At 35.0% G+C, this 72,089-nt stretch overlaps 3 pseudogenes; 2 read left to right on the top strand and 1 right to left on the bottom strand.

The window, feature by feature from the left end:
- The first annotated feature begins 23,675 nt into the window (after window positions 1–23,675).
- LOC132413791 (ATP-dependent RNA helicase DDX3X pseudogene) lies at window positions 23,676–25,773 on the top strand (annotated as a pseudogene).
- Window positions 25,774–42,899: 17,126 nt separating this feature from the next.
- On the top strand, window positions 42,900–46,189 carry LOC132413600 (elongation factor-like GTPase 1 pseudogene; annotated as a pseudogene).
- A 16,787-nt stretch (window positions 46,190–62,976) lies between these two features.
- LOC132413530 (tubulin beta chain pseudogene) lies at window positions 62,977–64,464 on the bottom strand (annotated as a pseudogene).
- Between the last annotated feature and the right edge of the window lie 7,625 nt (window positions 64,465–72,089).

Below are 72,089 nucleotides of genomic sequence, written 5' to 3'. Positions count from 1 at the left end.
GTTGGAGGAATGGAGCCCCACATCTTTCTGTCTCTCTTCCTGGAATAGAGCTCAGTGCTGAATGAAGATGGAGCCCTGTGTTCCTGTGCTCTGTTTCTACAACCGAAATTTGGGGGTGGGGAATAAGTGGGTCTTGAATCAAATGGCATAGACTTAAACACTGTTTTAACCAAGAGGTAGTAGATTTTCTGGAATAAATATATCTCCATTTACTTATCCATTTACTTTATCCATTCCCTTATACATATGACCCTTAAGATAATTTCCAGAGACTTTAAATGTTGTCTTTTAAAATATGTTTTTAAATAAATTTTGGTTGTCTTGCTGGGGACAGGATCTATGGAGCTTCCTATACTACCATTCTAGAAATATCATATAAATTTTATAAATGTGATCATTGTGTGCTTCATGACACATGAGCAAAAAATTGAAGAACTTGAAAAAATTGACCCCCCAAAATATATTGAGAAGTAACAGTCCAAGTTAAGGGAATAGTAAGCAAAAAATCCTTAAATTACTACCATTTCTAATAAGTTTACAGAAAGGAAAGGACTCTTACATAGATGAACAGGAGTGACCAATACATAGATATTTAGTTTTCTTTGATGATGGTAAAGGGAATGCAATTATTTAAATATACCTTACTGAAATTACTTCCATTACTTCAAAGTCAATATGTCTAAAAGTAATATCATCTTTTTAAAATTAACTATATGTTTTGAGGACAGGGTAAACTCAAGTAAAAGTCAGTCTTCTTTCTGTCATATGTCCTATTCTATTGTAATTTGTCTAAATTCCTCATCTCACTGTACACTTTTAAATTTTATAATGATCATCATCTATTATTTCTCTTTCAGGTTAAATGACAAGGGACAATTTCATCAGATTAATTTAATTGCTCAGAAAGTCAATGTCAGAGTTTATATGTATAAGATGGTTATAAATTAAGGTCACTCATCAGAAGTTTGGACTTTTGTAAAAAGTTTGGACTTCTTTTTTTTTTTTTTTTTTTTTTTTTGCAGTACGTGGGCCTCTCACAGTTGTGGCCTCTCCCGTTGTAGAGCACAGGCTCCGGATGCGCAGGCTCAGTGGCCATGGCTCACGGGCCCAGCCGCTCCACGGCATGTGGGATCTTCCCGGACCGGGGCAGGAACCTGTGTCCCCTGCATTGGCAGGCGGACTCTCAACCACTGCGCCACCAGGGAAGCCCTAGAGTTTTTTTGTTAAAAAAAAAAGATATTTTTATAAGTTAGCTGGTATCAGCAGTCTCCATAGTGACCCAAGGATGGGACTATTTAGTTTATGACAATTTTACCTTGTGATCTGTGGGCTTCGCTCCTCTTAAATCATATACAGGCTCTAAGAATATAGTAGACTGTGGAAAAGGTTTATTTTGCTGCTATAAATAGAGGCACTTCTTCATTCTTCAATAAGGCATAACATAATTGCTTTAATGGAGCCAAATAAATAAATTCTGAGGTAATAATAGCATTTAATATAACCTTATAGTTTTATGAATGAGATGAAACTAAATTGTAGCATTTGATATCATCAATAGTTTAAAACCCTTATTTCTCTACAGTCTCTGAAATGAAAGGTCACTGGGGCATAAAATCTGTACTACCATGATGTAGAAACCATAATTACATTAACATATATTTGAAATGTTTAAATTAAACCTATTAAAAGGACTAACTTGGGAATTTTCCCATCTCTGTCTTAGTGAATTTTAACTTTACAAATAAGCTTACTGGGTAGTTTTAACTTATTCACTTTCAAAACTACATAAATAAGATATCAAAATCTATGTGTGCCTCCCTAGGTTGTGTTCGGGTCAATATACACTTTTGGCCCAGGGCACATTTTCCCCATACTATCATAGTACTATTACTTCCTTTAAAATGAATCTCTTTCCCTCTGTAGTCCCTTTCTTTGCTGCTTAGTTAGTTCACTGCCTCTGATCAATTTTCCCTGAGCCTCATTCCAAAGTGCCCTTTGGAATGAGCAATTACTCCCAGAAATCGGACTTGCTAATGCTGCTCATCACTGTTTTATAACACTTAACAGTCACCACTATCTCCTTCAAGATAATTAGGCTTCCCATGTGGCCTCATGACAAAAATTCTCATCGATGGAACATTTACGTAAGTATATCAACTCATTTTAAATAGAAATTTACCGTTGACAGTGGACTCCCAATGGGATGAGCCTAACAACACACAACGCTGGCCCAGAATAAACTGACTCACATGCTATTACAACAAATAAGATACAGATGTGTAAATGTATTACCCTTTTATTTAGTTTTGTTTTCTTTTATTTTCTCTCCTAATATTCAAAGGTCAACTATAATAACATGTTTCATACAGTGGCTTTATAGTAGTATTTCAAAAACATTTGACTTTAGGCAGTTTAATAAGAAAATATTATATTCAAACATATTTTAACTAATTTTATTTTATTTTATTTATTTATTTTTTTTGGTATATATTTTTTTGGCCTCACAGTGTGGCACGTGAAATCTTAGTTCCCCGACAAGGGATCAAATGCCCCCTGCATTGGAAGTGTGGAGTCTTAACCACTGGACCACCAGAGAAGTCCCTAATTAATTTTAAAAAGTCATAATTTTGAACATTGATAGTACTAGTTTCTTCTAATATTCAATTTATTTTAATTTTATAATATCACAAGAAAACTGCTCCTATTCTGCTATATGTCTAAGTGAGCCCCATGTAGTTAACATGTGATAGGGCATAAAAACCTAACTAAATATTATTCCTGATCAGCTTGAAATAAATAGTTACACACAAAATTTTTCAAGAATAAAGACAATATTATATGAAACAATGTAAATTAATTGAAATTGGTCTACTATTTACGCAAAATTGAATAAAATGTAAGAATCAATTAAAGATACATTTTTCTTTCTGTACATCTATATCTATCTATCTATCTATTCTATTTTCTCATATTCCTGGCTTGAAGATTAAAATTATAGTGATAGTGATTATTACTGACTTGCTCTATACTTAGGTTTGCTTTTATGCTATGAGACACTGGAATCCTATTATCTTAATAGATACTAAATGCGTTCTTTGAGTAAAATGATTTACAAAAAGAAATGCAGACCTGAATCTAAGAATGGATATATTACTGATGCTGATTTTTTGCACCATTAACCATATCTTCTTTATACTTAACTGCTATCATCTTTTTAATAATTGATATATTCAGTAGAAAAACTGCTGTTCAACATGAGTTAGTGCAAAATTTCTGCTAGTCACAGGTCTTGAATATAGTTTCAAAGAGAGTTAATCTGATTAAGCTAAAATTGTCTTAGATATAACTTATTTTTATACCAATAATTCATGTTTAATTTTAAAATTTTCTCAACCATTTCATTTTAATGAACTTGAAATAACAATTGACTTACTAGATATTCAAATTTTATTTTCTTATAATATGTTACATGTCTAATTTTTCTTTATGACAGAGTATACAGTAAAATGTATAGTCTGAGATTGGTATCTTACATTGAGAGAATAAAATAGAAAAAGGAATATAGACTCTTTTTAGCTTTTCTACCTAGTATTTCTATTATTATGTTTTTTCTATTATCATGTATAACATCTAAGCATTTTCTCTGTCATTTTCTAAAAACAATGCAAGACTCCCAAAGGTTATGCAGCTAACAAGGGAGATTCAGGATACATAAAACAACTAGAGTAGATAGAATGGAAAGGACAAATTCACACCTATAACTGGATACATCCAAATTTTGTCTTTATGGGTAATAGAACAAGATGAGAGAAAATCAAAATGACACAGATGATCTGAACAACACTATCAACTGACTTAAACTTCATCCAACAGTGGCACCAGCAGAATATGGATTATTCTCATGGACATATATGACATTGACAAAGATAAACCATAAAAAAATACTTCACCACATATAAAATAATATAATTATATAAAAATCTACTCTGACAAGACATCAATAATCAAAGATATCTTTAAATCTCCAAAAACTTCCTAAATTTGCCATGAATCAAAGACATAATAAGCAAAGTATAAAATATTTGAAATGAATAAAAAATAAAACAAAACTCTTTGTTAATTGCAGTTACATTTGTTCTTAAATGGAAATTCATAGAATGAAATGCTTGTATGAGACAAGAAAAAAGTTCTTAAATCAATGATATAAGCTTAAACCTTAGAAAATAGAAAAAAATTTAGACATATAGAAAGGAATAGTAAATATAAATGCAAAAATCCATGAAATTGAAATAATAAAAATATTAGATAAAGCTATAAAGTGAAATATATTTTCCTTGAGATTAATAAAATTGATAGCCAGACTTGTAATAAACAAGAGGAAAACAACAAATTCTTAATATCAAGGATCAAAAGGTGACATTTATAAAAATATTATAGATATTAATATAAAGGGACTGTTATGAGAATAATAAGGGAATATTATGAACAACTTTATGACAATCAATTTGATAAAATAAATGGATTAATTTCTTGAGGGATTCAAATTAAAATGCTCACACAAAAATAAATATGTATTCTACAAGCTCTATATCCATTAAAATATTGAATACACAATCAAATACATTCCTACAAATTAAACTCTAGCCCCAGGTAATATTACTGTTGAATTCTGAAAAATATTGAAAGAAGAAATAAATATATTCTATACAATCTCTCCAATAGAAGGGGAGACAACCCTACCAATTCATTTTCTGAGGCCAGAATTATCTTACAGGCAAAGGTATACTAGAAAAGAAAACTATAGAATAGTATTCATGAACATAGATTCAAAAATCCTTAAAATATCAGCAAATTTTATTCAATAATTAACAAATGATAATTCATCATGACCAATCATGGTATATTTCTTTTAATTTCTTTGTATTTTTTAATACAGCAGGCTTATATTAGTTATTTATTTTATACACATGAGTGTATATATGTTAACCCCAATCTCCCAATTCATCCCACTACCACCCCCCCACCTGCTTTCCCCCCATCGTGTCCATACATTTGTTCTCTACATCTGTGTCACTATTTCTGCCTTGCAAACTGGTTCATCTGTACTATTTAATCATGGATTATTTCAATAAATAAAGTTAATACAACATTTGAACACCAAATTATATAATTCATTTTATCAAAAGTCCAAAAATAGAGAATTCAATCTTTTAATAGATAAAGAAAAATAATTTGTCAAAATATTGCGTGTATTCATGAAAAAGCTCTCAACATACTAGGATAAGTAAGAAACTTCTTAACCCCAGTAAAGAACATCTAAAGAAAGTCTATGGCTAACATCATATTTAATAGGAAAAAAAATAGACTGATATAGCTTTTCACCTAAAACCAGGAAGATGTGTATGTTCTCACCACTTATATTCAACATTATAATGGAAGTCATAGGTAATATAGATTATAAAGGAAGAAGTAAAACTCTTTTTATTTTCAGACAACATGATAATCTGATGATCTATGTAAAAAAAATACCTAAGGTTTTATATTTTAGGTATAAAATATCTTATACCTAATAGGTGAATATAGTAAGATGTCAGGATAAAGGTTAATATACAAAATCAATTGCATTTCTACACAATTAAAATAAACATTGGACATTAGTTTTATAAATACATTTACAATAACATCAAATAAAATTGAATTTTAGGGATATATTTAACATATAAAATTAATAAATTTAGTATAAAACTATAAAACATTTATGAGTGTAATTAAATCAGAACAAAATAAATGAAGAGCTAAAACAGGCATAGGGATTTGAACTAATATTGGAAAATTACAAATTTTCTAAAATCAATTTAAACTCTATTAATATTCCTAATTTTTTTTTTAGAATTGACAAGCTAATACTAAAAATTTACATGGGAAAAACAAAGCCTTGGAATAATAAAAAAGAGGAAAAGAATTAAAAGTTGGAGAACTCATCTAAAGTTAAGACATGCTATAAGGTAACCATAATTAAGTCAGTGCAGAATTGAATTATGGATAGATATACAGATCAACCCAGTAGCATAAAGGGAATAAGAAAAAAAGCTCAAAACAATCATACATTGTCAACTGATTTTTGACAAATTTACCAAGCTAATACAATAGAGAAAGAGTGGTCTTATCAGCAAATACTGCAGGAAAAATTGGACGTCCATATGAAAATAACTCATCTTTCACCTTTACTGCACACCATTTAAAAAACTTACTTAAAGTGGATCATGGTCCAAAACTAAGGGCAAAAAACATAGCTTTCTATAAGAAACATAGGAGAATATGTTTGTGATCCTGGGTTAGACAAATAGTTCTTTGGCACAAACACCATAAACCATAAAAATAGTGTACAGTACTTCATCATGATTAAAGTCTCTTGTTCATTGAAAGATTCTACAAAAATTGGAAAGACATCTTACAGATTGTTTTTTGTTTTCCTGTAATTGATTTATAATCTCATAGCCTTGTGGTCAGAAAAGATGCTTGATATGATTTCAATTTTCTTAAATTTACTGAGGCTTGATTTGTGACCCAAAATGTGATTTATCCTGGATCTATTTTGTCTGATATGAGCATTGCTACTCCAACTTTCTTTCGATTTCCATTTGCATGGAATATCTGTTTCCATCCCCTCACTTTCAGTTTGTATGTTTCCCTAGGTCTGAAGTGGGTCTCTTGTACACAGTATTTACATGGGTCTTGTTTTTGTATCCATTCAGCCAGTCTATGTCTTTTGGTTGGAACATTAAATCCATTTACATTTAAGGTAATTAGCAATATGTATGTTCCTATTACCATTTTCTTAATTGTTTTGGGTTTGTTTTTTTAGGTCTTTTCCTTCTCTTGTGTTTCCTGCCTACAGAAGTTCCTTTAGCATTTATTGTAAAGCGCTTTTGGTGGTGCTGAATTCTCTTAGCTTTTGCTTGCCTGCAAAGCTTTTGATTTCTCCATCAAATCTGAATGAGAACCTTTCTGGGCAGACTATTCTTGATTGTAGGTTTTTCCCTTTCATCACTTTAAATATATCCTGCTACTCACTTCTGGCTTGCAGATTTTCTGCTGAAAAATCAGCTGATAACTTTATGGGGAGTCCCTTGTACGTTATTTGTTGTTTTTAATAATTTTTCTTTGTATTTAATTTTTGTTAGCTTGATTAATATGTGTCTTGACATCTCTCTCCTTTGGTTTATCCTATATGGGATTCTCTGCACTTCTTGGACTTGGGTGATTATTTCCTTTCTCATGTTAGGGAAATTTTCAACTATAATCTCTTCAAATATTTTCTCAGACCCTTTCTCTTTTTCTTCTTCTTCCAGGACACTTATAATTTGACTGTTGGTCATTTAATGTTGTCCCAGAGGTCTCCAAGACTGTTTTCATTTCTTTTAATTCTTTTTTTTTATTCTGTTCCATGGCACAGATTTCTACCATTCTGTCTTCCAAGTCACTTATCCCTTCTCCTACTTCAGTTATTATGCTATTGATTCATTCTAGAGTATTTTTCATTTCAGTTATTGTCTTCTTCATCTCTGTTGTTTGTTCTTTAGTTCTTCTAGGTCTTTGTTAAATTTTTCTTGTATCTTCTCGATCTGTGCCTCCATTCTTTTTCTGAGATCTTGGATCATCTTTACCATCCTTATTCTGAATTCTTTTTTTAGATAGATTGCTTATCTCCAAGACATCTTACAGGATGAGTGAAAGCATTTGCAAAGCACATATCTGTTAAAGGATTCTTACAACTCAGTAGTAAGAAGACAAACAACTCATGTAAAGATAAGGATTATAAATAGGCACATGAAGTATGCTCAATGTCTTCAGCTTTTAGAGAAAGGCAAATTCAAATTATGAAATATCACTACAAATATTCCAGTATGGATAATATGAAGATGATATATGTTAGATATATAGATGATAGGTAGATACATAGATAGATGATAGATATTTAGATAGATATGGATTGATAGATGGATGGAATAATAACAATCCTGAGAGTACCAATAGCTGATTGGGGGTAAAGCAGTTGAATTGTCCATATATTGCCAATGGAAATTCAAATTAGCACAGCCTCTTTGCCTAATGGTTTGAGAGTTGCTTCTAAAATCACATCAACTTTTGATGTGATCCACTTATCCCACTCCACAACTGAAATGTATATATATATATATATATATATATATATATATATATATATATATATAGTGCTTGTATATATTCACTAATACCCAAAAACTGGGATATCGAACATATGGCTCAACATATGGTTGAACATCTATAAAAAGGAATATTATTTTGCATGACCTGCTGGTACAACACCCTACCCTGCCATCCTTCCCAAAAAAGAAAATAGATAGATCTCAGAAATTTGAGTGATTGAAGAATGGGAAATGGGAATGTCATGCTATCTGATCCTATTTATATGAAAGTCTTGAAAAGGCAAAACAGTAAGGATGGAAGTCAAGTTAGTGGGTGCCAGGTTTTTCATATATTTTCCAAAAGTCACCAAATCATATACCTAAAAAGAGTGACTATTTTAATATGTAAATCCTATATCAATAAACTTGTAAATAAAAGTTACAGAAAATAAAGATTTAAAAAACAGTCATGGAGGTTACAAGGACATATAGTTTGTTTCCATTTTCAGAATGGTACCTCTATTAATCTCTATTAATCTCTTCTATAGAACCCAATCTTTTCTGGGAGACATTACTCAGGCCTAATTGGGCTGCACTTCCAGAAAGTTCAGTCACTGGGGAAGAAATAAACCCATTTCATAATAATTTCTTATGGTACCTAGAATCCTCACAAGATCAGAGGCTGCTGAAACTTAGTAAGCTAGTTTCCTTTGATGGCATTTAAGTCAGTGAGAAGACAGAGGGAATAAGAAGGATATATTGGAAATACATTACTAACCTCTCCATCCCTGAACACAAAGAAAAAATATCAGGTGGTTTATGCTTGCAGTTTGTCAGTGTGCTGCTCCATGGAATCTGACAGTGATGATTATGTGACTCAAATAGTAAATTCACCCTTGGTCTGTTATGTATATAACTCCCCAAAACTATTTTGGTGAAATAATTTCTTTATATTTTAAGGATTTTCTTATATACACTCTTCAGCATAAGGCAGATTATAAAACTCTAAATTTCATTTTGAATGAGAGTTATTTGTTCTGTGAAATATGGATGAAAATCAAATTTTACCCTTGAGTAAAGGGAGACCTTATTGCTAAAATAGTTTGCATTTTTCTGAATAGGAATATATAATTACTTATTCCCTTAGATTTAGCTATTCATATCAATATTCATTCTTATTCTCTTTTTCCTCCTTTTCCCCTTTCCCACTATAAATTTTATTGATTCCTTTGAAATAATGAAGCCTCAAATAAGTACAACATTACTCCTAAACAATGTACCTCCATGTTGCATCTCTATGAAAATGAAAAAAAGATGCCTAATAAATAAATGATATTAAGAGATAAACACAGATCATCAAAGTAATAAATGCACATTTTAAGTAAGTTTTTTTTTCTTAGAAAATTTAATGCTAGCATTAAGCTATGGCACTTTCTTCAAGTTTCAGGTAGATCTACCCTTTAAATGTAGGCCATAAGTTTCATCATAGTTGTGTTCCAATACTTGTTTATCACTACTTATGAGAAATCTGAAACATATTTTCCCTCTAAGGGTCTGTACAAAGGAAAGCTTTAAAGCACAAGGAGACAAACATAAGGACATTAAAGAAATATGATATATTTTGTACTTATGCCTACAATGTACACTAACATCCCTACTCTTAGCCAGATTAGTATAAATCCTCATGTTGAAGGTCTGTGTATTTAAATCCTTATTTATTACTTTACATAATGTCAGCTTCAATGGAAAAAAAACCCAAAAAAAAACAAAACAAGGCATGCTAAAAGGAAAGAAAAAAACTTCTGAAAAAGTAAAGCAACTACCAGAATCAGACTCAGATATGACACATGTGGGAATTATCAGATGAGAGAATTAAAATTATTAAGGTTAGAACTCAAAAGGAAAAAGTAAACAACATGACAGATTATGTCAATAATGTAACAGATGAAAATGCTAAGAAAGTATCAATGGGAACATTAGAAATTAGAAATACAGTAACAGAACTGAAAAATGCTTTGCATAGGTTCATTAATAGACTCTACATAGGTGAGGAAAGAATCAGTGAGCTTGACAATAGATTAATAGAAATTTTCCAAACTGAAATACAAAGAGAAATATGAATTAAAAATTAAAATAAAATAAAAATAAGGAAAGAAAATGAACAGAACATCCAAGAACAGTAGGATAATCATAATAATTAAAAAGTAAAACTTACACACAATTGGAATATCAGAAAAGAAGAAAGAGAAAATGTAGAAGAAACATTTTAAGTAATATGACCAGTTAGTAAATTAGTAAATAAGTAATTACTAATTTAATGACAGGCACTAAGCCATAAATTGAAGAATCTGAGAGTACACCAAGAAAATTTAATAAAAAGAAAAAAATAACCTCACAACTAGGCATACCATATTCAAACTGCAGGGGAAAAAGAGAGGAGATAATATTGAAGGAGGATAAAAAAAAAAGGACACTCATTTAGACAGAAATAAGAGTAAGAATTTTAGCAGGCTTCTCATCAAAAAACATGCCAAAAAAAAGAGTGTGGGTTGAAACGTTTGAAGAATTAAAAGGAAAAAAAAAAAAAACCCAACACCTAGAAATCTATATCCTGTGAAATTATCCTTCAAAGGTGAAGAAGAAATAAAGACTCAGAAAAAATGATGAAAGAAGTCATTTCTAGCATCTTTGCTCTGCAAGAAACATTAAAAGAAGTTCTTCAAGCAGGAAACAAATAAAAAGAAGATACAGGTCAGAAACTTGGAACTACATAAAGAAGAGAGTTGCCAAAGGTATAAATGAAAACAAAATAAAGTATTTGTTTCTTGTTCTTTGTTGATATGAAAGACAACTGCTTGTTTAAAGTAATTTTGTAATTATGTATCAGGAATATATAACCTATGGACAATTGATATACATGACAGCAATGTCACAAGGTATGGGAAGGAGGAATTGAGGATAAATTCTTAAAGGTAATTGAAGAGGTTGGCTCCTGGTTAAAAACCAATGTGTGTTTTTTCAGGCCTGACTGTAGGCAATTATAAAGGCTTTACCTGTCATGTCTTACAGGCCAAAGCTGCACTGCAGTCTCTGAAGAGAGTTGCGTCAAGGTCTGAGGCCCTTGGACAGTAAGCTCTTCACACATATGCAGCCACAGCCTCTGTGCCTTCATTCTGAGGTCTATTCATCTGAGGCCTTGGGCAGAAGTCCTCTTCAGCCTCCTCTGGTGATGCCTCCTTAAGGGGGATAAAAGGGGATAAAATGGGGCAGGAAACCATGAAGACACTTTTCCCCATTATGCCTCAGTACCCAGTACTTTTCCACTCCTATCCACTCTCTCCAGCCTTCCCTGAACTTAGGATCCTTAAAAGTGCCAGACCCTTCTCTTCAGGATATCAGCAGCCAGCAAACCCACACATCTGCGCTGTTCCCTCTGTCCCTTGACTGGTGCGCTGTTCCACCGGGGAAAATGAAACGCAGAGTTGGGTTACTTCATTCTAGCCTCTTGCTTATTGCCACTGCGGTAAATGATTAAAGACTAAACTCTTTCATTTGTTGGCTTGTTGCTTGAGTTGGCTTCTCTGACATCCAGCAGCTCATTTCTCTCTAGCTCAACTCAGCCGAGCTACTGACAGAAACCGCACCACACAGAAAGTTATAGCGAAATTTGATGGTGCACATACATTATTTAAACACACATATTGTAAATTCTAGGACAACCATTAAAATAGTTTTAAGAAAAACAGAAGGATAAATAACACACAAAAAGAAAATATAAAAATAGAATCAAATAAAAAGTTGGAGGTTTGAAACCTATCTGTTATAAATTGATAGATTAAGCAGGTAGAAAATCAGGAAGGACAGAGTTGACCTGAACAGATCTATCAATGAACTTGATCAAATTAACTTTACAGAATTCTCCATTCAGCAACAAAAGAAAACACATCTTCTCAAGCATACATGAAAGATTTTACAGAATTAGACCACATTCAGGCCATAAAACAGAACTGATCTGGGCAGGCTTGTAAGAAAGGTGGAATGCTACCTCTGTTAGCCCTCATGGGAAGTTCAAACCACAGAAACCCAGTGGTCACATAGGAAACCTTCCCCACAATATCAGACCCATGCTGCAGGAACCCAAGCCAGTCTTCCTTTCCTGCTTTTTCAAACCATTTTTGGACCTGCTTGGGAGTCAACCCTGCTCTCCCTAGAAAGTCTTATTATGTGATTAATAAACATGTCTATACCTTCTTGGTGCATATGTGTTTTCATTTATACTCTAACCCTATGTATGTTTCTGTGTGTTTGTGTGATTTACACACAATTAGGGTAAGTGTAGAACAATGACCTGTAATAGGTAATCAAAAATACAATTATAAGGAATTTAACATTCAGTTTGGTTTAAAATAAAATACAATTAAATATTTTTGATTTTATTAAACATAAAACAATTTCTTTCCAAAATAGAAAGAACTGTGATTTCCCTTTAGATACACTTAATTTAGCCAAGCTTGTAGATGGTTTAAGAATACACAATTCTTTCCAATTCATTGAATCTTTTCTAACTATTGACTTACTCATTCCACCTTGAGGCCATGTATTTTTCTATCCCCCTCTGTGTCCAATATATATAAGAAAATCTTTCTGTGGATCTGAAAATCAAAATCTTTCTCACCCAACACAGATTCCTTTGAAAACCTAATAGGAAAGCAATTGGAAAAAGAGACAGGGGTTCTTCTTTACTTTTCTCTCATCCTTCCTGTTTGATACCTTTCTCTCATGACTTGGATTTATTTTGGTCTTGGTTTGTGGTCACATGCTAATTTGCACAGCTCAATTCACCCAGATGGAAAATATAGCTACCTATGGGGGTAACAGCACATTTTAGATATCACTTTTTTCAAGGTCTAATGGTTTATATATCCCCAGGACTAACTTTCTTAAACAGCAGGCAGTCAGTATCTTCCCTGATTGATAAGTAGTAAAAAGTGTTTTCTAAACTCTTTGTCTTAACATCTTGTACCCCTTATTGTATGTCCTAATAATTTCTAGTAATATCACTAGAGAACCAAAACTCACAAAAATCACCTTTTAGAAGAGAATATATTTGTGCAGAAATTTGTAGAATGTATGGCACTTATGTATTCTGCACATCTCAGTTTCTGTGTGTAGTCTAATATTCATCTATCTTGTTGACACAAGGTTAGCTACTTTGGGAACTAGTTTTTGATTAATAACTTCAGGAAAGATAAAAATTTCCTTTTACATGAACTGAATGTGTTTATGAGCGTATCTAACATTGCATTCATTCCCTCTCCCCCATGTTTGCAAGTAAATGCAAAAGAAAAATCAGTTTGCAACAAAAATCATTTAAACTTTAATTTAGGAGGAAGGGATATCCATTTAGGGGAAAGTATATTTTAATTTATTATTAGAGACAAATTTTGCAAGAATATACTGAATAGTTCTGTCAGCATAAGCATGTCTATATCCTTTCAATGAACTAGAATTCATTTATGGTGTGGAAAGCTGTACAATTTCACTCTGCAGTCTCACTTCAATGGAAGTACTTTAACACCTTTACTCTCATCAGCCCCCACCCCATGTTATAACATCCTCAACTAGATCAAAAGCAGAAATAGAAGCATCAGAGTTACCCAGGGTCATCTGATTTTGTATTGGGAAATTACACTTTGAAATGTCTTTTGTATTTTATCTTTATTGTTAGTTGCTACCTTAACAGAAACTAGTATAAATACAATTTAAGAAAATAGAAAATGTTATCTTCCTCATGTAGGTAGCTGAATGCATGTGCTGTCTTTTCCATTTTTACATCATGTTTCAGACAATTACACATTTTTTTCCCTCTGGGATCTTAGAAAAACGTGATTTGTTGCCAAATGCATTAACTAGCAGGGGGTAGAACACAATGATATGATTCTTTGATGTTAGGCTCTCTTTATGTACTACCTCTAAGGCTTCATTTCTTACTCAGTAAGATCTTCGTATCCATAGGAACATCTGGAGTAGGTTTTTATATAAAGTGAAGCTTCACAAGAAATATTAGCTGTTTTAAGTAATGGTCAATCATTTAATGATTAAAGAAACTTGATCAACTGTGAAACTATTTTCTCAAGATTTCATATTAAGAAAATAAAAAAAAAACCTGGACTAGATAATAGTTTTGCTGATACGCCCTATCCATGTTTTTTTCCTATAAATGCTGCTTTGATCAGTTTATCTGTCACTGAGAATCTACATTCATATGATATAGTATTTTACACACTGCAATTAAATGATAATTTTATTCTTATGTCTTCCCCTATAGGTTGTACTATTACTAAAAGAAAAAATAAAAAGAGATAACATGGCATTCATTTTAAAATGTTTAGTGCTTATCACATGGTCACAGTTCTCAAATGTCATTCAGTAAACCTTTGGTGATCTGAATGAAAGTGCTATATTAATGCTATTTATAGAATGCGGGTATTGAAATGAAATAATTTAATTAAATGCCACATGTAATCAGAGTATATTAATCTGGAGTCTCACAAAAAAATTGTAATTTAAATCATGCCAATTCTGCTTCTCCCACTACTTAACATTTTGTTATTTTTATAACAACAATGCTACTCTAAAAAACAATAACACATTCTCAAAGCCTCCATTCTAAGGGCCATCTTACAGGCAAAATCTCACCATAATTATTTTTTTATTCTTGTATCAGAAGCCAAAAAACACTCATTCTTTATTAAATTCTGTTCTATTGAGATATATGGTGTATTGACTTAGAGGTTATCGTGTTTACAGTTCAGACATATAGGGAACAGCCAGTGAATGATATCTCAGGTAAAACCCTGTTCATAACTAAAATGCTTAGGTAAAAGTTTTCCCATAACTCAATTCTCAGCATCATATCCAGTAAAAATTTAAACTTAGGGATATAGAAGTTTACTTCAGTAGAGAGGGCATTGTTTATCTTTGAGCTGGGAGCTGAGAAAGTTGGTTATATTTGGGGCTAAACATTTGAGCTAAAGCAACTTTACTGGATGCAGTGCAACATAGTGGGCAGGACACAGTTTCCTGCGGACAGTAGGAAGCAGGATTTTGGACATATAGTCACAGCTTAAGACTTACCTCTAAAACTTTCTGTTTTTAACATCAATATATGTCAATCTCTTCAGATGTTTTAAAATGGAGATAATAACAAATGTATAAAATTAACTATAATTTTGGAATATGTATTTAAATCCATATCTACATATTTTACTAAAGTGAATTTATTTACAATTGATTTTCAATTGATTTAAAATGAAAGCATAATAAATTTACTTTTACCTTTTTAACTTTTACAGCATTATATTCATTTTTAAATTTGTGAGCATGTTATTACCTATTTTGTGTTGATTATAGGATACAGAAAGAAATTCATATGCTTCAGAATTATTATTATTATTTTAAAGGACTTTTCAAAATCAATTTTAGATTCACAGCAAAATTGAGAGGAAAATGCAGAGATTTCACACATATCCCCTGTCTCCACACATGTATAGTCCCCCCCCCCATTACCAACCTCCCCCACCAGAGTGGTACATTTATTACAATTGACATACTTACCTTGACACACCATAATTACCCAAAGTCCATAGTTTACATTAGTGTTCACTCTTGATGTACGTTCTATGGGTTTGGACCAATATATAGTGATATGTATTCATCATTCTAACCTCATATAGTGTATTTTCACTGCCTTAAATATGATCTGTGCTCAGCCTGTTCATCCCTTATCACTCCCTGCGCCCCACTCTTGACAAGCACCGATCTTTTTCTGGCTTCATAATTTTGCTTTTACAGAATGTCATATAGTAGTAGTCTTTTTAGATTGGCTTCTTTAGATCAGTAATACGTATTTAAGGTTCCTCCTTGACTTTTCATGGTTTGATAGCTCATTCCTTTTTAGCACTGAATAATATTCCTTTGCATATATGTACCACGATTTATTTATACATTCACCACTGAAGGACATCTTGGTTGTTTCCAAGTTTTGGCAATTGTGAATAAAGCTGTTGTAAACATCCATATGCAGGTTTTATGTGGACATAAATTTTCACATCCTTTAGGTAAATACCAAAGAACACAATTGTTGAATCATATAATAAGGGCATGTTTATTTTTGTAAGAAACTGTCAAACTCTCTTCCAAAGTGGCTATACCATTTTGCATTCCCATGAGCAATGAGTTCCTATTTCTCCACATCCTCCCCAGCATTTGTTGTTGTCAGTATTCCAGATTTTAGCCTTTTTAATGTGTTGTTTAATTTATATTTCCCTGATGACTATGATGTGGAGCATTCTTTTCATATGCTTATTTGAAATCTCTATATCTTCTTAGGTGAGATGTCTGTGAAGGTCTTTGAGTCATTATCTTGATTGTTTATGATTTGTAAATTGCATGCCTACATGTAGGTTTTCTTGGTATTTGTCATGCTTGATGTTCTCAGAGCTTTCTGAATCTATGCTTTAGTATTTGGCATTATATTACAGAAATTATTGGTCATTATTCTTTTAAATACCTAATCTTCCTCTCTTTTTCTGTCCTGACATTTCCATCATGCATATGTTATACGTTTTATTATTGTCCCACAGTACTTGAATATTCTGTTCTATTTTTTAAGTCTTTATTCTCTTTGCTTTCCAGTTTGGGGGGTTTCTATTGAGATACGCTGAGCTCAGAGATTCTTTCCTCAAGCATGACCAGTCTACTAGTAAGCTCGTCAAAGGCCTTTCTCGTTTCTATTATACTGACTTTTATTTCTAATGTTTCTTTTTGGTTCATTCTTAGGATTTCCATCTCTCTGTTTACCTTGCCCATCTGTTCTTGTATGATGTCTATTTTATCCATGAGAGCCCTTAGCATATTAATCATAGTTGTCTTAAATTCTCCTTCTCATAATTCCAACATCCTTGCCATGTCTAGTTCTGACTTGCTCTGCCCCTTCAAGTTGTGTTTTTCACCTTTTGGTATACGATATAATTTTTCTTGATAGCCAGACAGGATGGACTAGATAAAGGAACTGCTGTAAATTGGCCTTCACTAATGTGGTGTTGAGGGCTCAGGGGAAACATTTTTAGTCCTGTGATTAAGTCTTAGTATTTTAGTGAGCCTATGCCTGCCTCTGGACTGTGATATTCACAAGTGTTTAAACTTTTTTCTACTCCCCTTAGGTGGGAGAAGTTGGCTACAGTGGTCTTGTTTATTTTTTTTTTTTCCTCCCCTTCTCCCAATCAGTTAGGATGTGATAACATGCCAGCAGGTTAGGCTCCACTGAACTAGTTTCTGCTGAGAGCAGGCTTTGCTAAGAACAGAGTGCTCTGGTGTATTTCAAAATGATTCGTTTTCCCCAGCCTCTGCTTTTTGTAGGAGGGGATTTTCCTGATATTTACAGTGGGGAACTGGTTGAGCTCCTGGAGGTAAATATCACATTGTGCTCCCCACACCAGGACTCATTCCCCATGGAGTTTTAACTCTCACAATTGTCCACACTGAACCTCCAGCAATTTGGCAATTGCAGTTCTTGTTTTCCTACTTAGGCACTGGCTCCCATGGCAGTTTCTGCTCATGTCTCTGCTTTAGTTAAGTTGTTATTCTCTGTATTTTTTGTCCATCTGATCTCTTTTGGGAACAGTGATTTGCCTTCTGTCCTCACCTCTCTTGGGGATTCTAGAATAATTGAAGAAGATTTTTAAGTCTTTCAGCTTTTACTTGTGTTGGGACAAAGTGGTGGCTTCTACATTTCTTACATTCAGAACTGGAAACCTCACAATTATTATTTATTTAGTAAATGTTCATTGAAATTTTACTGTGTGCCAGAAATCTACTAGAAGGGGATTCAACACAAGTAAGACAGACAAAATTTATTTATTTTCTAGGTGTTTATGATTTACTAATGGACAATTACAAAGACTTTTAATATTAACTGATTCAATATTAGAGCTAAAAAAGGAAGCACAAATCGTTAAAGATCTTGCTGTAGAAGAATACATTCTTTCTATATGGCTGAAATTCTGTTACTTATATAATCTAACTGATCTCATAATAATCTTGCCATAAAAAAATTATTGTAGTATACTAGATTAAGATACTGAAAAGAAAATCAAAGAAGTAGAACGACTTTCCTATAGGCAACCAAGCATAAGACAAATGAGAATTCAAATCACCAAACTTCTAGCTGTTTTAAGTATAAATAGATGCTATGGTCTGAATGTTTATATGCCACAAAACTTCATCTGTTGAAGTCTTAACCCCCAAAGGTGATGGTATTAGACCCTTTGGGAGGTGCTTAAGTCATGATTGTGGAACTCTGGTGAATGGAATTAGAGCCTTATAAAAGAGATGAAGAGATCCTGGGACATTTCCGCCATGTGAGGACACAAGAGAAGTCTCACTTGACATGCTGCCCCCCAGATCTCAGACTTCCAGCCTACATAATTGTGAGAAATAAGTATTTATTTTGTAGAAGCTACCTAGTCTGTTGTATTTTGTTGTATCACCTAATGGACTTATACAGTATATAACCTACATAAACTTCAGTAAATTGTCTTAATAGTATGGTCTTTTTCAGGCTAGCGTATAATTCATGAATACTGAGAATCTAAAACTATTGTTTATCAATATTAAAGGAAAGTGAGTGCTTAACAGAAAGGTTAGAAAATAAATTTAATTCTTAATAAGTTTACAACTGGCATTCAGACTTTCTGGCTGACATCAGACAAGTTATTAATATGTTAAAATTGTGAATTCACTAACTGTATAATAAATTGGATATTAATACTGACTCCACTGTGTAGACAGTTTATGTGATTCAGCCAATACACTTCTGTTAAATGCTCAGAAGACAGAAAAATCACATAAAGGTAGTAGAAATAATTCTTAAATTTTATTTTCTCATCAAGAATAGGGATTTTTGTGGTGTATATGCTATAAGAATCTATTATAAAGACACTAAATGGTCACCAGAGCTCACATGTCAAAGATTTTTATTTTGAAGACAAATTTATTATCACATCACTACTGGTGAAAAAAAGAAAGAAAGAGGAAGAAAGGAAGGAGAGAGGGAAGGAAGAAAGGAAGGAAGGAAGGAATTAAAGACCAAACAATGTGACAGCAGATTACCTCACTGTATAGAAATATAGAAATAAATGAAAAGATTAACAAGGCACCCAAGTTAAGGGAGGTGTCTATGATGTAACAGACTTATAGTCAGAAAGTGTGGAGCTAAACCCTCATCTAGGATTTATTGTGTTTTACTTTGACCACCACTCTTTATTTCTCTAAATTTCAAATTCCTCATTTTAAATGCTGGATGATTATGCAGTCCATAGAACTGCTGTAAAGGTGAAAAAAAAGTGAGATGTTTGGAAAAGCCATTGACATATTGTGTAACACCCAGTTGAGGCTCTATAAATACTTGATCCTTTCTTAATCAATCAAACAGTTAGTGACAGTCAAAGGAGATAGAACTTGAAAAAAATGAAAATAATAACAAGAACAAGGAGATATAGAATGAAGAGAAAACTTAAAACCCTACACTTTATTGTTTTTAACAACTAAACTCAATGAAACTAACTGAATATTATAGCTCAGAGTGGGAGTCAACTGATGGATGTGACTGTGCCCTGGGTAAGATATTTCCTGGAATCACTTATGTTGAAGAGTTCTTCAGCATAGATGAATGTTATATCTTAATAATGTTAATATAATAATCATCATAATAATCATCATAATAATATTCTAAGTAACTCTGCAAAGTCATTATCTAGGAAATCAGATAGTTTCCTTTTATTTATCTGTGGGAAGGAAAAATTAAAGGGATTGAAAAATTATTATTAAAAAATTATGGATCTAGTGGCATAGCTTTCAATCCTGGGGCTGTGAAGAAAATATTTTTAACAGTTCATCAATATGCAGATTTTTACAAGACTTCCTCACTGATCCACCTTCACCTCAGTGATAATATGGGGACAAGTTACATAATTATCCACTAGATTAGAAACACAAATATTTGTAGACATATATTGCCTCTGTTAATTTTTTTACAGCTAGTATGGGAAATAGCTTAGCTTGTTTGGGGAATATTTATAATTTAAATAATAAAAGCTTGAGGACCTATAAATAAATTTCATCTTTCTCAGTTTAGGAGAGTGAGCTGGTCAATTCAAGAGACCAAGGGAACACTAATCTCTCTCAAATAAATCCCAAACTATACAGCTTTGGGAATGCTTGCTACTCATTCAAATAACCATAAAGATGAATGTTTTGATATTTCACTTGGAGGCTTAGGGTTCAGAATGTAAACTTAAATTAAAATATATATTGAAGGTTATCTCATTTGAGCTTCTCTCCTAAAATTACATAAATGTAGTTTGTTAATCTACCAATTTCTTTAGTTACCAATTAGGGTACATTTTTCTTATTCAAATATTTTGATTATTTATTTTTAATCATGCTATATTGAAATATATATAAAATCAGAAAAAATTGTCTCTCTAGCATGTACCACCATATTTACTTCACTTTATTTTTTAAATTAATTGTTATTGAAGCATAGTTGGTTTACAATGTTGTGTTAGTTTCTGCTGTACAGCAAAGTGAATCAGTTATACATATACATATAGCCACTGTTTTTTTAGATTCTATTCCCATGTGGGTCATTACAGAGTTTTGAATAGAGCTCCCTGTGCTATACAGTAGTTTCTTATTAATTATCTGTTTTATATATAGTAGTTTGTATATGTCAATCCCAACCTCCCAGCTTATCTCTCCCCCCATTTTTCCTTTTGGTAACCATAAGTTTGGTTACCAAGGGGAAACCAAACTGTGTCCTACATCTGTGATTCTATTTCTGTCTTGTAAATAGGTTAATTTGTACCATTTTTTAAGATTCCACATATAAGCAATATCATATGATATTTGTCTTTGTCTGTCTGACTTACTTCACTCAGTATGACAATCTCTAGGTCCATCCATGTACGCTGCAAATGGTATTATTTCATTCTTTTTTATGGCTGAGTAATATTCCATTGTATATATGTACCACATCTTCTTTATCTATTCTTCCATCGATGGACATTTAAGTAGATTGATGTCCTGGCTATTGTAAATAGTGCTGCAATGAATATTCGGGTGCATGTATCCTTTCAAATTATGGTTTTCTCCAGATATATGCCTAGGAGTGGGATTGCTGGATCATATGGTAGCTCTATTTTCAGTTTTTTAAGGAAACTCCATACTGTTCTCCATAGTGGCTGTATCAATTTATATTCCCACCAAAAGTGTAGGAAGGTTGTCTTTTCGCCACACCCTGTCTAGCATTTATTGCTTGTAGAGTTTTTGATGATGGCCATTCTGACCAGTGTGAGATGATATCACGTTGTAGTTTTGAGTTGCATATCTCTAATAATTAGTGATATTGAGCATCTTTTCATGTGCCTCTTGGTCATCTGTATGTCTTTGGATAAATGATGTTTTAGATCTTCCACCCATTTTTTGATTGGGTTGTTTGTTTATTTGATACTAAGCTGCATGAGCTATTTGTATATTTTGGAGATTAATCCCTTGTTGGTTACTTCATTTGCAAATATTTTGTACCATTTTGTGAGTTTTATTTCCATGGTTTCCATTGCTATTGAAAAGTTTTTAAGTTTAATTAGGTCCCATTTCTTTCTTTATTTTATTTTCATTACTCTCAGAGGTGGATCAAAAAAAATCTTGCTGTGATTTATGTTAGAGAGTGTTCTGCCTATGTTTTCCTCTAAGAGTTTTATAGTACGCAGTCTTACATTTAAATCTTTACTCCATTTTGAGTTTATTTTTGTGCCCACATGAAATTAGGACATTCTCTAACACCATACAGATTATAATTTTAAAACTAGGGAAAAAGAAAAGAAGGAAGAGAAAGAAAGCAGGAGGTTGGGTGAGAGGGGGAAAAAGAAGGAAGGACAGAAATAGCTTCATGTATAGAACTAAAACTTGATCTTCCTTGTCCCGTCCAGTTCTACTTCCTCAGAGGAAATCTGTATGTTGAAATAGTGTATCTAATTCCCATACTTAAACATTCTTTACCATGAATGCTTAAATTCCTGTCAAACACAAAATTTCTCAGCATATGTCTTATCTTCTCCTGGAGCCTTTTGTTGTAATTATTTCTGGGAAATTTCTGATACCTGGGAAAGAGAAGAAATTCATGTTGTTATTTATTGGGTTTTGGTAGAGGTAGAAAATTTCACATCAGGTGTAGTTTGGGAAAACTGTTTACTCAGAATAAAAAGAAGAAATCTGATAGTTATTTTTCCAGTTAATCCAGAAGGCATGATCGCTGTAAAGCAGAGAAATCTGCATTAAAGGAATAATAGTATCTATGTGAAACATCCATTTATTATGCTTTAGTGTTAATTTAAAAGGAAGGGTGGTATCTCATACAGAATATTTCATTGACATAGGAATCAAGTATCTTGACTTATTCTCTCAAATCTGTCACTAGATAGCAAGCTTGACATCAGCAAGTCAGTTAACATCTTCATCCCCATTTCTTTATCTATAAGGTAATGAAGGGTTGGATATGTATTTTTATAAGTATTTTAAAGCTTGAAAATCATATTATTCTGAAAATTATATGGTATTATAATTTATCAATTCCAAAGGAACAAAAATCACAAAGAAGTATTGATTACACTTCATCTGTGCATAATCCAGGAAAGATCACTAATAAAATAATTTCTTTTTTATTGGACATTAGATTATCTGCATTGCATCTTGAGACCTGAAAAATTCTATTTATAGAATTAAGATTATGGAAATCTATTAACTTGTTACATTTAAACATTTTGTATTTTACTTACAGTATTTAAAATGGGAGGGTGAAGAGTTTGCATTGCACTTGTCAACATTTAACCTTGAATATGTCAAGAAGTATTAGCCAATAATTTGTTTGTTTGTATAATATACTCCTAAATCCACAGAGTTATAGTGATTCTAACTGCACATAATATTTGATATAAACTCATTTGTTGTCAAAAATGAAATTCAAAGCAATCTCTAAAATGATAGTTTTCACTTTGCACTATTACATTGTGGCATTGTGCTACTTGCAAACCATTAAGTGAATTCACAGTTATTTACTTAGTACTCAAAAACTTAACTCCTTTTCACAGAGAAAAGTATAGACCATTAAGTTACACTGTAACTCAGAATAGAATAAACAAGGAAAAAACAAATTATAAAATCTCAATCAATCTTTCTGGCTGAAATATATACAATAACATTTAACCTGGTATGATAGTCTGATTAGAGAAGTATTAATTAAACACATCTGAAGAGGTGGTTTTTAAATAATTAAATAATTTAAAATTTATTTAGAAAACATATAAACCATTAAAATACATATTTATCAAATATTTTTCTTAGCCATACTTATAATCATTGAGTGATAATGTTGTAAAGCTTTTTTTTTGAATTGTAAATTGTTCAGAGACATTTCTTTCAAACATGGTTATATATCTGGAGATCTCAGTTTTTGGAACAAAATTCTACATGTGTTAGAGAACCACAGTTCTCCAGCGAGAGTCATTTACTGTTCATCAAACATACTCACTCAGCAGCAGAGGGAGATTCCAAGTTATCTGTATTCTTCACGGATGGATCCTGTGTTAGTAGAAAATGCCCTTGGGCTGGACCAGCAACATTAATTCTCCAGATAATCAGAGTCAAGGAAGGACAGCCGGCAAAGGGTGATATATTCCTTTCCATCCAAGGAACAAAGGAATTACTAAACAAGTCAATGATAAAGACAGTTCAGAGTGGAGTTCTAGTAAAGATAAGGATACATGTAGTATTTTGAGTCTCATAATGATTCAAGAGGAAAGTCTAGTTTCTTCAGTGATGGTGGAAGTGACTAAAGGGAAGGTTTGATGATAATGAAGAGAGTGACTATAACAACACTGGCTACCATGGTGACAGGTGTGGCTTTGGAAAATTTGAACATGGTAGAAACTGTCATTGGTGTGACAAATAGAAATGTTTGGAAAACCATTTCCAAGTGACTGCTTGGAGCAGGAACTTTTTTCTGAAGATAACACTGAGATTAACTTTGAGAAATATGACATTTCAATTGAGGCAAAAGCCAATAGCTGGCTCCCACACATTGAAAGTGTTATTGATGTTAAGATGGGAGAAACTATTATGGGAAACATCAAGCTTACTTTTTATACTCACTTGGCTCCACTGCAACCTTGTGCTATTCTTTTTATGAAAGAGAAAGACACTTGATGTCTTGTACCCAAACAGCATCTGTAAAAATTCTTTTGCCGATCTTGAGTCATATTTATTCAGATGGTCAAGGAGAGACTTTGAGGGCCATGAAGAAAAACAGAAGGTAAGGGTAATATCCAATATCCAATCTCTTTGGTATTAGCATCAACAAGGGAGATTTGGCAGTACCAATCTATAAGGAAGCCAGAAAATTTTCATACTGGCCTGGAGATAGTCCTTACATCATTTATGGTGATGCTAGTATTGGTTAGCAGTTTCGATACTTAGAATGTGGATGGCACATGTTAGTTGCTACTCCCAGAGGCCTGGTAGACATGATGGAAAGAGAAAATATTAGAGTTCCACAAATACTTGGTGTTGGATAAAGTGGATCTTATATTGATATGGGATTTGAACATCAGATATATGGGATACTTGAACAAGATACTATGCCACCAAAGAGAGTTTATCATAACATGTTTAGTGCTGCTTTCCCTAAGGAAATGCAGATACTTGCTCATGATTTCTTGGATGAATATATCTTTTTGGATGCAGGAATATTGGCTCTACCTCTGAGAACCTCACATCAAAAGAGTAAGACAAACAGTTATTTCTGCTTAACCTTTTAAGTGCAACAGGAAAGAATTCATTGACCTTAGTGTTTGTGGAGACCAAAAATGTGCGGATAGTCTGGAGGACTTTTTACACCATGAAGGATATGCTTGTACCAGTATCCATGGAGAATGATCTTGGAGAGATGATGAAGAAGTCTTCACCAGTTCCTCTCAGGAAAAAGCCCAATCCTAGTGGCTAGAGCAGGAGCAGCAAGAGGACTTCACATTTCAAATGGGAAAGAAGTTGTAAATTTTGACTTGCCAAATGGTATTGAAGAAAATGTACATTGCATTGACTGCACAGGATGTGTAGGAAACCTTGGCCTTGCCACCTTGTTCTTTAACAAGAGGAACATAAATATGACCAAGGGTTTGTTGGATCTTCTTGTGGAAGCTAAATAAGAAGTGCCATCTTAGTTTGAAAATAAGACATATCAACATCATTACAAGGGTAGCTGTAGTGGACATTCTAAGAGTAGTAGATTCTGTGGAGGATTTGTGCCAGATATTATTCACATAGTAGTGTTTTTAGCAATTCCAGCTTCAGTAGCAGCTGTACTGGCAGCAGCAGAGGTGATGGAAGCAGCTACAGAGAGTTTGGTGGATGTGGCTATGGAAGCTTTTATAACAGTGATGGATATAGAGGAAATTTTAACTACTGGGGGATTGACTAGTGGGGCAACTAGCCTACTTTGTAGTAGATCATCCTGCCAAACAAGCTAATATGGAAACCACATGTAATTTAGCCAGATTATACCTTTTATAGTCTCAAGAATTTGTAACAAATTACCAACTGTGATACTCCATTGATTCTTTTTTTCTTAAAGGGAACTCAATGTCTCAAAAAGAGATGAAAGGAAAAATCAATGGTCTTGTTCAGAAGATAGTTTGAAGACTTCCATTGCTGTAATTTGGATTAACTCCCCTCCACCTACCCCCAACCCAAACTGCATTTATAATTTTGTGACTGCAAATCATTTGTTTGTTAATGTAATATGCTTTAACTTTAGACAATTTTTATTTTGATGTCCTATTGGGTCAGTAATGCTCAAGATATCAATTGTTTTGACAAAATAAATTTACTGAACTTTGGCAATTTTTTGTTGTTGTAAATCTATACATTTTAAACTTAAGCACACATTTACACACAAAACACTATTTGTTATTTAAGTATTTAAAGAGTAGACTGACTTTATTATAGTAAATGTCTCTTTTAAGGATATTTGACTTCCCAAATATGTCATTATAGAGAATAGCAGATATATGTTTTCCAGATTAAAATATTGGGATAGTAATGCCATCCTTTCTCCCTAATATAAAAATGTGCTTTGCCTTATGATTGTAAGGAGATCTGATTCTAATGAAGAAAATGGCAGACACATGGGGCATACTGACAATTATCAGAGAGACTCAGTGGGTCCTGATGAATGTACCTAGCACAGGAAAATTAAACAGTACCTCATTACAGTTTGCTAATACTAGGCTCATCTGTGTACACATTTAATTTATGGATTTAATTTACTTTTAATGTAAAATATAACTTCCAAGGATTTAATATATCTCTTGTCCTTAATAAACCTGTCATGAATGTGAGTTAGTCTTATATGATTTTTAGAAGCAATCTTGGAGTCTAAGAAAAATTCAACTAAATCACAGTTTTTAATGTTTACTATATGAATAAAATATGCCTGCAATAATACTTTAGTAGTTACTGGTGACATTTGCCTTGAATGGAAAATAGCAAATAATTAAAAAAAAAAAAGAACAAAAACAATGACATCCCTTAGAATTTTCTATATTAGCCTAGTTTAGTAAGGTAGGACATATGACTTGAAAGTGCTGATCTTCTGGATATTCAATTTCAAGTGACTGGTGTTTACAGAAAAGAGTTCAAGGAGCAAAATCTAGAAGAATGAAAAGAAATGAGATTTATTGTGAGACTTAAGGGCAGAAGTTAAAAACTCTTAATCATGAGCTAAAAGTTCACCAATGTCTTTATTCTGATCACATATATCCTGTTTACCACATTTACATCTGTTGCTTTAATTTAAAAAATTCTCTCCTAAATAGCACTTCAAAAATATATCAGCTTTAATTTTTCATTTTAAGTATTTAAGAAAATATTCTACAAAGCAGAAGTTAAAAGAAAGAAAGATGAGAAAAATAATAAGAAAGCCTCACGCACTGTGATTAATATGCTTTACTGGTTTATCTTGCTTCCGTATCATGAATCAGGTTAGAAATGTGATTTTTTACTCAGCTTTTATTTTTATTTATTGGTTTAACACATCTGGAATATACACCACATCACTTTTCTGTTGAAATTTGTCCTTTTCTGTGTTCATATTAGAAAACAAAACATAATTTCCATTTTAATTAAAGTTGGGGACTGAGAAATCTAAAGTTGAAAACTTTTTTTATACTCATTTCTTTTTTAGTTAGAATATAAAATGTGTCTAAAGAGCCTTAGCTTATTTTGAGTCCTGGAAGAAAAAGGGATATTTCTGAAGGGCTCAGGAGGTTGTAAGTCAATTCCACTGCCTGACTGAGAGCAGAGGGCCATCCAGAACCAGCATTTCTCACAGGTTCAAGCTAAAATGGCACAGTGCATTACAAGTTACAAACACTTTAGTAAGTTCAGCATTCTTTTTCCAAGAGACTAAATAAACAAACAAGTAAACAAATAAAGGCTGTAAACTATTCTTGTCAAGTTTTCATTGTCATTTGATCCTCACTATAATGAAAAATGAATTTTTTACTAAAATAAAATAATAATAAAAATATATAGTTTTGCAATGAGCTCCCAAAGATATAGTTTTGCAATGAGCTCCCTCCTGCAATTCCTACAGCAGGAATTACAAACCTTCTGTATAGCCAAAAAAAAAAAAAAAGGAAAAAAAAAGAAAATAAAATGGAATTACAAAAAGTTAAATAACTGACTGGTATTTAGCTTCAGTTTGGTAAACTTTTTACATTAAATTGAGACATAACTGTTTCCCTAACAATTATAGTGAAATGTTAGGTAAACCCAACAAAGTAGTGATAGACAGGAAAATAATTTTTCCCAATTACATGTGTTTATATTAATAAATATTCTGCCAACGTCATGAGCTTCTTCCATGCGTCTGAAAGATCAATAGACTTGACTTGTTGAATTGTGGCTGAACTAATTACATAACTTCAAGCTTGAGAACATATTTTTCACTTACCAAGAAACAATTTAAAAATGAATAGGTACAGGGCTTCCCCAGTGGCTCAGTGGTTAAGAATCCGCCTGCCAATGCAAGGGACACGGGTTCAAGCCCAGGTCTGGGAAGATCCCACATGCGGCGGAGCGGCTGGGCCCGTGGGCCACAATTGCTGAGCCTGTGCGTCCGGAGCCTGTGCTCCACAACAAGAGAGGCCGCGATAGTGAGAGGCCCGTGCGCCGCGATGAAGAGTGGCCCCTGCTTGCCGCAGCTGGAGAGGGCCCTCGCGCAGAAACGAGGACCCAACACAGCCATAAATAAATAAATTAATTAATTAATTAAAAAAAAATGAATAGGTACACATAAAGGATAAAATGTACTTGGGCACCTCATGAAAGAACTGTATAGAGCAATGGTTCAGGATACAGAAAAACTGGGTGTGAATCTCAGCTCTTTTTTCCTTATATGCAAACTTGGACAAGTTACATATTATTTTGTATTTGTTTCCTCATTTATAAAAGGAAAATAGTAATATCTACTTCACTAGATTTTTGTGAAAATTAAATGAATTGATGCATATGAAGAGCTGAATAAAGAGCCAACTATATTACAAACTCTTGGAACTGAGATATGACAGACTTCTTCTTTTTTTTTTGTGGTACGCAGGCCTCTAACTGTTGTGGCCTCTCCCATTGTGGAGCACAGGTTCTGGATGTGCAGGCTCAGTGGCTATTGCTCAGGGGCCCAGCTGCTCTGCAGCATGTGGGATCCTCCCGGACCGGGGCACAAACCTGTGTCCCCTGTATCAGCAGACGGACTCTCAACCACTGCACCACCAGGGAAGCCCTGACAGACTTCTTTTATGGTAGCAAATATAAATATAATATTTCCCTAAGTATTGGTCACTAACTGGTTGATTATATTCTTTGTTTCTAAGTTATTGACTTTAGTTTTTATCTTATTTATCATAATTTTAGTTTGTTTCCCTTTCTATGGTGAGAAATTATTGTTTAATTGTAGACTTAGTATTACTTGTGTATCATATATAGAAAATGCTACAATTCAATGTGATGATTAAGATATTCTTTTCAAAGAGTATTTAAATAAAAGTAAATGATGTCCTCAAGTAAAGGTGTTTATTCTGCAATGTAAAATAACTGAATGGATAAAGTGTATTGAAGATTGTTAGGCCAAAAGGAAAAAAAGAAAAGGAAAAATATGGTCTTATATCTCTAACCTCTGTCTATAAGTTTTAAACATAATGATAGGGAGCAGAGTTAAGATGCAAGAATTGTAGGATGCAGAATTTGTCTCTCCTACAAGTACATCAAGAATACATCTACAAATGGAACAATTCTAACAGAGTACCTGCTGAACATTAGTGGAAGATTTCAGACACCTACAAGGACAAGAAAAATCCCCTCACAACTGGGTAGGATGAAAGAACGAAAAAAAGAAAAGAGGAATCAAAAAGAGGACCAGCAACCCTGGTGGGAAGCTGAAGGTGAGGAGAGGTTTCCACAGTCAGAGAAACCTCCTCACGGTGGGTAAGTTGGCTGGGACAGAAAGGGACTTTCAGGGGATTAAAAGAGAATGCAGCAGACAGTCTGTGGAAGGCAGGACAAAGTAAGAACTGTGCACTTGGTCTATATTGCTGCCCTGCACACCCCAGTCTGAGTTGTGTGTCTCCTGTTGCAGAGGTGGGCTGGATGCTGGAAAGTGAGGTTTGGAACATGGACCCAGAGACGGGACAGCTGTTTTCTGTGAAAAGACAGCCTGAAGGGACAGGAGTAAGGAGCTCCACAACCAGGAAAGTTTGTGGAAAAAGCCTGGGACACCATAGAAGCAAGGCATCATTGTTGAGTAACATGCAAGGGATGGGGCTCTCACTGCTGGTTTCCCCACCTGCTGTCTTCAGCCTCCATGGGCACCAATCTCAGCAGGCTCACCCTTCCCTCAGGCCAAGGTCTCTTCCACGCTCATAGGCTCTGGGATCTTGAGCACCACCCATCACAAATCCTCCTCAGGAATCAGCCATGGGCACCCCTGTCTGAGATGCGACTCTACCACTCCTGGCAGGGACTGAGTACTAAAGCATGGGGTTAAGAGAGCAGACTGGGCAGAGGAGCACTGTTGGCTGTGCAGATATAACAGAAGGGATTGGAGTGAGGAACTCTGTGGCTGGGAGTACCCATAAAAGAAGCATGGTCTGCCTAGGAAATGAAGTGTCATTGCTGAGTGATTTGCAAAGGGTGGGGCTGCCACTGCCCCCACATACCAGCCCTTGCCTCCATAGACACTGGGAGGGACTCCCACCAGAGAAAGTGTGCCACAGTCTGTTGCAACTACCTTCCAGTTTATGCTACAGGCACTTCATGCACACCCCAGTTGTGGCTGCCATACCCCTCCATGGCCTGAATGAGTAAGTGTACCCCAATCAGTCACTGCTTTCACTCCTTTTGCCTGTATGGGGAACAGAAGCCTGAGGGTGGCACACATGCAGAGGTGGAGCCAAAAGCAAAGCTGAGCACCAGGGGTGCTGCAACTAAGGAAAGAGGATTGGAAAGCTCTCCATGCAACTGCACAAGCCTACAATTTGAATGTTGGTACATTTAATGTTGTCCCAGAAGTCTCTGAGACTGTACTCATTTCATTCTTTTTTCTTTATTCTGCACTGCAGAATTGTTTTTGACCATTCTGTCTTCCAGCCCACTTATCCATTCTTCTACCTAAGTTATTCTGCTACTGAGTCCTTCTAGTATATTTTTCATTTTAGTTATTTTGTTGTTCATCACTGGTTGTTTGTTCTTTAGTTCTTCTAGGTACTTGTTAAATATTTCTTGTATCTTCTCAATCCATGCCTCCATTCTATTTACAAGATCTTGGATGATCTTTACTATAATTACTCTGAATTCTTTTTCAGGTAGATTGCCTATTTCCTCTTCATTTATTTGGTGTTGTTTGTTTTTACCTTGCTCCTTCGTCTGCAACATATTTCTCTGTCATCTCATTTTGTTTAACTTACTCTGTTTATGTTCTCCTTTTGGCAGGCTGCAGGATCATAGTTCCTCTTGCTTCTTTTATATGCTCACTGTTGTGTGAGGATGGTCCAAGTGTTTGTGTGGGCTTCTCAGTGAGAGGGACTTGTGTCTGTGCTCTGGTGGGTGGAACTATTTTCACTCTGATGGGCAAGGCCACGTCATGTGGTGTGTTTTGGTGTGTCTGTGAGCTTTGTACAACTTTAGGCAGCCTGTTTGCAAATGGGTGGGGCTGTGTTCCTGTCTTGCTGGTTGTTTGGTGTGTGGTGTCCAGCTCTGGATCCTGCAGCCAGTTGGGTGGAGCTGGGTCTTGGTGTCAAGATGAATACTTCTGGGAGGGTGAAAGCTTATTAATATTTCCTTGTCTTGGGAATTCTCTGGCAGTCCAGCATCCTGGGCTCAACACTCCCACCCTAGAAACCCAGGCCTGATCCCTGGCTGGGGACTCAAGAGCCCACAAACTTCACAGCAGTGCCAGAGTAAAAAGAAAGAAGAAAAAAGGAAAAGAAAACAAAGAGACAAATGAAACTCAATACAAACAGCAAAGACAAAAACAAACAGGAACATACACACACAAAATAAAAAAGAAGAAAGAAAACAGACAAACCATACCCAAAACACATAATAAAAAACAAAACCAAAGAGAAACAAAGAAGCAGACAGAAAAGGAAAAAAAAAAGAAGAAATAAAAAAAACAACAGAACAAACAAAAGAACTCAAAAATGAAAGCTATCCATAAGGACTAAACTAACAAAAACAAACAAACATATATATATATATATATATATATATATATATATATGTAAAAAAAAAAAAGAAAAAAAAACAAACATTAAACACATAAAAACCACCAAAAAAAAAAAGAAAAATAAGAAAAAAATCCCACAAAAGAACAAAAAGGTAAAGTAAAAATAGAGAAATTTAAGAAATATTAAAAAGTAAAAATATAAAAATAATAAAGACAACACCACAACTATGGAACAACAGGAAACACACAAAAAAAGAATACTAGTACTAAGCATATTTTCCCGGGGCCTCCTCTGTCTGTGTCCTTACTCCCACAGTGAGCCACAGCCAACCTCTGCCTCCCAAGGAGGCCCTCAAATACCTCTAAGTAGATCTCCGGACCTCCTGTGGGCCTTGTGGGTCCAGATCAGTCTCTGACCTGGCCCAATTCCTGCATGTACTTGCTCCCAAAGTCCACTGTTGCTATAGCTAAACTGGTCTCAGTTGTGGGAACACTCGTTTTCTATTCAGATATTCCAGGGTTTACCAAGGTAATTGCAGGGATTTAATTAATAGCTTGTGCAGCTTCATGGAGAGCTTTCTGATCCTCTTCCTTAGTTGCACCACCCCTGGTGCTCAGCTCTGCTTTTGGCCCTACCTCTGCATGTGTGCCACTCTTAGGCTTCTGTTCCCCATACAGGCAAAAGGAGTGAAAGCAGTGTCTGATTGGGGCACACTTACACTTTCAGGCCAGGGAGGGGTATGGCAATCACAACTTGGGTGTGAATGAAGTTCCTGTAGCATAAACTGGAAGGCAGTTGCACCAGACTGTGGGGTACTTTCACTGGTTGGAGTCCCTCCCAGTACCCATGGAGACAAGGGCTGGCATGTGGGGGTGGTGGCAGCCCCACCCCTTGCACACAACTCAGCAATGGCACCTCATTTCCTGGGCATACCATGCTTCTTTTAGACAAAGAGAAAGAGAAAGGGTCTGAGAAAATATTTGAAGAGATTACAGTTGAAAACTTCACTAACATGGGAAAGGAAATTGGCACCAAAGTCCAGAAAGGGCAGAGTCCCATACAGGATAAACCCAAGGAGAAACATGCTGAGACATATTAATAAAACTAACAAAAATTAAAAACTAAGAAAAAATATTAAAATCCGCAAAGGAAAAGCAACCAATAACATACAAGAAAATCCCCATAAGGTTATCAGCTGATTTTTCAGCAGAAACTCTTCAGGACAGAAGGGAGTGGCAGGATAGATTTAAAGTGATGAAAGGGAAAAACCTACAAAGAAGATTATTCTACCCAGCAAGAATCTCATTCAGATTCAATGGAGAACTCAAAAACTTTACAGACAAGCAAAAAGTAAGCAAATTCAGCACCACCAAACCAGCTCTACAACAAATGCTAAAGGAACTTCTCTAGGCAGGAAACACAAGAGAAGAAAAACACACAAAGGCAAACCCAAAACAATTAAGAAAATTGTAATAGGAACATACATATTGATAATTATCTTAAATGTAAATGGATTAAATACTCCAACCAAAACACACAGACTGGTTGAATGGGTACAAAAACAAGACCCATATATATGCTGTCTACAAGAGACCCACTTCAGACCTAGTGACACCTACAGACTGAAAGTGAGGGGATGGAAAAAAGATATTCCATGCAAATGGAAATCAAAAGAAAGCTGGAGTAGCAATACTCACATCAGACAAAATAGACTTTAAAATAAAGACTATTACAAGACACAAGGAAGGACACACATAATGATCATGAAATCAACCCAGGAAGAAGATATAACAACTGTAAATATGTATGCAACCAACATAAGCACTGCAATACAGAATGCAAGTGCTAATAGCCATCAAAGGGTAAATCCACAGTAACACAATAATAGCGGGGAACTTTAACACTCTACTTACACGAATGGATAGATCATGGGGACAGAAAATTTAAAAGGAAATAAAAAACTTAAATGACAAACTTAATTGGTGTTTATAGGACATTCCATTGGAAAGCAGAATAATATACTTTCTTCTCAAGTGCACATGGAACATTCTTCAAAATAGATCACATCTTGGCTCACAAATCAAGCTTCAGTAAATTTAAGAAAATTTAAGTCATATCAAGTATCTTTTCTGACCACAACATTGAGATAAGAATCAATTACAGGAAAAAAAAATCTGTAGAAACACAAACAATAAGAAGCTAAATAGTGTGCTACTAAATAACCAAGAGATTAATGAAGAAATCAAAGAGAAAATTTTTAAAAAATCTAGAAACAAATGACAACAAAATCATTATAACCCAAAACCTATAGGATGCAGCAAAAGCATTACTAAGAGGAAGATTATAACAACCCTACCTCAAGAAACAAGAAATACAACCCTACCTCAAGAAACAAGAAAAATTTCAAATAAACAACCTAACCTTACACCTAAAACAAATAGAGAAATAGCAACAACAACAAAAACACACCTTAAACTTAGTAGAAGGAAATAAATCATAAAGATCAGGGCAGAAATAAATGAAATAGAAACAAAGAAAACAGTAGCAAAGATCAATGAAACTAAATGCTGGTTCTTTGAGAAGATAAATAAAATTGGTAAACCTTTAGCCAGACACATCAAGAAAAAATGGGAGAGGAGTCAAATCAATAAAGTTAGAAATGAAAAAGTAGAAGTTACAACTGACATTGAAAAAACACAAAGGATCATAAGAGACTACTACAAGCAACTGATATGCCAATAAAATGGACAACCATGAAGAAATGGACAAATTCTTAGAAAAGCACAACCTTCCAAGACTGAAACTGGAAGAAATAGAAAATATGAACAGACCAATCACAAGTAATGAAATTGAAACTGTGATTAAAAATCTTCCAGCAAACAAAAGTCCAGGACCAGATGACTTCACAGGTGAATTCCATTAAACACTTAGAGAAGTGATAATACCTATCCTTCTGAAATGCTTCCAAAACATTGCAGATGGAGGAACACTCCCAAACTCATTCTATGAGGCCACTATCACCCTGATACCAAAACCAGACAAAGACATTACAAAGAAAGAAAATTACAGACCAATACCACTGACGAATATAGATGGAAAAATCCTCAACAAAATACTAGCAAACAGAATTTAACAACACTTTAAAAGGATCATACACCATGATCAAGTTGGATTTATCCCAGGGATGCAAGGATTCTTCAATATAAGCAAATCAATCAATGTGATACACCATATTAAAAAAACTGAAGAATAAAACCATATGATCATCTCAATAGATTTATAAAAAGCTTTTGACAAAATTCAGCATACATTTATGAAATAAACTCTCCAGTAAGTAGCCATAGAGGGAACCTACCTCAAAATAATAAAAGCCATATACAACAAACCCACAGCAAACATCATTCTCAATGGTGAAAAACAGAATGCATTTCCTCTAATATCAGGAAAGAGACATGGATATCCACTCTTGCCACTATTATTTAACATAGTTATTGAAGTTTTAGCCACAGCAATCAGAGAAGAAAAAGAAATAAAAGGAATCCAAATCGGAAAAAATAGTAGTAAAACTGTCACTGTTTCAAGATGACATGATACTATATATATAGAAAAATCTAAAAATGCCACCAGAAAAGTACTATAGCTAATCAATGAATTTGTTAAAATAGAAGTATATAAAATTAATACACAGAAATCCCTTGCATTCCTATACACTAAAAAAGAAAGATCAGAAAGAGAAATTAAGGAAACAATCCCACTCACCATTGCAACTAAAAGAATAAAATACCTAGGTATAAACCTACCTAAGGAGGCAAAAACCTGTACTCAGAAAACTATAAGACTCTGATGAAAGAAATCAAAGATGACACAAACAGATGGAGTGATACCATGTTCTTGGATTGGAAGAATCAATATTGTGAAAATGAGTATACTTCCCAAAGCAATCTACTGAATCAATGAAATCCCTATCAAATTACCAATGGCATTTTTCACAGAATTAGAACAAAAAATCTTAAAATTTGTATGGAGACACAAAAGTCCCTTAATAGTCAAAGCAATCTTGAAAAAAAAAAAAAAACAGAGCTGGAGGAATCAGGCTCCCTGACTTCAGACACTACTACAAAGCTACAGTAGTCAAGACAGTATGGTACTGACACAAAAACAGAAACATAGATCAATGGAACAGAATAGAAAGCCCAGAGATAAACCTACCCACTTATGGTCACCTAAGCTATGAAAAAGGAGGCAAGGATATACGATGGAGAAAAGACACTCATTTCAATAAGTGTTGCTGGGAAAACTGGACAGCTACATGTAGAAGAATGAAATTAAAACACGCCTTAACACCATACACAATAAACTCAAAATGGATTAAAGACCTAAATGTAAGTCCAGACACTATAAGACTCTTAGAAGAAAATATAGGCAGAACACTTTGACATAAATCACAGCAAGATATTTTTGACCCACCTCCTAGAGTAATGGAAATAAAAACAAAAATAAACAAATGTGAACTAATGAAACTTAAAAGCTTTTGCACAACAAATGAAGCCATAAACAAGATGAAAAGACAACCCTCAGATGGGAGAAAATAAATATAAAAGATTCAATGGATCAAGGATTATCCTACCTAATATACAAAAAGCCCATGCAACTCAATATCAAAAACAAACAAACAAACAAACAATGTAATGCAAAAATGGGTAGAAGACCCAAATAGGCTTTTCTCCAAGGAAGACATACAGATGGCCAAGAGACACATGAAAAGTTGCTGAACGTCACTAATTATTAGAGAAATGCAAATCAAAACAACAGTGAGGTATCACATCACACAGGTTAGAATGGGTATCACCAGAAGCCTACAAACAATAAATGCTGGAGAGGGTGTGGAGAAATGGGAACCCTCTTGCACTGTTGGTGGGAATGTTAATTGATACAGCCACTATGGAGAACAGTATGGAGGTTCTTTAAAAAACTAAAAATAGAATTACCATATGATCCAGCAATCTCACTACTGGGCATATACCAACAGAAATCCATAATTCAAAAAGATACATGCATCACAATGTTCATTGCAGCACTATTTACAATAGCCAGGTCATGGAAGCAACCTAAATGTCCATCCACATATGAATGGATAAAGAAGATGTGGTACAGATATACAGTGGAATATTAGCCATAAAAAGGAACAAAACTGGGTCATTTGTGGAGACATGGGTGGACCCAGAGACTGTCATACAGAGTGAAGTAGGTCAGAAAGATAAAAACAAATATCATATATTAACGTATATATTTGGAATCTAGAAAAATGGTACAGATGAACTGGTTTGCAAGATAGAAATAGAAACACAGAAAAGAGAACAAACCTATGCACACCAAGGGGGGAAATCTGGGAGTGGGGGGTGGGGTGAACTGGGAGATCGGGATTGATACATATACCATAATATGTATAAAGTAGATAACTAATGAGAACCTGCTGTATAGTACCAGGAGCTCCATTCTCTGTACAGTAGAAACTAGCACAATATTGTAAAACAACTATACCCCGATAAAAAACATTAGCATACAGAAATATCTTGCATTCCTATACACTAAAAATAAAAGATCAGAAAGAGAAATTAAGGAAACAATCCCATTTATCATCACAACAAAAAGAATAAAATACCTAGAAATAAACTACCTAAGGAGGCAAAAGACCTGTATGCAGAAAACTATAAGATACTGATGAAAGAAATCAAAGACAACACAAACAGATGGAGTGATATACCATGTTCTTGGATTGGAAGAATCAATATTGTGAAAATGACTATAATACCCAAACAATTTATAGATTCAATGTAACCGCTATCAAATTTCCAATGGTATTTTTCACAGAAATAGATAAAAAAATTTTACAATTTATTTGGAAACACAAAAGACCCCGAATAGCCAAAGCAGTCTTGAGAAAGAAAAACGAAGCTGAAGGAATCAGACTCCCTGACTTCAGACTGCACTACAAAGCCACAGTAATCAAAACAGTATGGTACTGACACAAAAATAGAAATAGAGAACATAATAGAAAGCCCAGAGATAAATTAACGCACCTATGATCACCTAATCTATGACAAAGAAAGCAAGATATACAATAGAGAAAAGACAGTCTCTATAATAATTGATGCTGGGAAAACTGGACAGCTATATGTAAAAGAATGAAATGAGAACACTCCCTAACACAATACACAAAAATAAACTCAAAACAGATTAAAGACCTACCAGACACTATAAAACTCTTAGAGGAAAACATAAGCAGAATACTCTTTGACATAAATTGCACCAAGATCTTTTCTGACCTACCTCTTAGAGTAATGAAAATAAAAACAGGGACTTCCCTGGTAGTTCAGGGGTTAAGACATTGCCTTCTAATGCAGGAGGTGTGGGTTTGATCCCTGGTTGGGGACCTATGATCCCACATGAATAGCAGCCAAAAAACCAAAACATAAAACAACAGCAATATTGTAACAAATTCAATAAAATCTTTAAAAAATGGTCTACATCAAAAAAAAAAAAAAAGAGAGAGAGGAAAAACAAAAATAAACAAATGGGACCTAATTAAACTTAAAAATTTTGCACAGCAAAGGAAACCATAAACTAGATGAAACGACAACCCTTACAATGGGAGAAAATATTTGCAAATGAAGCAACTTACAAAGGATCAATCTCCAAAATATACAAACAGCTCATGCAGCTCAATGTCAAATAAACAACTCAATCAAAAAATGGTGGAATACCTAAACAGACATTTCTCCAAAGAAGACATCCAGATGGGCAACAAACACATGAAAAGATGGTCAACATCACAAATTATTAGAGAAATGCAAATCAAAACTACAATGAAGTGTCACCTCACCACAGTCAGAATGGCCATCATCAAAAAATCTACAAGCAATAAATGCTGGAGAGGGTGTGGAGAAGAGGAAAACCCCTTACACTGCTAGTGGGAATGTAAGTTGATCCAGCCACTAGGGAGAACATTATGGTAGTTCCTTAAAAAACTAAAATAGAACTATCATATGACCCAGAAAGCCCACTACTGGGCATATACCCAGAAAACCATAATTCAGAAAGATACATGCACCCCAATGTTCATTGCAACACTATTTACAATAGCCAGGACATAGAAGCAATCAGAATGTCCATCAACTGAGGAATGGATAAAGATGTGGTACATATATACAAAGGAATATTACTCAGAAATAAAAAGGAATAAAATTGTGTCATTTGCAGAGAAGTGGATGGACCTAGAGACTGTCATACAGAGTGATAAGTCAGAAAAAGAAAAATAAATATCATATACTAATGCATATATGTGGAGTCTAGAAAAATGGCATAGATGATCTTATTTGCAAAGTAGAAATAGAAACACAGACATAAACAACAAACTTATGGATACCAAGGGGGAAAGGGAGTTGGTGGGATGAATTGGGAGATCGGGATTGACATATATACACTGCTATGCATAAAATAGATAGCTAATCGGAACCTATTGTGTAGCTCAGGGAACTCTACTCAGTGCTCTGTGGTGACCTAAATGGGAAGGAAATCCAAAAAAAAGGTGATATATGTATACATATAGCTGATTCACTTTGTTGTGCAGCAGAAACTGACACAGCAGTGTAAAGCAACTATTCTCCAATAAAAAGCTTTTATTTTAATTTAAAAAAAGAAAAAAAAATAGCATTTGGGAGACAATACAGGTAGGCATGAATTAAGGCAGTGGGAATAGAGAGGAGGGGACTTATTTGGGGAACATTAAGGTGTGGAATTTTAGAATGACAGGGGATAAGGGAGTGGGAGAGTAAAGGAAAACTGACAGATGTGTGGAAAACCGATGGGATGGTGATACCATTAGTTGAAAAAATAAATCCAGTTTTGAGTGACTATAAATTTGAAGATACAGAGTTTGAGATTTTTATGGGATATTCAGGTGAGAATCTCTGCTTGTCAATTAGAAGTATATTTCTGGGACTGAAATGAGATAGATGTCCATGCCAGAGATAGAGATTTGGGGGTTAATCAACTTATAGACAGCAGCTAAAGCTGTGGGAATAAATACCATCCACTGATGGTTTATAGAAAAGGGAAGGAGGGCACTTCTGGTTCTGAAATATGGCAGACCAGGAACTTGAGAACCTATCCAATGTAAACACATAAACATGTAAGATACAAGGCAGTAAAGCTTATTAGAGCAGAGCTACACTCAGAGGGTAGTGGATGGAGTGAGAGTTTGGGGTTAGTACAGGCAAACCATTACATTTATAATGGATAAATAACAAGGTCCTACTGTATATCACAGAGAACTATATCCTGTCTCCTAGGATAAACCATAATGAAAAAGAATATAAAAAAATAATGTATATATGTATATAACTGAGTTACTTCTCTTTATAGAAGAAATTAATACAACATTGTAAATCAACAATATTTCAATAAAAAATTTAAAAAGTAAATATAATGATAAAGTTGATATAGTTATATTACAAGATTAACATAGTAGAAATACTAAAAATGATACTCAGAAGTTTACTACACTATAAAACTGTTATCTCTGATTACAAAGGAAGGTATCTTATAGACAGGTAAATAAATGATTGATTTGAAAATATTTCAAATATCAGAATATGAACAGAATGAAATTTAGGAACTACATCCTATAAACAAAAACAGTATAACATACGAGCATGCCATCTCTCTATAGGAGTAGATAATATACTCAGATATTTAAGTCTACTGTTGCACTGGAAATAATTAACTGAAATACATGTGTGGCCTATACCAGTTTCTTATACTGAGAAAATATAAAACCCTGTCACGAGTAATACAAAATCATTTGTTAATCAAATTTCATTGAAATATTCTATTTTATGGTAAAATTTTAATTTTGTAAGAAAAAACGTTTAGAAGAAATTTTTAAACATTGTCAGTATTAACATCTTCACTCATAAAAATAATCATCATTTCATTCCTGCAAGGATAGTGGTATGCTGAAGGGATGCAGAATATTGCAGAATATAATTAAATTGCTAAATTCACAAGATTCACTGGATTTTTGGCTCAAGTATCACTGAGTGATGGTTTTATTTCATATTTATAGTTAAGAAAGCTTAAGCTTTATTACTTTAAAATAATATTTGATCTGGGCATTATTAATGTGAGGTTATAAGTTGATATACAGACATACTTTTTTTACTGTGCTTCACTTCATTGAGTATCTCAGATATTGCATTTTATACAAATTGAAGTTTTGTGGCAACCCTGTATAAAGCAAGCCTGTAGGCACGATTTTTCTAACAGCATTTGCTCCTATGTGTTTCTTGGTTACAGTTTGGTGATTCTCACACTATTTCAAACTTTCATTATTATTATATTTGTTATGGTGGTCTGTCATCAGTGAGTTTTGATGCTACTATTCTAATTGTTTTGACATGCCACAAACCATACCATATGACAGCAAACTTAGTCAATAAATGTTGTGTGTGACAATCTGCTCCACTGACCAGCCATTCCCCCATCTTTTTCCCTCTCTTGGGACCTTCCTCTTCCTGAGATACAACAATATGGAAATTAGACCAATTAATAACCCTCCAGTGACTTCTAAGTGAAAGGAAGAGCCACACATCTCTCACTTTAAATCAAAAGCTAGAAATGATTTACCTTAGTGAGGAAGGCATGTAGAAAGCTGAGATAGGCCAAAAGCTAGGCCTCTTGTACCCAGCAGTTAGCCAAGTTGTGAATGCAAAGGAAAAGTTCTTGAAGGAAATTAAAAGTGCTACACCAGTGAACACATGAATGATAAGTAAGAATAGCAGCTTTCTTGGTGACATGAAGAAAGTTGTAGTGGTCTGGATAGAGGATCAAACCAAATGCAACTTTCCCTTAAACCAAAGCCAATCCAGAGCAAGGCCATAACTCTCTTCAATTCTGGCAAGGCTGAGATAGATGAGGAAGATGCAGAAAAAACGTCTGAAGTTAGCAGCGGCTGGTTCATGAGGTTGAAGGAAAGAAACCATCTCCATAACACAGAAGTACAAGGTGAAGAAATAAGTGCTGATGTAGAAGCTTCAGCAAGTTATCCAGACACTCTAGTCAAGATAATGAAGGTGGATACACTAAACAACATATTTTCAAGGTAGACAAAATTACTTTATATTAGAAAAAGATGTTATCTAGGACTTTCGTAGCTAGACAGGATAAGGCAATGCTTAGCTTCAATTCTTCAAAGGACAGCCTGACTCTTTTTTAGGGGTTAATATAGTTGGTGACTTTAAGTTGAAGCCAACACTCATTTATTAACATTCCAAAAATTGTACGGCTCTTAAAAATTATACTAAGTCTAGTTTTCCTGTGCTCTATAAATTGAATATCAAAGTCTAGATGATAGTACATCTGTTGACAACATGGTTTATTGAATATTTTAAGCCCAAAGTTGAAACCTACTGCTCAGAAAAAAAAAATTCTTTAAAATATTCCTGTTCATTTACAAGGTACCTGGTCATCCAAGAGTTCTAATAGAGATGTACAACAAAATTAATGTTATTTTCACACTTGCTAATACAACATCTATTCTGCAGCCCATGAATTAAGGAATAATTCGACTTTCAAGTCTTATCATTTAAGAAATGAATTTCATAAGCTTATAGCTGCCATAGATAGTGATTCCTCTGATGGACCTGGGCAAAGTAAATTGAAAACCTTCTGGAAAGAATTCTCCATTCTAGGTGACCTTAAGAACGTTTATAATTCATGAGAAGCAGTTACAGTATCAACATGAATAGGAATTAAGAAGAAGTCGATCCCAACTCTCATGGATGACCTTGAAGAATTCAAGACTTCAGTGGAGGAAGTAACTGCAGATGTGGCAGAAGAAACAAAAGAACTAGAATTAGAAGTGGAGACTGAAGAAATGACTGAATTACTGCAATCTCATGATAAAACTTTAATGGATGACGAGTCGCCTTTTATGGATGAGTGAGGAAAGTGGTTTCTTGAGATGGAATATATTCCTAGTGAAGATGAGGTGAAGATTGTTGAAATCACAACAAAGGATTTAGAATATTACATGAACTTAGCTGATAAAGCAGCAGCAGGTTTTTATAAGCAGCAGGTTTTGTAATTTTGAAAGAAGTTCTACTGTGGGTTAAACGCTATCAAACAACACTGCATGCTACAGAGAAATCATTTACAAAAGGAAGAGTCAATTGTTGAGGCAGACTTCATTGTTGTCTTATTTTAAGAAATTGCCATGGCCATCCCAAACTTCAGCAACCACCACCCTGGTCAATCAGCAGCCATCAACATCGAGGCTCTCCACCAGCAAAAAATTATGACTTGCTGAAGGCTCAGATGAAGGTTAGCATGTTAGACCAATAAAGTTTTTTTTTTAATTAAGGTATGTATATTGTTTTTTAGACAAAATGCTATTGTATACTTAATAGACTACAGTATAGTGTAAACATAAATTTTATATCCACTGGGAAACCAAAAATTTGTGTGACTGTATTGTGATATTCACTTTATTGTGGTATTTGGAATTGAACTTACAATATCTCTGAGGTATGCCTGTAGTTATAATTCTAAAATATCAGCTAATTGGAAATATGTATGACTAGCATATTTTGATAGTCTATCAACTTTCTGTCCTTTTCATATAAACATTAAGGCTTTAAAATTTGATTATTATTTATCAGAAATAAATTTTTTTTTTCAAATTAAAATACATGTTATCTCTTCCACATTATCAAATGTAATTAAGTTATTCTCAAAATAAAATGTTCAAGGGGAGAGTGTTGATAATAACAGCAACAATGTGAAAATACAATTCTCTATGTTGTTACCTAAAAAGTAAACTAAAAGTTAAAAGTTATAATAAGAGAAAATTAATTATATCTATGTATATATGTATATGCTTTCTATGTAGGTATAATTTGTATCTTATACAAGTATATATATATAATATATACTAATATATATATATTATATATATATATATATAATTTCTGGGAACTAAATATATAATATTTACTTATCAAAATTACAGATAACCCCTTATATGATAGAGAGAAATTATACCAAAGTTTCTTAAAATATCTATGTTTGTGTCAAGTACAGTTTAAGAGAAGGGAAGACTAAACAGTTTATGTGCTATAATAATTCTAGTAACAAAGAGGAAGACAAAATACCAGCATATTAAATTACATATTATAAATTCAAACTGATAATCTAGAATCCAGTGCTAATGACAATAATACATTCATAAATTATACATAACATTCATGGTTACATGAAACACAAACTTTCAAGAGAAAACAAATAATATATTATAATTAATTGGGATACAAGAAACTTAGTTAGAATATAAATTCAACTTAGAATAGTCCAGAGTAAAAGACAGAATACCTATTGATCATTATAAGAAAACAGGATATTTAGTAGTACTTTTCACATTGAATCAGAATTGGAGCCAAAGAACTGCCCAAACTAAGCCACATTTATAATGAGAGAGTCAGCTTTGCATAGTGGCAGTGTCATAGCCAAAGAGATTTATCCGATGCACGATTATTGTTAATTGAAAAATTTTCCCAATAATGAGAGAGTCAGTCATAGTCAGAAGATTTCATTAAGACTAAGAGGTGATCATGACATATTCCCTAAATTTCCAGGCTCCATAAAAAATACCGGGCAGGAAAAAAGTCAGAGTGAGTGTGGAAGAGAGGGAGACACAAGTGCACTGTTAGTGTAGTCAGTGTACAAGCTTTAGAGTAGAGTGTGGTTTACTCTCCCATTAGCCAAGGGTATGTACGTGTGTGAATATGTGTGTTTTCTAAAAAGAGAGATTGAAAGTTTGTCACCTGAATTTTAGGCAAAAGGAAAGAAACCTTTCTAAAAGGTTTAAAGAAAGCCTTTACTTGAAGAATTGACTCTGTAAAATATATGGAATTTGTGTGATGCTGTCTTGAAAAATGACAAAGAAAAAGTTGATAAAATGGTGACTTCTTTAGGATTAAAAATTGGAGCTCATGTGGCATGACATTCAGATCCTTAAGTTCAAATTAAAGCCATCTGCAGTCAGTGACTACCCATATCCCATGCTGTTCTTGTTACAGTGTTTGAGAAACTTCCTAGTCTCCTGGATATTACATCTGAGAGAGAAAAGAAAACAAGATGATGTGCACAGCTTAACTCTCTTTCACCAAAACCCAGACACTAAAGCAGCTTTTATGAAATATGGAAATGAAGATACTGCTCTAGTTATTATCTTTGTTTCCAGAATGTTTGCAATTGATGCTAAGGCTTTGCCTTAGAATAAGCCAAGACTGTCCATTCAAAACGAAATCGCTCAGAGACGTGAGCATGCAAGGCTAAGGCACATGAAGAAGCTTGTAGCAGCACAGGGGCAGGCATCCTTGGAGCCCATCCAGTATGGGCGTCCTCTTGAAACAAGTCCAAAGGTAGAAGAGCCAAAAGGTGATGAGCAGCAGGTGGAGAGTATGACCTCTAAACCTGTGCTCCAGGAAAGAAACAACTAAGGGTCTTTTATTGCATTTGTTCAAGTATTCAGTGGCGTGGCTCAAAGGGGAAAGAAAATTTTGTCTTGGGGCCCAAATACAGTTCTGTTGAGTTTCTGTAGTGTGTATGTTTAGGCTTCTCAACTCCAGTAGATGACCTTTCCCAAGTTCCCCACATGGCATACTGTAATCTGGAGAACCTGTATCTTCTGCTAGGAAGGGAGCTGGGAGACCTAGAGGAGGTACTTCTAGGAAATGTGCTAATAGAATGCCAACAAGACTTTGTGCTGAAATCTGCAGCACTGTGCAACTTGTCATCCTGCCCGCCATTTATATCACTCAACTTTGAAGCACCCTTATTGTGAAGGTTGCTGTTGGACTAAAACACCCAAGTGAAATGCCTCAGTCTGTCAAAGAAATTAAGCTGTTGAACCAAGCTGATCCCTGTGTCCAGATCTTAATTCAGGAAATAGAAGAGCACATCTTTATATGGAAGAAAAGATCATGGAGCAGGCAGAAAAGCAGAGAACCCTCAAAAAAAATAAATAACTACTACTATAAGCAGATTATTTTCTTCATAATAAATTGAAAAGAATCACCCAGCATTTGATATTGAGAAGATATTGCATGCTGTAATATCTCTGTATATTCACTTTCAATAAAGTTCATCCATATAAGTATCTTTTAAAAATGCCAAAATTCTCCTGTCCATCTCTGAGCAATAGAGAAGAGAATTGAAGAGATATAGAGCAAGGATAAAAACAATAGGAAAGACAACATTCCATATTGTGTTTCTTGGACAGAAGGAGTGAGTTTTTCATAGGGTAAGTGGACACCCCAGAAATGAATAGAGCTTGAGCTGCTGTTATTTCTCCCAAGAGGATTGTCTACAGATAATGAACACAAAGAGCATGAACTGTGGGTCCATGGGTGGCAGGAGATAAGGGGATTCCTATAAAAGGACTAGGTAAAACTAAGTCTACATAGGTAGAATCTTCCCCGGGTCTTCCAAAGAACTCACAAATAAATCCTTTGAAAGAATAAGTCCTTGGACTATGTCAAATAGAGGACATGAATGGCCAGTCAGTGCCAACCAGAGTGTCAAAAACAACAAAGTAGAATAAAGCAAGTGCCAGTTGGGTAAAAAGATGCTTCCTTTCTCACCTTTTTTCAATCTCCTCAATAATTTGGAAAAAATCTAGCCTCAAGAAAGGAAAAGTGAATTAAAGCTAACCATAAACTTCATTTTTTATTCCCACCATTTACAGTCCCAGAAGAAAACATGAATTGGGCTCTGTACTTGAAGGAGGAGAAAAATTAAAATCAATTCATCCTTAACTTGATTGATCTTTAAAACTTCTAAGTCACCAGAGAATTTTGGTATCTGCTCAAGATATAACAGAGATAAACATGGAGATTTGACAGGGCCTGATTAAATTCAGTGAATTTACAAAAATGTCATTTATAACCCTCTGTTTTGAGACTCCTCAATATACTAGCTTCTATATTTATAACATTCTTCAATAGCTATGTTCCTTCTAATAGAGCTGTACTACTTTCAGTGCACTGCAAAAATTCTTTAAATATGTACGTGACTTAAAATTGTTTATATATTAAAAGAAAGGCTCTATTCCTCTAAAGGAAGTAATACAATAGAAGCATATATGGAAAGAGACTCAATTAATACTTATGCTTCCTCCTGGTGCCCTAGATATTCAGAGGTGGCAATGTCATACTGATATAATTTCCCTATATTATTTTAGAAATGGATAGGAGGAGACTAAATACGATTTAACTCTGTCTTTATGTTGAACAGAAAACATGGTAATGGAAGCAACAAGAGTCTCCAAAAATTTTTCTTCCTCCTTCTCTATTCAAGAAATATTTATCGACAAAGGAAAATGTTTCACATTTTTTAGAAGTGACTGAAGCAATATTTATCTTATCAACAAATGTTTTTTCTCTTCAAACAAGCACCCTCAATGCAAATACAAAAATTTATATCTCTAATCCACATAACTTGCTTTCTTAAATTAGTCACCTAGAAGATAAGTAATAGCTCTGTAGTTGAATACATCATTTACTCTGGTCAGCTATTTTTTTCAGAAAATTCATTGAATTCAAAGTTAATTACTCAAAGGTAAGATTTGGTTCTCTGATTTATACAAAATTTACTCTTCAGCAAAAACCATGGTTAAGCTTGACACGTGATGATAGATAGATAGATAGATAGATAGATAGATAGATAATTTTTAGTGACATATATTGAATTTGAAATCAAGACTATTTTATTCAGTTAAATTTTAAGCATCAGAGTTTCTGAATACCAGTCCTAAACTAATTTCATTCTAATGTAATGTTTTATGAATAAAGTCCAATTTTGCACAGTGGTTTTTTTTTAAACTATTTATTAGAAATAATACTTGAGAAGTTATAAAAGGGGAAAGCTAGCTGCATGTGATAAAAATGTTGATCAAATTTCAAGTGGGACAGAATATTTGAAAATATTTTTTGAAAATCTATCAACACTTTGTTTTGTGTCATCAATTCAAGCAATTTGTTAGTCTAGTGTTCTTTCTCTGAGGGAAGATATATAAGAGGTGTTCTGCCTTTTGTTTATAAAAGCTTACTCCCTGTGAATAGCCTACAAATGTGTATTTCTAAAGCTATTACAAAGAGTTGAGAGACATGTTGGTGCAGGGAAATAAGGGAAAATTCTAGAGAGAGAAAGAAAATATTTGAAGCTTAATTCTATGAAAGAGTCTAAGGGTGATGGAGAAACCTCAAGTATTTTTGGAGACATGATAATAAAACGTGTATCCGAGTATGAATACACATGGGTCTTATTCATTATTCAGTTCGAGAAGATATTCATTGAACTCCTTCCATATGAAGAGATGCATACCAATTTTATCGATCTTAATCAATGCAGTATTAAGTAAATCATTTAATTTTAGGAAGGTCAACAGTCCAATAAATGTAAATATTAAATATAAATTTTAACTGATGGTAAATAGTATTTGCTTAGGTCAACAACAGTTGTAAGTGTATTTTGACAAGTAGCATTCAATTATTGAAGTCCATACCTCTGTCTCAGTATTGAAAAAGGGTACCATCTAACCAATGTTTTAAACTATATCATACCACCCTACCCTACACATAGTCCCATAATTGGTGATTTCAGCTATCAAGAGATTACCAATAACTAGAAAGGAACATAAGTGATCATAACAGTTCTTGAATAAAGCCTTTATTTATAGATTATTTACTCATAGCCCATTTTCACGCAATTTTCATTTGCTTGATTAGCTTGTTTCCAGTATTATAAAAATTAAAACTCACAAGAGGGTAGGCTGATAAACACAGGCACAATAAGAACTTTTTAATTATGAAAGACTGACCGTAACACCAAGATACCCAAATGTGTAAATACACATGATATTATTAAGTTTATAAAATAAGCACGAGTATAAACATCTACATAAATGAAACAAAACAAATCAATTAAATCTTAATGAAAATTTTATTTTAGTTATTCTATATGACGGTCTTTTTTACTGTAAAAAGTCAATTCCCACCTCTCCATCTCCTTATACACACACACACACACACACACACACACACACACAACTCCTAACAGCACACCCTAATGATCCGATTCCTGCCACATTTATGCATCAGAATTCCTCCTGTGTATGTTTGTTAAAGAAAAAAACCTTGGAGAGAATTCTGCAAAAAGAAGTATATAGTCGTGAAAATCTCTTATTCCTATTGGATATCACCCCTGTTATTATGATAGAAATGAAAATGAGGAGATATTCTGATAGTCTGAATAGAGGCAGAACTGCTTCCGGCCCAAAGAGAGGAGGTCATTTTGTACACTTCAGGAAGTGCATGTTTGGATTCTCTGGGAACATCAGGACACAGCAATCATAACCAGGTATACTTGGCAAGCCTGTGTAAGAGAATGGAAAAATGGAGGCTACTCTAAGTAGCTTGCTTGTAAGAGAAAAAGAAGGATGGAAATTCCAAACGATAACTGTAGACTTTCTGTACAACAAATATACTACATGGATGATCCTCAGGAATGACTAATAGACTCTTCGGGTAGTTCTGAGATTCTGTTTTAACTTATTTAGGAATTAGCACTTCAATAGATATTTAAGATAGGAACATTTTTGTTCCTGGTAATGAAATAAGTTCTTCAGAAATTTCATTTATGTACAATTATCCATACACAGGTAAAGTTGGTAGTTCCCTACTGTCTTGCACTGTGATTGCTATTCTCAGGAGTTTTACAAATCTCAACTGAAAGTGGTTGAGGCAAAGATCCATATCTTACACTTTTGAGAGAAATTTACTCTGAAATCCTGACTCAACTCCTACTTGGTGATCCCAACTGGACCAATTTTCACTTGAAATCTAGCCTTGAGCTCTAAGCAGTTTGCTCCTTAATGATTCTCCTAGGTCCTCTGGCAGCCCCTTTAGTCTTCTTGAATCAACAGTTCTTCTTAAGTAGAGAAAATAAAGCTCCAGGCCAAAATAAGACAGAAAGCGCAAAGAAAAAAAACTGGCACATCTTTCTCTCTTGTGATTATTTCATTCACTACAGGCCACATACTCAGTTTTTATAAAGTGAGAGAATCAAGATGGAAAGGAGAAAAGAAAAAAAAACAATATAATTCCCTTTTCATTGAAGGTTAGGTAGTATTCAACATTCTTCCAATGATTGCTGGTCTATTTCATTAATATATATTTGTGGAGGTTTTATTATGCTGTAGTCTTTCTCAGTACTCCTTCTGTATGTCCATCATACTAAGTGGTCTCCCCTACCACCTTAAAGAAACAGGAATGCTTTCAGTAAATTTGGGGCCAATTTGTATTTTTCCTTCTCTCTTTTTATTTCATTTCCATGATAATTTTTATATTTTAGTAATATGTAATAGATTATTTGCTATAAATAAGTAAAATATCTGCCCTAAGTACATCATATGGGAGGTAATGTACTTCACTTAAAATGTGATATATCTTAGAATTATTATGTATTATTTAATGTACAGTTATGATATGATAGACTATTGAAAGACAGTCATGGTTGTGTCTTGGTTTAACATAATGACAATAGAGTATGAAGAAAGAAAATGGCTTTACATCACTAGCAGAATGAGTACCTTTTGGCAATAGATTAATTTTGAGTTCTGAACAAAAGTAAAAATTTAATTCTATCTTAAGTAATTAGTTTCTTAAGGATGAAGAAATCAAGTTGTTTGTGCTAGGATTGAATTAGATACTCAAGCACCTGGGGAAAAAAGGCAATCAGCACATACACATTTAAAGCTTACAAAAATCTTAAGTGAGAAACACGTTTGCCAAATTTTGGTATAGAGGTGACATTTAAAATAACAGAGATGGATGAGCTTGCCTAAGAAGAGAGAAGAGGCAGAAATTAGTAGATGCTCAGAACGTGGGTTCAGTAACTGAACAATTAGTGATCTCGTGGATGTTGCCTGCTAATATATTGTCTTTTTAATATGATTCTAGTCTGGAGGGTTTTCAGGTCATATCATCTTAAAGAATCAGAACTCTGAGTTTTTTCTATTTTAGAGAGTGTATTTATTTTTGAATATTGTTATTTTTCAAAAGAATGATCAGGTTTATTTTACATTATAACAATTAACATTTATTTCATCTTTGCTTAATTTTCAGTTTATCAGCTACCATGAAACAATTTGCACTATTTGATGCTTTTTATACTTTTACAGCATGCAATTATGAAGAAAATATACTATTTTATTTTTATTTATGAAATGTTAGATTTTTAGATATTTAAACTGTACTTAATTTAATATAAAATAGTTATTTAATATAGATTTAATGATAAAATCATTTAAACTTTTAAAAAAATTATTGCAGTATAGTTGATTTACAATGTTGTGTTGGTTTCAGATGTACAGCAAAGAGAATCAGTTATACATATACATATATCCATTCTTTTTTTCTTTTTTTTTTAGATTATTTTCCCATATAGGCCATTACATAGTATTGAGTAGAGTTCCCTGTGCTATACAGCAGGTTCTTATTAGTTATCTATTTTATATATAGTAGTGAGTATATGTTAGTCCCAATGTCCCAATTTATCCCTCCCCCACATCTCCTGGTAAGCACAAGTCTGTTTTCTACATCCATGACTCTACTTCTGTTTTGTAAATAAGTTCATTTGTACCCTTTTTTTTTTCAGATTCTACATATAAGCAATATCATATATTTATTTTTCTGTGTCTGACTTATTTCACTCAGTATGACAATCTCAAGGTCCATTCATGTTGCTGCAGATGGCATTATTTTATTCTTTTTTATGGCTGAATAATATTCCTTGCATATATGTACCACATCTTCTTTATGCATTTCTTTGTTGATGGATATTTAAGTTGCTTCCTTGTCATAGCTATTGTAAATAGTGCTACAGTGAACATTGGGGTGCATGTATCTTTTTGAATTAAGCTTTTCTCTGGGTATGTGCCCAGGAGTGGGATTGCTGGATCATCATCAAAAAATCTATAAACAATAAATGCTGGAGAGGATGTGGAGAAAAGGGAACTCTCATACACTGTTGGTGGGGATGAAAATTGGTACAGCCACTATAGAGAACAGTATGGAGGTTCCTTAAAAAGCTAAAAATAGAACTACCAAAGCATTTAATATTAAATATCAGCAGCAATTAGGTAACTTAATACAGTTTTATCTGGATGTTGAAGATATTTATTTAAAAAATCCACATGATATGTTTGGAAAGGGATTTCCAGGAAAATTCCCTATTCTCTTTACAATTGTGCTGAGAGATACTGGGAGATTATCAATAGTGAGTAAGAAGGAAAATATATCCTTAACAATTGAGAGGATGGTAACAACAGAAGGCAGACCTGAAATAAAGAATATAGTTATGTTATGGGGTAGATTATTAAACAGTCTCCTTTGGAATGCCATGAATAATTAGTCCAGAAATTCCCTAGCCAGGTCCATTTCACTCTTGGAAACTTGAAGCCCTTAGTTCTTACTAGAAGGTCTGGTTAACTTGCATAGAATCATCCAAAATAAATATTCATTACAACCAGTGTCATAAAAAGAAGATAAGATGTTTCCAAGGTAATAATAGTGCAGGGACAGGAATGGGAATTGGGTTTCAGTGCTTTGTGTGTCCTCCATTTCCTGTCATGGGAAAGGAGACTTTTTATAAATGGGGCTCCAAATTATGAGCTTCTCTATGTGGCAAATGTAGGGGATCACATAATTCATCACTTCTTCTACAAATATTTTATATTTAGCTTGTTATAGTGTCTCTACAGTTAATTTCAGAAAGGCAAAAATATAGATGAGTCAAATCTAAATTAAAATTCTAAAATAAAAAAATATATATTTTATTACTCTGGTCTTACCTGCTTGATTTATCCCACTGGATTTCCCATTGACCTTTATGCTTTGATTCTTGTTATTAGAGAGGGGAACAAATTCATAAGTTTTTTTTATCCAGAAGGCAAACTCCCCCAGATAGGACAAATCATATGTTTGCTGACATTTACCCTTTAGACCATTTTTGACCTTTAATATTTAAGGATTTCTCTATTTTATACACATTTGAGTAACAACTACTAAACTTTTCTTTTATTTGGAAATGTATAATTATTGTACATATTGTCTCCATGCAGGGCATTCTGGAATACGGTAAAATGATAGTTTGTTACTTGGTTAATGTTTTATCAATATGTCCCATTTTATTTTTATAGCAAATAACTTTTTTATGATTTTAGCTGGAAAAAAAGCAACAATAAGCAAAACATTGAAAATCAGTACTGAGTTGTAAAATAGATGAATATTTTACTCACCTTTCATCCTGTGAAAATGCATAAGATTGCATGATTAATAGAAAACTTCAGCAAAATTCCTCAAAATATTTCAGTCAAGGGTATCAATTCACAAAAGATAGCCACACTAACTAAAAATATGAGCTTAGCTATTTTGAATGTGGGTTCATATGTCTTTGTGTATTTTAAATTTTGGTAGGCAATTCAATTGTAACAAATGTACTACTAAAGAAATAAAAGACGTGCTCAAGAAAAATTGGAACTGAATGCTGTGCTTAATAACTAAATCATAAATTTTATTTCTGTGAAATGTATTGACACATGTGATGCAAATTTAACAATTAAGTAACCATGCTACTTAAAGATATACAAGTCATATTATTTTTATGTTGATACAAAGTTTTAAGAAAATATGCTGTTGGTTAATGAAATTATGAAGGAATAAATCAAAAAGCAATAATCTTATGATAAAGTCATTTTAACTTCATTTCTCTCACAATAATATAGTATATTCTCCTAAAAATTTCACACAAGATAGGAATGTAACAAATTTGAAATTTGGTCATACTCTAAAGTTTATCCCCAAGAAAATTCAATTTATTAAAATCTTGTTACATGTGTTTACTGTTATATATATTTACATATGTTTGTCTGTTTAGCTCTACACAAACTGGATAACTATACACACATTATTTTGTACACTTCCTTTTTAACTAAATAGTTTGTGTCTATTATGGTCAATACAAATAGAGTTAGGTATGTATATAGTGTTTACAAAATATACTAGAGCAAGTTCTTTGGGGGAAAATATCTATCACTGCAAAACTGTCTGTTATTTAATTTGTAAAATGGTTTTATTCTATTATGGAGCATATCAGAGTGTTAAGTCATAGCGTGAACTTAAAAGGGGAATCTATGTTTGCCAAATTTATTTTTGGCTTGAGATCTTTCTTCCTTTCTTTCTTTCTTTTTCTATTCCCACTTATTTTTGGCTCTTGGGGAAATGTCATCTTTTCAATATGAAAAAAAGCAACAAGTTCAGCAAAAATTAGAAATCTGAAGTGTAGAATAGGACAAAAGCAGGGTAGGGGGGAAAAGGCAATAGTAAAAGCAAGAGATGAGATGTTGCCAAAAGATGGAGGGTGTCCTGTCCCCTATCTGGGGAATGACATTTAGATGACAGCACATACCTTTACATATATGTACAGAATGACTGATATATATATTTTTTTTCTGTAAGAAATGATAGGGTTGTAGAGGGGCTTTCTGGAGACTTAGGGATCAAGGCTAGTCTCTCTCTTACTCCTCTTGACCCCTTTTTCCCACCAGGGTTAAGGAAGGAATCCAACATTATGAAGGAGGCAAAGTGGAAGAGGGAAGGATCCCCCTTGACAGGGTGGGGGTCAGACCCCTGCAAAGGAAACCACCAAGGACAGAGCTTGGAGGAGACTGAAAATGGAGATAGTACTGTTAACACCTCCCCAGAAACTGAGAGAGGAGTGGGGAGATATCTGGAAACTAGGACTTCAATAACCTGGATGCCCTTCTTAAAAACCCCACCTCGGGGGGGACCTAGAAGATGGCGTAAGTGTAAGACGCGGAGATAACCTTCCTCCCCACAGATACATCAGAAATACATCTACACGTGGAACAGCTCCTACAGAACACCTACTGAAGGCTGGCAGAAAACCTCAGACCTCCCAAAAGGCAAGAAACTCCCCACGTACCTGGGTAGGGCAAAAGAAAAAAAGAAAAAACAGAGACAAAAGAATAGGGATGGCAACTGCACCAGTGGGAGGGAGCTGTGAAGGAGGAAAAGTTTCCACACACTAGGAAGCCCCTTCGTGGGTGGAGACTGCAGGAGGCGGAGGGGGGAGCTTCAGGGCCGCGGAGGAGTGCACAGCAATAGGAGGGCAGGAGGGCAAAGCGGAGAGATTCCCGCACAGAGGATCGGTGCCGACCGGCACTCACCAGCCCGAGAGGCTTGTCTGCTCACCCGCTGGGGCGGGCGGGGCTGCGAGCTGAGACTCGGGTTTCAGTTTCAGTCGGAGCACAGGGAGAGGACTGGGGTTGGTGGCTTGAACATAGCCTGAAGGGGTTAGTGCACCACAGCTAGCCGGGAGGGAGTCCGGGGAAAAGTCTGCACCTGCCGAAGAGGCAAGAGACTTTTTCTTCCCTCTTTGTTTCCTGGTGCGTGAGGAGAGGGGTTTAAGAGCACTGCTTAAAGGAACTGCAGAGACGGGCGCGAGCTGCGGCTAAAAGCGCAAACCCCAGACATGGGTGCAAGCCTCGGCTAAAAGCATGGACCCCAGGGACGGGCGGGAGATGCTAAGGCTGCTGCTGCCGCCACCAAGGGGCCTGTGTGCGAGCACAAGTCACTCTCCACACCCTTCTTCCAGGGAGCCTGTGCAGCTCGCCACTGCCATGTTCCCGGGATCCGAGGACAACTTCCCCGGGAGAACGCACGGCAGGCCTCAGTCTGGTGCAACGTCACGCCGGCCTCTGCCGCCACAGGCCCGCCCCACACGCAGTGTCCCTCCCTCCCCCCGGCCTGAGTGTTCCAGAGCCCACGAATCAGCGGCTCCTTTAACCCCATCCTTTCTGAGCAAAACACAGATGCCCTCCAGCGACCTACACGCAGAGGCAGGGCCAAATCCAAAGCTGAGCCCCTGTGAGCTGTGAGAACAAAGAAGAGAAAGGGAAATCTCTCCCAGCAGCCTCAGAAGCAGTGGGTTAAAGCTCCACAATCAACTTGATGTACCCTGCATCTGTGGAATACATGAATAGACAACAAATCATCCCAAATTGAGGAGGTGGGCTTCGAGAGCAAGATCTATGATTTTCTCCCCTTTTCCTCTTTTTGTGAATGTGTATGTGTATGCTTCTGTGTGAGATCTTGTCTGTATAGCTTTGCTTCCACCAATTGTCCTAGGGTTCTACCCGTCCATGTTTTTTTTTTAAATTTTTTTCTTAATAATTAATTTAAATAACTTTATTATACTTTACCTTCATTCATTCTTTCTTTTTTCTTTCTTTCTTTCTTTCTTTCTCTTTCTTTCTTTCTTTCTTTCTTTCTTTCTTTCTTTCTTTCTTTCTTTCTTTCTTTCTTTCTTTCTTTCTCCCTTCCTTCCTTCCTTCCTTCCTTCCTTCCTTCCTTCCTTCCTTCCTTCCTTTCCTTCCTTCCCTCCTTTACACAATGAATCATCCCAAATTGAGAAGGTGGTCTCTGAGAGCAAGATTTATGATTTTTTCCCCTTTACCTCTTTTTCTGAGGGTGTATGTGTATGCTGCTGTGTAAGATTTTGTCTGTATAGCTTTGCTTCCAACATTTGTCCTAAGGTTCTATCTGTCCCTCTTTTTTTTCTAAATAATTATTTTTCAATTCAATAACTTTATTATACTTTATTTTATTTTACTGTATCTTTTTCCTTTCTGTCTTTTTTTCCTTCCTTCCCTCCTTTCTTCCTTCCTCCCCCCCTTTCTTTCCTTCTTTGTTTCTTTTTCTTTCTTTCTTTCTTTCTTCCTTCCTTCCTTCCTTCCTTCATTCCCTCCTTTCTTTCTTTCTTTCTTCATACTTCTACTAATTCTCTCACTTTTTCTCCCTTTTATTCTGAGCCGTGTGAATGAAAGGCTTTGGTGCTCCAGCCAGGAGTCAGGGCTCTGCCTCTGCGGTGGGAGAGCCAACTTCAGGACACTGGTCAACAAGAGACCTCCCAGCTCCACATAATATCAAACGACGAAAATCTCCCAGAGACCTTCATCTTAACACCAGCACCCAGCTTCACTCAACGACCAGCAAGCTACAGTGCTGGACAAACTATGCCAAACAACTAGCAAAACAGGAACACAACCCCACCCATTAGCAGAGAGGCTGCCTAAAATCAAAATAAGTCCACAGACACCTCAAAACACACCACCAGACATGAAACTGCCCACTAGAGAGACAAGATCCAGCCTCATCCACCACAAAACAGGCACTAGTCCCCTCCACCAGGAAGCCTATACACCCCACTGAACCAACCTTAGCCACTGGAGACAGACATCAAAAACAGTGGGAACTACGAACCTGCAGCCTGCAAAAAGCAGACCCCAGACACAGTAAGATAAGACAAATGAGAGGACAGAAAAGCACACAGCAGATAAAGGAGCAAGATAAAAATGCAGCAGACCTAACAAATGAAGAGGAAATAGGCAGTCTACCTGATAAAAAATTCAGAAAAATGATAGCAAGGATGATCCAAAATCATGGAAATAGAATGGACAAAATGCAAGAAACAGTTAACAAGGACCTAGAAGAACTAAAGATGAAACAAGCAACGATGAACAACACAATAAATGAAAGTAAAAGAACTCTAGATGGGATCAATAGCAGAATAACTGAGGCAGAAGAACGGATAAGTGACCTGGAAGATAAAATAGTGGAAATAACTACTGCAGAGCAGAATAAAGAAAAAAGAATGAAAAGAACTGAGAACAGTCTCAGAGACCTCTGGGACAACTTTAAACACACCAACGTTCAAATTATAGCGGTTCCAGATGAAGAAGAGAAAAAGAAACGGACTGAGAAAATATTTGAAGAGATTATAGTTGAAAACTTCCCTAATATGGGAAAGGAAATAGTTAATCAAGTCCAGGAAGCACAGAGAGTTCCATACAGGATAAATCCAAGGAGATATATGCCAAACACATATTAATCAAACTGTCAAAAATTAAATACAAAGAAAGCATATTAAAAGCAGCAAGGGAAAAATAACAAATAACACACAAGCGAATCCCCATAAGGTAAACAGCTGATCTTTCACCTGAAACCCTACAAGCCAGAAGGGAGTGGTAGGACAAACTAAAAGTGATGAAGGAGAAACACCTGCAACCAAGACTACTCTACCCAGCAAGTATCTCATTCAGATTTGATGGAGAAATTAAAACATTCACAGAGAAGCAAAAGCTGAGAGAGTTCAGCACCACAAAACCAGCTTTACAACAAATGCTAAAGGAACTTCTCTAGACATGAAACACATGAGAAGGAAAAGACCTATAATAACGAACCCAAAACAATTTAGAAAGCGGGAATAGGAACATACATATTGATAATTACCTTAAATGTAAATGGACTAAATGCTCCCACCAAAAGATACAGATTGGCTGAATGGATACAAAAACAAGACCCTTATATATGCTGTCTACAAGAGACCCACTTCAGACCTAGAGACACATACAGATTGAAAGTAAGGGGATGGAAAAATATATTCCATGCAAATGGAAACCAAAAGAAAGCTGGAGTAGCAATTCTCATATCAGACAAAATAGACTTTAAAATAAGGACTATCAAAAGAGACAAAGAAGAACACTAGATAATGATCAAGGGATCGATCCAAGAAGAAGATATAACAATTGTAAATATTTATGCACCCAACATAGGAGCACCTCAATACATGAGGCAAATACTAACAGCCATAAAAGGGGAAATCAACAGTAACACATTCATATAGGGGACTATAACACCCCACTTTCACTCATGGACAGATCATCCAAAATGAAAATAAATAAGGAAACACAAGCTTTAAATGATACATTAAACAAGATGGACTTAATTGATATTTGTAGGACACTCCATCCAAAAACAACAGAATACACATTTTTCTCAAGTGCTCATGGAACATTCTCCAGGATAGATCATATCTTGGGTCACAAATCAAGCCTTGATAAATTTAAGAAACTTGAAATTGTATCAAGTATCTTTTCCGACAACAACGTCATGAGACTAGATATCAATTACAGGAAAAGATCTGTAAAAAATACAAACACATGGAGGCTAAACAATACACTACTTAATAATGAAGCGATCAGTGAAGAAAATCAAAGAGGAAATAAAAAAATAACTAGAAACATATGACAATGGAGACACAATGACTCAAAACCTATGGGATGCAGCAAAAGCAGTTCTAAGGGAGAAGTTTATAGCAATACAAGCCCACCTTAAGAAGCAGGAAACATCTCGAATAAACAACCTAACCTTGCACCTCACGCAATTAGAGAAAGAAGAACAAAAATACACCAAAGCTAGCAGAAGGAAGGAATCATAAAAATCAAAACAGAAATAAATGAAAAATAAATGAAGGAAACAATAACAAAGATCAATAAAATTAAAAGCTGGTTCTTTGAGAAGATAAACAAAATAGATAAACCACTAGCCAGACTCATCAGGAAAAAAAGGGAGAAGACTCAAATCAATAGAATTAGAAATGAAAAAGGAGAAGTAACAACTGACACTGCAGAAATATAAAAGATCATGAGAGATTACTAAAAGCAACTCTATGCCAATAAAATGGACAATCTGGAAGAAATGGACAAATTTTAGAAATGCACAACCTGCCAAGACTGAATCAGGAAGAAATAGAAAATATGAACAGACCAATCACAAGCACTGAAATTGAAACAGTGATTAAAAATCTTCCAACAAACAAAAGCTCAGGACCAGATGGTTTCACAGGCGAATTCTATCAAATATTTAGAGAAGAGCTAACATCTATCCTTCTCAAATTCTTCCAAAATATAGCAGAGGGAGGAACACTTCCAAACACATTCTACGAGGCCACCATCACCCTGATACCAAAACCAGACAAGGATGTCACAAAGAAAGAAAACTACAGGCCAATATCACTGATGAACATAGATGCAAAAATCCTCAACAAAATACTAGCAAACAGAATCCAACAGCACATTAAAAGGATCATACACCATGATCATGTGGGGTTTGTCCCAGAAATGCAAGGATTTTTCAATATACGCAAATCTATCAATGTGATAAACCATATTAACAAATTGAAGGAGAAAAACCATATGATCATCTCAATAGATGCAGAGAAAGCTTTTGACAAAATTCAACACCCATTTATGATAAAAACCCTGCAGAAAGTAAGCATAGAGGGAACTTTCCTCAACATAATAAAGGCCATATATGACAAGCCCACAGCCAACATCATTCTCAATGGTGAAAAACTGAAAGCATTTCCACTAAGATCAGGAACAAGACAAGGTTGCCCACTCTCACCGCTCTTATTCAACATAGTTTTGGAAGTTTTAGCCAAAGTAATCAGAGAAGAAAAGGAAATAAAAGGAATCCAAATCAGAAAAGAAGAAGTAAAGCTGTCACTGTTTGCAGATGACTTGATACTATATATAGAGAATCCTAAAGTTGCTACCAGAAAACTACTAGAGCTAATCAATGAATTTGGTAAAGTAGCAGGATACAAAATTAATGCACAGAAATCTCTGGCATTCCTATATACTAATGATGAAAAATCTGAAAGTGAAATCAAGAAAACTCCCATTTACCATTGCAACAAAAAGAATAAAATATCTTGGAATAAACCTACCTAAGGAGACAAAAGACCTATATGCAGAAAATTATAAGACACTGATGAAAGAAATTAAAGATGATACAAATAGATGGAGAGATATACCATGTTCTTGGATTGGAAGAATTGACATTGTGAAAATGACTCTACTACCCAAAGCAATCTATAGATTCAATGCAATCCCTATCAAACTACCACTGGCATTGTTCACAGAACTAGAACGAAAAATTTCACAATTTGTATGGAAACACAAAAGACCCCGAATAGCCAAAGCAATCTTGACAACGAAAAATGGAGCTGGAGGAATCAGGCTCCCTGACTTCAGACTATACTACAAAGCTACAGTAATCAAGACGGTATGGTACTGGCACAAAAACAGAAAGATAGATCAATGGAACAGGATAGAAAGCCCAGAGATAAACCCACACACATATGGACAACTTATCTTTGATAAAGGTGGCAGGAATGTACAGTGGAGAAAGGACAGCCTCTTCAGTAAGTGGTGCTGTGAAAACTGGACAGATACCTGTAAAAGTATGAGATTAGATCACTCCCTGACACCATACACAAAAATAAGCTCAAAATGGATTAAAGACCTAAATATAAGGCCAGAAACTATTAAACTCTTAGAGGAAAACATAGGCAGAACACTCTATGACATAAATCACAGCAAGGTCCTTTCTGACCCACCTCCTAGAGAAATGGAAATAAAAACAAAAATAAACAAATGGGACCTAATGAAACTTCAAAGCTTTTGCACAGCAAAGGAAACCATAAACAAGACCAAAAGACAACCCTCAGCATGGGAGAAAATATTTGCAAATGAAGCAACTGACAAAGGATTAATATTCCAAAATTTACAAGCAGCTCATACAGCTCAATAACAAAGAAACAAACAACCCAATCCAAAAATGGGCAGAAGACCTAAATAGACATTTCTCCAAAGAAGATATACAGACTGCCAACAAACACATGAAAGAATGCTCAACATCATTAATCATTAGAGAAATGCAAATCAAAACTACAATGAGATATCATCTCACACCAGTCAGAATGGCCATCATCAAATATCTAGAAACAACAAATGCTGGAGAGGGTGTGGAGAAAAGGGAACACTCTTGCACTGCTGGTGGGAATGTGAATTGGTAAGCCACTATGGAGAACAGTATGGAGGTTCCTTAAAAAACTACAAGTAGAACTACCATAAGACCCAGCAATCCCACTACTGGGCATATACCCTGAGAAAACCAAAATTAAAAAAGAGTCATGTACCAAAATGTTCATTGCAGCTCTGTTTACAATAGCCAGGACATGGAAGCAACCTAAGTGTTCATTGACAAATGAATGGATAAAGAAGATGTGGCACATATATACAATGGAATATTACTCAGCCATAAAGAGAAACGAAATTGAGCTATTTGTAATGAGGTGGATAGACCTAGAGTCTGTCATACAGAGTGAAATATGTCAGAAAGAAAAAGACAAATACCGTATGCTAACACATATATATGGAATTTAAGAAAAAAGAATGTCATGAAGAACCTAGGGGTAAGACAGGAATAAAGACACAGACCTACTGGAGAACAGACTTGAGGATATGGGGAGGGGGAAGGGTGAGCTGTGAAAGGACGAGAGAAAGTCATGGACATATATACACTAAAAAACATAAGGTAGAATGCTAGTGGGAAGTAGCCGCATGGCATAGGGATATCGCCTCGGTGCTTTGTGACAGCCTGGAAGGGTGGGATAGGGAGGGTGGGAGGGAGGGAGACGCAAGAGGGAAGAGATATGGGAATATATGAATAACTGATTCACTTTATTATAAAGCAGAAACTAACACACCATTGTAAAGCAAGTATACCCCAATAAAGATGTTAGAAAAACAAAACAAAACAAAAACCATCTCTTCCTTGTAAGGACTTCTACCTGTTGCTTGGTTTCCTTTCCCCTGGGCTACCACACAGGTCTAGGTTGGTGGTCATCTAACTGGGTTGTCAGCCCACAGTTCTTGATGAGTTATCTTGAAAACGAAGTTGGAAATGTTAACTGGACAGATGGGAGGAATGGGTACCAGAAGGAAATACAGGGTTACCCAGAATGGCAGAAACGGTTCTGCCAGAAGTGGAAAGAGAGAGGAGATATTTAACAAATGACAAATATTTATTGAGTGCCTATTATGTGCCAGGCACTGTTCTAGAACCTCTACCTACCTCTCAAAAAAAGAAAAAAAAAAGAGAAAATGCAAATTCTGAGGGAGAGGAAAGGGATGACTGAGGAAGAAGTCTGAAGGAACTGAGAAGACTTAGGTGATGGGGTTTGACCTTAGGCCTCCTATTCAGCCTCCTCACTAAAAATCTCTTCTTCTGCTGTGGCATCTTGCTACTGGTGGTATTCAGAGATGAGGTCTTTCATGTTGCTCTCAGCCTTGGTGAAATCCATCTCGTCCCTGCCCTCACCTGTGTACAGTGGAGGAAGGCGTTCCAGCAGAACATGGAAGAGAACTGCACTCAGGTGAACTTGAACAACTCCGGTATGGCCGTGCTCTTGCCAATGAAAGTGACCACAACCTTGAGGCCACAGATTGGGATGTTGCAGACAGCTGTCTTGACATTGCTGGGGATTGATTCCAGGAAGTAGCTGCTGCTCTTGTTCTGCATGTTGAGCTTCTGCTCATCCACGTCCTTCATGGACATTCACCCACAGAAGACAGGAGCCAAGGTGAGGTACCAGCCATAGTGGGGGTCACAGGCAGACATTGTGTTCTTGGCATAGAAGATCTTCTGGGTGAGCTCGGGCACAGTGAGTGTCTGATACTGCTGGCTTCCACCTCTGGTTAGAGGGGAAAAAACAGGCATGAAGAAGTGAAGACATGGGAAGGACACCATGTTGACTGCCAGCTTGCAGAGGTCAGCAATGAGCTGGCTAAGGAAGTGGAGGCAGGTGGTGACACCACTCTTAGTGGTCAGGATGAGGCGGTTCAGGTCCCCTTAGGTTGGCGTGGTCAGCTTGAGGGTGTGGAAGCAGATGTTGTAAAGGGCCTGGTTGTGGATGCAGTAGGTCTCATCAGTGTTCTCCACCAGCTGATGGATGGTGAGGGTGGCATTATAGGGCTCAGCTACAGATTCGGACACTTTGGGTGAGGGCACTACACTGAAGACTTCATGATGCCATTGGGATACTCTTCACATGTCTTGCTGATGAGCAAGGTGCCCATTCCAGAATCTGTGCCCCTTCCAGCGAGTGGGTCAGCTGGAAACCCTAAAGGCAGTCGCAGATCTCTGCCTCCTTCAGAACCACATCCACGACTTAACCAGCTCGGCACCTTCTGTGTAGTGGTCCTTGGCCCAGTTGTTGCCTGCCCCAGACTGACCAAAAACAAAATTGTCTGGTCTGAAGATCTGACCAAAAGGACCTAAGCGAATAGAGTCCATGGTCCCAGGTTCTAGATCCACCAAGATGGCATGAGGAACATATTTGTCACCTGTGGCTTCATTGTAGTTCATGGAGATGCAGTCCAACTGCAGGTCTCTATCCCCATGATAGGTGTCGGTGGGGTCTATGCCATGTTCATCACTTATCACCTCCCAGAATTTGGCAACAATTAGGTTGCCACACTGATGGGCCAGGATGTGCACAATTTCCCTCATTGTTAAAATTTATTCTATTTTTTTGCTTGCCTCAAGGTGTGTATGGGGCAAGAAAATGATATGTAATTAGTTTTTCTCTGCTGCTCGTCACAGGCTGGAAGGATTGAATGGGCCCTGGAGGTTGGAGAAACAGGATACAAATGCGGCATCAGGAAGATTCTGAGAGAGGATCCTTCTTTCTAATACCACAATTTACTACCTATAAGAAATGTAATTCCATTTTCTAGAAATATATTTTATTATTGAAATTATTTTCACAGTTTAAAATGTGTTATATATTTTGAAATAGTGTCTATAAAAGTTCCTATCTTTAAAACTTCTTGCTATTGATGTCACCATATATATTTTAATATTTGAAAGAGATAGTAGAAATATTATAACTTATAATATTTTATTTGCAATTATTATAGTGCTATTTAACCGTTTAATATACTTATTTTCTATTATTTTGTCTTTATTTGTAACAAAACTTTCTTTGTAGTAACACAGTTTTGAAATTGTCCATTGTTATATCTTGACTACATACCATTTTTTCATAGATATGTTTCTCATTATCTTTACTTTTCAAATATGTATTAATCATAAATTTTACTAGACCCTTAAATTGGGTTCATATAAGAGTGTATATTTTAATACCCATATAATTTAGGTGAATATCGGGTTTTTTAAATTGCTTTTTAAAGTAATTTATACTTTAATTTCTAAATTAATTTCATTAAGATAATATTTTTGGAATTCCTTAATGTTATTTCTAGGCATAAAATATAGTTAGGTGTTGTAAAATGTTTCATGGAAGCTTACATGCATGATTTATTCTCTACAAGGTGTAGATTTTAGTACAAAACAATACTAAAATTAATATATATTGAAATTTTATTAAATATTGTTTATTTTTATCTCTTTGATATGCCAAGGGCTGGAAGGAATAGGTTAAAATACATTAACAAACATAAAATGTTTCTTCTGTTATCTTTGTACTCCCTATACATTTTTTACTGTGTGTATATGTGGTGTGTATATGCCTGTGTTTATTTTCCTTATACAAATTTCAAGGAAATTAAAAGTTTTTGTAATTGCACATTTTAAATAATGATACTTTTTTCTGTGAAAAAAGTGTTTTTTACATTTTAATTCAAATATCTCAGATATTAATATGATGACCAATTAAAAATTATTCCTGTTCTACACTTGTCAATTTTTAATTTTTCTTTGTTTTAGTCATTGCTCTTGTGGACATCAAATAGATTTGACTTTTACTTGGTCTTATATTACCCACATGAGAAAAAATCTTCTTTAAATACATATTATTATGTAAAAATTTAAATTGGTATTAATTCTAAGTGGTTTTAAATTTTTAAAATATTGTTGCTTCTGCTGGTAATGTTGTTTTATGGTTCCTTGCTTTTTTTTAATTTTATTTTACTTTTTAGGAAGTTATATTTTCTTTGTCAAATTGTATTCTACATATCTTGTTTTTATTCATAGTGTTTTTAACTCCAAATAAGTTTATTATTTTCCTAGATATCTCAACAACTCCAAATAAGAAATAAAACTGTTTATTGATTTCTAGTGATTAAAAGGAAAAAATTAATACATACAACAAATCCTTACAAACCATCCCTTTCTTCTTCTATTTTTCCAAAGGTTAAAAAACTTTTTCCAGCCTATTTTCATCACATGCCTAGAAAATTTAATTACCTCTTTAAAAATCCTTAAGTTTTATTTGTTTTTAAGCAGAATTATTTTTGTTTCCTTCTATGAATAAATTAAATTTATACTTATCCATTGTTCTGTGCTATCATAGATTTCAAGGTCATAATCTTATTTCAAATCATTTATTAGTTGTGTTCTGTTTAGTATACTATTTTGCTGTACTGGGATTTTGATCTTGACACATTTTTAAAGTACACAGCAAGTCTTTGAATATTTCAAAAAGATTATTCTATTGGAATTATATGAAAATGCTATTGTTGTTGTTATAGGACTCTCAATTTTATCCTGGGGGAGTAATTGACAGTGAGGGACAAAGGGGACCTGAGGCTCTGTCTGAGCAGAGCAAGGGGAACAATTGCTGACAGCTGCACAGGCAGCTCACTGGTGCATCAAAGACAGCTCCAAACTCTGTGTGCAGCCAACATGAGCTGACAGTCCACATAGATCTCACTCGCATCAGCACTCCTTCTCACTGGGGTAAGTGTCTTGTACTGGGAGAGGGGGAAAAAAAACAACTTCAAGGGAACAAAGCCAGCTCAAGCCTGACCCTCATGTCTTCTGCTCCAGCAACTTGGAATCAGACCTTGCCACCAATAGGGTGGTGATGGTCAACATAAGAACAGTGCTTGCTTCAAGACTTAATAGGTAATCATTTCACCTAAATTCATAGGGGCAGAGAAAGTTAAGCAAAATGAAATGGCAAAGGAACTGGTCTCAACTAAAAGAACTGAAAAAATAAATAATGAAACAAATAAGCAATAGACTAGATAAAGAATTCAACACATGCTAATAAGAATGTTAAATGAGTTAGAGGAAAAAGCAGATGAAAACAGTGAGGATTTTAAAAATGAAATAGAAAGCATAAAAATGAACCAGTCAGAACTAAAGAATACAATAGTTGAAATGAAAAACATACTAGAAGGCATTAATAGCAGACTAGGTGATAAACAGACGTGCTCTGGAAAACAGAGTAAAGGAAATCACCCAATTAGAACAGCAAAAAGGAAAAAAAAAAAAATGAAGACATTTCTGGAATAACATGAAGCATACCAACATTTGCATTATAGGAGTCCCAAAAGGAGAAGAGAGAGAGAAGGGGATCAAAAATGTATTTGAAGAAATTATGGCTGAAAATTTCCCAAACATGATGGAAGAAACAGATATCCAAATACAGGAAGCACACAGGGTCCCCAAAGAAGAAGAACCCAAACAACCCACACAAAGACATATCATACTTAAAATGGTAAAATGTTAAAAAGAGAATACTAAAGGCATCAAGAGAAAGCAAATAATCCTATACAAAGGAACCCCCATAAAGTTATCAGCTGATTTTTCAGCATAAACTTTGCAGGCCAAAAAGAGTGGAATGATATATTCAAACTGCTAAAAAGGAAAATTTGCAACCCAGGATACCCAGCAAAGTGTCATTACCTATCAAACATGGTTTGAAAGTATAAATACACCTCAATGTTCATTGCTGCACTCTTTACAAGAGCCAAGACATGGAAGCAATCAGCAGATTAATGGATAAAGAAAATGTGGTACAGCTATACAAGGGAATATTACTCAGCTACTAAAAAGAATGAAATAATGTCATTTGCAGCAATGTGGATGGACCTGATGATTATCAGGCTAAGTGAAGTAAGTCAGACAGAGAAAGCTAAATATCACATGATATTGTTTACATGTGGAATATAAAAAAAAAAGATACAAATGAACTTATTTACAAAACTCACAGACTTGAATAACAGACTTATGGTTACTGTCAGTGGTGGGGAAGGGAGGAGAGGAGGGATAGATTGGGAGTTTGGGATAGACCTGTACACATTGCTATATTTAAAAGAAAATGCCTTTCCATTATATATATATATATATATATATATATATATATAGAGAGAGAGAGAGAGAGAGAGAGAGAGAGAGAGAGTTTAGAATAGAAGAAAAGATAAAGAACTCTTCAGACAAGTACAAAGTAAAAGAATTTATCAACACTATACCCACCCTAAAATAAGTTTTAAAGTGTTTTCTCTAAGTGAAAAATAAGTAAAAATCTATAGGAAAGAGAAAAATATCACTAGGAAAGGCAAATATATATAAGGACTAAGGTTCAGGCACTTAAATAAGCCAGTACAAAGATTAAAAGACAAAAAAAGCAAACCAAAACTGTAAAAACAACTATAACTACAATAAACAGTTAAGAGATAAACATAAATATGTGAAATATGACACCAAAAAGGCAAAACATGGGGAAGGAGGGTAAAAATGTTGACCTTTTAGAGTATGTTTGAATTTAAATAACTACCAGTTTAAAACAAGTATACATAGTTACAGGTAAATATATATGAACCCCATGGTAACCACAAATTTAAAACCTACAATAGATACACAAAAACTAAAAAGAACACAAGCATAATACTAAAGAAAATCATCAAACAAAAAGGGAAGAAACAAAAAGAAGAAAAAAGAACATAGAACTAAAAAAAATCCAGAAAACAAGTAATAAAATGGCAATAAGCACATACCTATCAATAACTACTTTAAATGTCAATGGACTAAATGCTCCAATCCAAAGATATAGGGTGGCTGACTGGATTTTAAAATAAATAAAATAAAATAAGACCCATCTATATGGAACCTACAAGAGACTAATTTTAGAGCTAAAGACACACACAAACTGCAAATTAGGGGATGGAAAAATATATTTCATGCAAAAGGAAACAAACAGAAAGCTGAAGTAGCAATACTCATATCAGGCAGAATGCCTTCAAAACAAGGGCCCTAACCGAAGACAAGGAAAGGCATTATATAATGATAAAGGAATCAATACAAACAAAGGATATTACACCCATTAACATATATGGACCCAATACAGGAGTATCTAAATATATAAAGCAAATACTAGCAGTCATAAAGGGAGAAATTAGCAATAAAATAATAACAGTAGGAGATTTTAACAACCCACTTACAACAATAGACAGTTCATCCTGACAGAAAATCAGTAAGGTAATACCAGTCTTATGACACAATAGACCATTTGGACTTAACAGAAATCCATAGGACTTTACATCCCAAAACATCAGAATACATATTCTTTTCAAGTGCATATGGAATGTTCTCTAAGGTAGATCATATGCTAGACCACAAAACAAGTCTCAACAAATTTAAGAAGATAGAAATTATCAAGTATTTTTTCAGATCACAATGGTATGAAACTAGAATCAATCACAGGAAGAAAAATGGGAAAAGAAAAAACAGTTGGTGAATAAACAACATGCTACTAAAAAACAAATGCCTTAATGAAGAAATCAAAAAAGAAATCAGAAAATACCTGAAGACAAATGAAAATGGAAACACAACTCTCCAAAATCTATGGGATGCAGCAAAACTAGTTCTAAGAGAGAAGTTTATACCAAGTTTATACAAGCCTTCCTCTAGAAACAAACAAACAAAAAGACTCAAAAACAACCTAACCTGCCTCCTAAAGTAATTAGGAAAAAAAAAAAAGCCAAAAGTCAGCAGAAGGAAGGAAACAAAATATTAGAGAGGAAATAAATAAAATAGGAAATAAAAAGAAAAAGCAATAGAAAATATCCATGAAAAAATGAGTTTTTTTTAAGATAAACAAAATTGATAAACTTTTAGCCAGGCTCACTAAAAAGAAAATAGTGAGGACCCAAATAAACTAAATATGAGATGAAAGAGGAGAAATATACAACAACATTCCACAGAGCTACAAAAAAACCATAAGAGAATACCTCAAATATGTATATGACAACAAATTGGAAAAGCTAAAATAAATGGACAAATTTCTAGAAACATATAACTTGCCAAGACAGAATCAAGAAGAAATAGACAATTTGAACAGACATATTACTAGTAGTGCAATTGAATTTGTAATGAAAAAAAAAAAAAATCCAACAAACAAAAGGCCAAGTCCAAGACAGCTTCACAGGGGAATTTTACCAAACATATAAAGAAGAGTTAATTCTTATCCTTCACAAACTATTCCAAAAAGTTGAGGACAGAACACACCCAAATTCATTCTATGAAGCCATGATTACACTGATATCAAAACCAGACAATGAGATTACAAAAAAAATGACAGACCAATATCTTGGATGAATATAGATGAAAAATTTATCAACAAAATATTAGCAAACGGAATCCAACAATATATAAAAAGTATCATACACCATGATCAAGTTGGATTGATTCCAGAGACACAAGGATGTTTCAATATTTGCAAACCAATCAGTGTGATACACCACATTAACAAAAGAAAGAATAAAAATCTCATGATCATTTCAATAGAGGCAGAAAAAACATTTGACATCCATTCATGATAAAAACTCTCATCAAAGTTTGTATGGAGAGAACATATTTCAGCATAATAAAGGCAAGTTATGACAAACCCACAGTTAACATCATACTCAACAATAAAAATCTGAAAGTCTTTCTTTTAAATTCAGTAACAAGACAATGATATCCACTCTTGCCATTTCTATTACACATAGTATGAGAAATCCTTGTCAGAGCAATTAGATGAGAAAAAGAAATAAAAAGAATCCATATTGTAAGCTAAGAATTTAAACTTTCAGGTGACAGGATACTCTATATAGAAAACCCTTAACTGTCTAGCAGAAAACTCTTAGTCCTAATAAATAAAATCAGTAAGTTCTAGGATACAAGATTAATATACAGAAAACTGTTGCTTGTCTATACACTAATAATAAACTACCAGAAAGAGAAAGAAAAAAAATTAAAATCATATGAAAAAGAATAAAATACCTATGAATAGGGGAATGAGAGGAAGATGGCGGAAGAGTAAGACGCGGAGATCACCTTCCTCCCCACAGATACACCAGAAATACATCTAAACGTGGAACAACTCCTACAGAACACCTACTGAAGGCTGGAAGAAGACCTCAGACCTCCCAAAAGGAAAGAAACTCCCCACATACCTGGGTAGGGAAAAAGAAAAAACAGAGACAAAAGAATAGGGACGGCACCTGCACCAGTGGGAGGAAGCTGTGAAGGAGGAAAAGTTTCCACACACTAGGAAGCCCCTTCGCGGGCGGAGACTGCGGGAGGCGGAGGGGGGAGCTTCGAAGCCGGAGGAGTGCACAGCAACGGGTGCGGAGGGCAAAGCGGGGAGATTCCCGCACAGAGGATCGGTGCCGACCAGCACTCACCAGCCCGAGAGGCTTGTCTGCTCACCTGCCGGGGCGGACGGGGCTGCGAGCTGAGGCTCTGAGGCTCGGGTTTCGGTTTCGGACGGAGCGCAGGGAGAGGACTGGGGTTGGTGGCTTGAACATATCCTGAAGGGGTTAGTGCACCACGGCTAGCCGGGAGGGAGTCCGGGAAAAGTCTGCACCTGCCGAAGAGGCAAGAGACTTTTTCTTCCCTCTTTGTTTCCTGGTGCGCGAGGAGAGGGGTTTAAGAGCACTGCTTAAAGGAACTCCAGAGACGGTCGCGAGCCGTGGCTAAAAGCGCGGACCCCAGAGACAGGCGGGAGATGCTAAGGCTCTGCTGCCGCCACCAAGGGGCCTGTGTGCGAGCACAGGTCACTCTTCACACCCCTCTCCCGCGGAGCCTGTGCAGCCCGCCACTGCCAGGTTCCCGGGATCCAGGGACAACTTCCCCGGGAGAACGCACGGCAGGCCTCAGTCTGGTGCAACGTCACGCCGGCCTTTGCTGCAGCAGACCCGCCCCGCACTCCGTGCCCCTCCCTGCCCGCCGGCCTGAGTGCGCCAGAGCCCCCGAATCAGCGGCTCCTTTAACCCCGTCCTGTCTGAGCAAAAAACAGACGCCCTCCAGCGACCTACACGCAGAGGCAGGGCCAAATCCAAAGCTGAGCCCCTGTGAGCTGTGAGAACAAAGAAGAGAAAGGGAAATCTCTCCCAGCAGCCTCA

The sequence above is a fragment of the Delphinus delphis genome, chromosome 18 (assembly GCF_949987515.2).
Source record: "Delphinus delphis chromosome 18, mDelDel1.2, whole genome shotgun sequence".
Lineage (NCBI taxonomy): Eukaryota > Metazoa > Chordata > Mammalia > Artiodactyla > Delphinidae > Delphinus > Delphinus delphis.
The sequence above is the reverse complement of the archived record's forward strand: the minus strand, read 5'-3'. Positions and strand labels throughout refer to the sequence as shown.